We start from the raw sequence: 72,089 nt of genomic DNA, 5'->3' as shown, positions 1-72,089 counted from the left end.
CTTGCAGTTCCTACTTGTAGGAAGATAGAATCAAGGATTCTGCGAATTATGCCGATCATTCTCTCCCAGGTCCCTCCCATATGAGAAGAATGAGGTGGGTTGAAGGTCCATGCACAACCCTGTTCACTAAGGTATCTCTGCACACCTTTCATGTCGATGTTCGAGCAAATTTGTAGTTCTTTGGCTGCTCCAACGAAGTTAGTGCCTCGGTCGGAGCGGATGTGTTTTATAGGACCACGGATGGCAATGAAACGTCTAAGAGCATTAATGAAGCTTGAAGTGTCCATTGATTCTATGACTTCAATATGAACAGCTCTGATAGCCATACAGGTGAATACAACTGCCCAGCGCTTACTGCTTGCATTCGCACCTCTTGTATGTCGGGTGATGACAGTCCAGGGACCAAATACATCAAGACCAACGTTAGAAAAGGGAGGTTCTGTACTAAGCCTGTCTGCTGGAAGATTGGCCATTTTCTGAGTTTGAGAAGTACCACGAAGTCTGCGACAAGTGATACATTTGAAGATTATGTTACTTACACGTCGTTTGGCTCCAATAATCCAGAACCCAGCTGATCGTAGAGCCCCTTCGGTAAATAATTGTCCCTGATGTTTGACTTCATTGTGATAGTGTTGCACAATTAAAGAAGTAACGTGGTGACTTGCAGGAATGATTAATGCATGTTTCTCATGAAACCTAAGTTTGCTTCTTCTAGGCGACCTCCTACTCTTAGCAAATTATGCTTGTCGAGGAATGGGTCTACTTTCTTCAGGACGCTGTCTCTAAGAATAGGTTTTCCACTAGTAATACAGTCAATCTCTCTAGTATAGGCTTGATGTTGCACAACACGGATAATAAGGTTCTTGGATTGTTGTGTCTCTGTTACTATGTAAGTATTTTGACTGTGATGCCAACCCTTACATCCATTTGCATTTACAGGTGTGGCGTTTTTAAATGACCGAGCTATGTGGGTTAGGCAAGTAAAAGCTCTGACAAGTGATTTCCAAGTTGAGAACCTTTGAAATCTGTGAGGCTCCAACTGACAATCTGAAATTGTGGTATGGATTGTAGTCACTTGTGTACGGATTTCAACATCTGAGTCTGCATCTACTAACTCAAATGTGTGACTTTCTGGATTGTTCCAATCTGATTTGTACAGGAATTCAGGTCCTGTGAGCCATGAAGTGTCTTTAAGGAGATTGGCTGTGACAGCTCTTGTAGCGTGGTCGGCAACATTGTGAACAGTAGATACATAGTGCCACTGTTTTGGATTGGTAGATCTCCTAATCCGTAGCACTCGATTGCTGACATAAACATGAAATCGTCTGGTCTCATTGTTAATGTAGCCTAACACTACTTTACTGTCTGTGTAGAATTCTGCTTCTGCAAGCTCAATAGGCAACTCAGATGTGATGAGTTCAGCTAACTCAACAGCTAGTACTGCAGCACAAAGTTCCAGTCTGGGCATGGTGTGCTCTGGTTGTGATGCTAACTTTGCTTTGCCCATAACAAACCTGATATGACATTGTCCTTTTATGTCCACAGTTTTAAGATATGTAACAGCTGCTATTGCTTTAACTGAAGCTACAAATCCTAAGGGGTCATACAAGCTGTTTATAGCAGACAAGACACCTCTGCGAGTGAAGGGCTTTTCCTCATTGTTCACTTGGAAGGTGAAGAAATCAGATTTTAAGTCCCATAAGAGCCCAAGGCTACGTTGAGCTGGTGGAGAATCAGTTATTAAATCGAAATCCTTTAAATCACTAGTATGGTCTTGAGAAGGAAAGGCTTTCATCACTCCTCTGCTGTTAGAAGCTATTTTGTGAAGCCTGAGATTTAAGCAGAGAAGCATTTCCTGAGCTCTTTTGAGGAGGCTGACCGCAGTCTCATCTGTTGGTAAAGATTTTAAACAATCATCCACGTAGAAGTGCTTTTCTACAAGCTGTCTAACATTTGAACCGTACTCTTGTTCATCCTCATGAGCTGAATGTCTGAGTCCATAGATGGCAACTGCAGGAGAAGGGCTGTTACCAAAGATGTGTACTCTCATGGGGTACTCTGCAATGTCTTTAGAAGGGTCATTGTCTCTGAACCAAAGGAATCTTAAGAAATTCCTGTCTTTTTCACTTACGTGGAAACAATGGAACATTTGGTGAATATCAGCAGTGAAGGCGATAGCGTCCTTTCGGAAGCGCATAAGTACTCCGAGAAGTTTGTTGTTAAGATCTGGTTCTGTCAACAGAACATCATTTAAGGAGATGCCTTCAAACTTGGCACTGGAATCAAACACGACTCTGATCTGACCTGGTTTCTTGGGGTGATATACTCCCATAGGTAGGTACCAGCATTCCTCTGTATCTTTGAGGATGGGAGCTATCTCAGCATGGCCATTCTCAAATATTTTGTTCATGAAAGAGAAGAAATGATCTCTTATCTCTGGCTTTCTGTGAAAGTTACGTTTAAGTGAAGAGAAGTGTTTAAGTACTTGTTCTCTGTTGTTAGGTAGGCGATGTCTGTGGGTTCTAAAGGGTAGATAGAGGTGCAACCCAGCTGTTTGCCTCATCTTTGACTAGTTCATTCTGCATTATTTCTAAGAATTGTTTGTCCTCAATTGACATTTCCACCTGATCATCCTTCTGTGTTCTTTGGAAGACTGTGCACCCTAGATGATCTTGGTAGTTGTCACAGACGTGATTGTCACTAGAGGTGTCTATGACAGGAAAGTGGGGCAATTCTTTTATGAGAAAGCGATTGTGACATGGTTGGAAAATAGGACGTCCATTTTCCAAGGTATGGGTAAGCATGCTGTTAACAGAAGATGGTCTGTGTACGTTTCCCAGACATACATCTCCTATTATGACCCATCCCAGATCTAGTCGTTGAGCATAAGGTGCATTGTATGGACCGTTGATCTGGCTTCTGACTTTGTGGACCCCTAAGATATCTCTCCCTATGAGTAGAACTATCTGGGCTTGAGGGTCCAGTTCTGGTAACAGGTGTGCTATACGTTTCAAGTGTGCATGATGAATAGCTGCATCTGGTGCAGGAATTTCAGACATGTTATCTGGGATCTGGTTGCACTCAGTGATAGTTGGTAAGGGAAGACAAGTCTTTCCGTCCATGGACTCGACTTGATAGCCAGTAGCTCTCCTCCCTGTTGTCTCAAAACTCCCTGCACAAGTCTTTAAGGAGTAAGGAGTGTTGGGGCCTTTGATACTAAAGATTTCAAAGAAGGTTGATCTGGCTAGAGACTTGTTACTTTGATCGTCTAGGATTGCATAGAGTTTGACAGCTTTGTCTGGCTGGCCCTTTGGGTAGACTCTTACTAAACAGATTTTGGAACAAGATTTGCGGCTTATGGCTTCTTTACAGACTTCAGTACATTGTGAAGTGATCTCTGGTGCGGTAGTAGTGTTCCTTCCCTCTCCACTGTGCTCCCCGCCATGCTCGGTGTCACTTTTACTGTGTAATAAAGTCCATGGGGGAGGCCCAGGGTGTAGAGCTGTGTTGTGATCTGTGCTGTTGCACTCTGTGCAGTTGACACTGACCTTACAGTCCTTGGCGAAATGGGATGTTGAAGAGCAGCACTTGTAGCAGATGTCGTTTTCTTGAAGGAAGGCTTTGCGGTTCTCCAGGGACTTCTCTCTGAAGGTTCTGCATTTCAGGAGAGGATGTGGTCTCCGATGTAGAGGACACTGTTTGCTAGGATCCTTGTCTTTAGACTCTTTACTGATATATCTGGAAGACCTGTGGAAGGAATCTGGAGGATACACATTAGTCTTGTGAACTGCAACTGATGTTTTGCGTGGGCTAGGTAGTATTGGGGTAGCACCTGATAGGGTAAAGGCAAAACTAGGATCGTTTCTGACCTTAGCTAGCTGGTGTACAAAGTCCACAAAAACAGAGAATGTGGGAAATGGCACATTGTTCCGCTGTTTGTATTTGGAGCCATGGGTGACCCATTGTTCCTGCAGATTGTAAGGTAGCTTTTGAACTATGGGGTTAATGCCTCTGGCTGTGTCAAGGTAGGTAAGTCCTGGTAAGTCTCCTTCAGACTTAGTTACTTGAAGCTCCATTAATAAGTCACTCAGTTCTCTAAGTCTCTAGTAGCCCTTGTTAGGTAATATAGGGAAATCATCAATTCTTTTGAATAGTGCACCTTCTATTGCTTCTGGTGAGCCATAACATTCCTCAAGTCTATCCCAGATCATTTTAAGGCCAGACTCTGGGTAGTTTATATGAATTGCTCTGATCCTTTTAGCATGTTCAACAGACTCATTTCCAAGCCATTTAATTAAGAGGTCTATCTCCTCGCTATATGAAAGGTCTAAGCCTCTGATTGCATTTAGGAAGGAGGATCGCCAAGCTCTGAAGCTTTCAGGTCGATCATTAAACTTTGAAAGTCCTTGTGTTACTAGCTCTCGTCGTGCAAGAAACTTGGCAAAGTCTAGTGTGTCCTGGATGGCTCTAGGATGTGCTGTCGGTGTATGAACATAGTGAGCAAGTGGTGTGTGGTCATACCTGCTAGGATTGTCTGTTTCCAGCCGGCTTGTGTCATATCACTTTTGTCTGCAGGAGGCGCTGCCTTTGTTGTAGTTTACAGACTCAAACTCTTGGAGTGGGGGAGGGATGTCCCTTGTGGTTTCACCTTGTGTAGAATTCTCTTGCTTGTAAATTTGCAGTTTGTTGTTCACATGTGGTTGCACTGCACAGCGTGTTAGACTTTTTTCACTGATAAAGTCTGTTTGCATACCTTGTGCTTCTGGAGGCTTGCTACCCATTTTGGAGACTTGATGGACATATTCCGATGTGCGTTGCAGTCAGGGCCGGTGCTAGGGTCCATGGCGCCCTAGGCATTTTGAAAAAATTGGCGCCCCCCCCTGCAAAAATCGGCGCCCTCCTCCCCCCTCACCCCGTCTTTCCTTACCTTGTCACACCACCGCCGCCTCTCTGCTCCGTCTCCTCCCCTCCACTCACTGAGTGGAGGGGAGGAGACGGAGCAGAGAGACGGCGGTGGTCAGCAATAGCCTCTCCCCCCTCCCCCGTGCATCTGAATGCTGTGCGGCGGCCATGACAGGTATGGTCAGCGGTCGCCGCACAGTTTTAAAGTAATTTACATTCTTGTGGCGCCCTCCAGAGCCCGGCGCCCTAGGCAAGTGCCTAACCTTGCCTAATGGGAGCGCCGGGCCTGGTTGCAGTGGATCTTGGGATCCTAGCTCTGAGTCAAGTACATTGATGGTGCCTTTTATATCAGGGCGATCTGCAGTCTCCAAGAAGTCTGCTTCAGCAATGGCATCTGCGGCTTCCTTTTCTGCAGCAAGCTTTTCCATAATTGCCTCTAAGCGTAATTTCTCTACTGTCATTTCTGCCTCCTGACGTGATTTCTCTATTGTCATTTCTGCCTCCTGACGTGATTTCTCTATTTTCAATTGCATTTCTTGCTCTGCAAAGTTGGAGCGTACTTTCGCGGCTACAGCTTTTGCGCGGGCAATGATGGCTGCGTTGGTGACAGATGAAGATTTTGAGGAACCACAGGTTTGAGACCTTGTTTTGTATGAAGGTGTCGTTTTCTGTGACATGATGTTGAGAGGTAGTGTTTGACTGTATAAAGATCACTATGTTGCAGTATACAGGTAACTGCATATACTGAGTGCCAGTTTCTGAGAAGTCAGAGTGTTGGCTCCTTTAAGAAGGTGCTTGACTATGCAGGAACTGCTATATTGCTGAATCAGGATGGCTGCACTGACAATCTGTAGGTTTCTGTGAAGTCAAGTGGCTGCACTCCTCTTGCTGAGTGGCCACTGTGTTGCAGACTGTGTAGAAAACAGCTGAGTTTGTCATATGCAGATAACTGAGCTGGCAGTGTAGTAGGTCTGTTAATCTGAATATATGTGTTCCACTTGCTGACAGCCAATGTTTTACTGTTCTGTCTTCACTATAATCTTCTCTTTAGCCTGAATATAATCAGACAGACAGCATAACCACTCCTACTTCAATGTTGTTTATTCAAGTAGTTAAGAATGTTATAATTCAAGTGGTAAAACTGTAATACAGAAATAAGGAAATACATTTACAACATGAACAAATGTATTGTAATGCAAACACGAAAACACATGACAAAAGTGCATAACTAGGGAGCAATCTTACCATTGATGCTGTGCTAAGGGGAGAGATATACTGCACCTCTTGCTTCTAGCATGTAATATCTTAAATAGAGGCCGTAGCTACCCATGGTGCTTTGGTGAATATACTACAGAGGCTCTGAGAGTTCAATTTAAGTTAATACCAAGCTGACCACTAGATGGAGTTTACACAGAATACATACATATATAAATACATAACTGCTGAAGGCATAACAAATAATATGAAAATAAATACATTTACACTTGTGACTTTCTATGCTGCGGCCCATCTTTACCACATGGGAGATGAGGGGGACCCAGCCACACTCCAACCCCCATATTGGTGTCCTATTTGGACAAAAATGGAAATGTAGAACTCAAGCTTTTAGGTCTCATTATTTGCAACAATGTCACAAATATAAAGTCTACCTAATTCTCCTAAAAGGAAAAAAAAGACTCCGGCGCATGCAGTAGGGGGAATCTTCTAATAATAAAATAAATACAAGTGTATAAACATAAATACCAAGAAATAAGTCCACTCACCACTGCAGCTGGTTCAGGGCTTACTGCAAACCCTACCCCGCACTGTGGGGTGTAGAATATAAATTCTTCTGGCCGCATAATAATAAAAAAGATTGGTTTAATACAATAAAAACGTTTATTACAAAAGATGAATAACACCTAAATATGATACATAAATCACAAAATCATTCATCTAAGAAACACCTCAGGAACTTTCCCCAAACTATTTTTTTTTTTTAACTTTCTCCTACACGCTCAACCACAATGTCAAATCTACCCTCATAATTAACATGTATCTACCACTCTACTGCAACTTTATTATGGCAAGTTCCTTTTTTCATGGCTGACAATGTTAATGTTTGAACTTTCCTAAAGCATCATGGCCCACAGTTCACATGCACATTATTATGTGCATGCTGACATTTATTACTAGGAATGGCCTAAGAGGGGGGGGGGGGGGTGGATTTGGAGGGGACAGGCTCCTTGAAGTTAAATGCAACATTTCCAGGAAACCTAGTTTAATCTGTATCTACGGCTTACAGGTTATGTGATGTAAGAGGAAACAAAGAGAGAAAGATGGATTGTCAGAGCACTCCTATCCACACTAGGGAAGTAAATCTATTATTAATATTAATTATTCCGGGCAAATGCCTTTATTGATAATCATAAAAACATATCTATCCAAATGATGTTATTTAACCTCATTGGTAAAGGTTATGTAATGTACTCAGCTTTACCCAAACAGAATGCTGACCACAGTCGAGTAGCATGGTGGTTTGCATCGGTTGCACTTCTTCCTTACAGCACTGAGGTCGCGTTCAATTCCCAACCATGGACTGACCTGTGTAGAGTTTGGATGTTCTCTTCAATGTGTGACTGGCTTTGCTCTGACACTTGAAGTTAACCTTGGACTACCACTCCAATGGCACATGATTTGGGGAGCTAGTTAATTAGGTATGGAATGTTGAAGTAACTTATAACAAACTAACAGAAATACATATAAGCTCATATATTTAAGATTAGGGTCTGTACTTTTAAGAGAACGTGTTGCACAATACACATATTGCATAACAAGAGACACGTCTTTAGTAATTTTCCATTACTGCACAATTCATGAGCAAAACAGATTAGATAATGGTCATATGATTGTATTTCGCAATCATCGCCAGATATGTCCAAAGAAATATTGGCACCTTTAAAGGTCAAGCTGACCATCCAATAGAACATGTTATTTTAATGATAAAGTGCCAGCAGTGATGTAAGCTGCGAAGGTGTGTTTTGAAGTAAGAAAGAGTTTCATATTCTATAAAATAATAAATTAATCAAATATAGAGTGTCAATTGGCATTTGAGACCCTGGGCGTATGTCTGCTTCGTCCAGTGTGGCTGTATCTATGTATAGTACCTTTTTAATAAATTATAGAAATATTATATTTTGGAAACCTGCTCATCTCATTTATTATTTAAAGAGACGGAAAGGAAATAACTTATACAGGCATTTGCCAAAATACCTTTTTTTAATGAATCTTGCCCCCAGGGCACATTATGTGTCTTCTATTACTACGGATGGCCTACCTCTTGGAGGGGTGGATTGTTGGTGGAGGGCACATGTTCCTTTTGCTGACATGGAAATAGCAAATGCCAACCGTTTTTTCATCAGCTACTGCTTGTGCTTCTATGTGATTTCACCATCTTCTTGGCTTGCAAAATACTATAGCCAACACCGGTTCAGCATGGTGGCTTACCTTATGTGTATGAAGTTACTGTTCTTCCCATGTTAGTGTGGATTTCCTTACAAAATACACAAAATACTTTGTGTATCTTCATTTGCTGATAGGCACAATTAGTATGGCTACAAATGTTGCAACGATGATGGGGTAGTGACAAAATTCTGTCGCTTAAATGTTAGTATTTTTGTCAATCCATATCCATTCTTTATTGACCTTAGACCCACATGTTGTGCAGTTGTAATATATTAATAAAGACACACACATCAATGATTTAGTTTGTTAACTTTGGCTTATTATGTGAAACTTGAAAATCTCAAACTATTTACATTTTATAACTAATTACCCATACAGATATGCCCATGCCCACTTTTTTTATCAATTTTTTTGCTATATTTTTTGTAAAAAAATTCATGTTTATTAATTTTTTTTTACATATTTGCCAATTTGGACCTGCAGTTCTGTGGCCGATGGGGGGGGGGGGCACGTCCAAACTTGCGCCACGTGTCCTGTAAAACAAATAAAGATACAAATAATTCCAAGGCACACTAATTTTAAAAGCAGACAGGGCTTACTAGAGATGTGTACTGTTACATTACTTTAAACTGTCAGGTCTCTTGCTCCAAATGCATTTGGCCAGCCATCAGACATTGATAAGGCTTTTGTGTTGGATTTTTATAGATTTACAAAATTCTAGTGTGCCCAGGGGAGAGGGACGTGGACAGGGTCATCTTAACAGCATTATAGGCCCCAGGCCCTACCTACACAACCACTCAAAGGAATCCAAAGAAAATTATCAAGAAAATTCAGCTCATACTTATTGGCACCTCCCACAAATTCAGTGTTTTCAAATTAAAACACCTGCTGGAGAGCAGACATTAATCTATAAACACTTATGTCCACTTTTATTCAACATGTGTGACAGCAGGGATTATTTACGAGTATAATGGACATCTCAATGCTATCAAATTCTGTAAAGCCTTTCATGTAAATACTTACTATCTCCTAAGGCCTCAAAAACTTCAGGCACCACCAGCTGGCCGTCGCCCTCCTGGTCTGCCTGGGCCTCGGGATCTGCCTCCGCTGCCGCCATCAACTCCGACTCGGCCTCACCTTAGGCAAAGGCCTTGGACTGGGGCTCAGGCTGGGACTCGGCCTCAAACTCGTCGTCCGACTCATCCTCCACCTCGCCCTGGCCCTTGCCCTCTGCCTTCATCTCTGGCTCGGCCTCGCCCTCGGCATCACCCTTGGCCTGGACTTCCCCCTCAGGCTCCAGCTCAGCTGGTTGCTGCTGCTGCTCCTCTTCCTCCACCACCACCGGCTGCCGGCATTCCCATCATTCCTGACGTGCCCGGTCTGTTTGAAACAGCCCAAAAAAAACCAGGGTATTGTTCAAAGATTCACCAGCTTAATATACGATAGTAGTACGATAATCATGTGATCAGACAATTTTAATAAACTTTTCATTGCCAGCACAGACAAATATTAACTACTCCAAAAGGATATAAACATGATAGACACAAGACACTTCACATGACCTGTAACAAATGATTGTTTTTGGCATAGGGATGTGGAATATCTCAGTGGCCTAGTGGTTAGCACTTCTGTCTCATAGCACTGGGGTCAGGAGTTCGATTCCTGACCATGTTCTCTCCACATGTGTTGACTCCAACACTCCAAAAACATACTGGTCGATTAATTTGCTGTTTTTAAAAATTGTCTGTAGTCTGCGTGTATATGTTAGGGTATTTAGACTGTAAGCTCCAATGGGGCAGGGACTGATATGAATGAGTTCTCTCTGTACAGTGCCACAAAATTAGTGGAGGGATATCAAAAACTGTGGATGATGAGAATACTTTTGAAATCGTCCTTTGTTGGGAATCCCTCACAATTCAAACAGCCAGTTAATGAATGACTGATTAGGTATATATAGTACAGTAGGTAACCTTATGGGACCTTATAAAAATTGGACCTTCTAAATCTGTGAAACTGAGCTAAGGACTTGGTTTTCAAAGCTGGTGTTCCAATGTTTTGGCAATAATAAAAACACATCTGCCACTGTAATCTGCAAATGTTTTTTAAGGGAAGGTCATCAAGCATTTAAACCCACCTGGACTCTTCCTTCTTTCCTGCTCATTTGCGATTTTGGAAGGCAGGCTCTGGTTTAAAGCAAGGAAAGAAGTTGTGGAGTTTATTTTGTGAAATTTCAAATATTATTACAGTATTATTTGATGTCATATGTTTCAATAGATACAACATGTTTGCTCAGAATAGGGACCAAACTTGTTAGGCCTAAATCAATGTTGCTGTGCTTGCAACTTTCAAAGAGTGGACTTGGCCTCCAAATGTACAGGCAAAGTATCACATTTGGTGCCACACTCTGATAATGGGTTTCCAAAACAAAAACCCAAGAGTAAGCAGACTATAGCATTGTTGGTCAGAATAATGGAAATGTATCTAGGCACTATCTTTGATGTCCCCAAATAAGTTATGTTCAATATAGTTTTTCTTCACTCCTGCTCATTTGCAATTTTGCAGGCCAGGCTGTGGCATACATTGAACCTTACAGCTGACTGATTGTGTGATTTTTCAAACATTCTTACAGTAAGTACTATTTGATGTGATATGTTTAAATAGATACAACATGTTTGCTCACCAATAGGGACCAAACTTGTTTGGCCTAAATCAATGTTACTGTGATATCCTATTTAGTGCCACACTCTGATAATGGCTTTCCAAAACAAAACCCACTAGTAAGTTAGATTCTAGCATTGTTGGTCAGATAACTGCAAATGTATCTAGGTACTTTCTTTGGTGACACCAAAAACAAAAAAAGGACAATATAGTCTACACACTTAATCATCCTTATGCCTTTCTTTTGCATTCACCTTACATTTCAAAGCAAATTGTTTGGTTCCTGCTCAGGAATTGGAATGGGAAATAGTTCTCTGTGTTTCAAATGTGACTAACAATGTAATAAAGTCAAAAGTGACTAGTGTTAGTATTTGCAAGATGATGAATCAGTGATTTTATAGAACTAATTTTTTGGTCCAGTTTGAGAAGTGACTTGTATATATAGAAAGAACAAGCATTTTGATAGTAAGGTGCATGTGCTTGCTAACTAGGTTGGAGTCTGAGGAATGCATTCTTTAAGGGGGTGGGTTTTGTTACAATTTATCATTGCACCGGACTGTTTGATTTGCCAATAAACACACTCCATTTCTTTTATGGAGCAATATGTCTGATGCAGGGCCAAGCACTAACCGTGCGCCAGGGGTGGCAACCTGCCATAGGCACAACTTTACTGACGCTGAGCTTGAAGTACTTGTCGAGCAAGTCATTGTTCATTTTCATACAGAGGTAAGACAGGTTATGGGCCATGAATGAGCAGAGTAATGGGCTGAAATCACCAGAAAAGTTAATGAAAAAGCACCGTAGCAGCGTAAAACACACGAAGTGCAGAAACGGTACAATTTAAATGTTTGTTCAAAAGCACTATTTAGGGTGGATGACTGTAAACATAGTACTAGTTAGACGATTGTGAGCTTAACACATCTTGTGTCTGTGTAAGTCATTTCTCTGTCAAGGCCTTAGTTAAGCTACGAAATTACCAGGGTACTTATTCAAATTGTCATGTTCAGTTTTCTATATTATCCATGCTTGAAAAGCCACACACATTTCACTGTGCAGTTGTTTTGTTCTTTGGTGTCTTAATAGCAAAAGGACACTATGAGTTTGCATCTTTTGTACTATTCAGCATTTAAATGGCATATTCTATATAATTTCCACAGATGTGCTGACTATAAACAGCGTCTGAAGCGCAAAATTTCAGCAGCGCACCAACATGCGTTAGGGACTGGCAGGGGGCCTCCCCTGGAGGCGCAACTAACAGCCTTAGAGGAGCGTGCATGAAATAGCCTAGAAGGAAAAGCTGAGCATCAACGTCTCTCATAACAAGCTTTTTTCCTTTTTTAATTTTTAATAATGTCAATGATTATACTTTTACATTTTATAGACATAAATGGTACATGTACACTTTAAATATTTGGATATGGAAATTCAGCCATGTAGAATAATACTTATAATAATTATAATATTAATAATTAAATACATTTTTTTTTCATTTTTTTTTTTTGGAGCTTTTATCTGTGGATATTTCCTATCTCTTTGCAATCCAGTTTTTGGGAACAGCTGCTTCTCTATGTTGTAGCTGCACACAAATTTAAACACACTAAGTAGCCATATTACACAAAATGTAGCAGGAATCAAACTCATGATCCCACTGATGTAAAGGGGATTGTCTAATCACTGTGCCAACATGCAAGTTGAAACAGTATGTGCATGAAATAGAGTAGAAGGAATAGCAGAGCATCAACATCTCTCATAACAGACAGTTTTACTTTAATAATGTAAATTAATGTAACAATCAATCAATTATATTATTATTATTATCAATTCTACTAAGAAATATTGAAGCCTAAATCCCTGGTACATCTACAGTTTAAATTTCGGGATATGAAAATTCCCAACACAACACATGCATTACTGCCAACATGAAGGGTGAAGGATAAACAATAAAGAATTACACACACACATTCTATTGTTCTCCATCACGACAATTGTGTCCCAGGAAAGTTTAAAATGTAAATAAACATGGATGCGGATTTAAAGACTAACAATACACAATCTGAAATATGTCCAATATACTTGTATACTGTTCTTTCAGTGACACATCACCAATATTCTTCGAAATATGGTGAAATGCAAAGTCTGTACAGGTACGTTCTTCATTCATGATTCAAACCTAGTACCCTACTGTTGTCAGATGGAATGGCTAACCACAACACTAATGTCCAGGCTAAAGAGTACATATGTTATAAAGACTACACTGAAACAATAGATCATGCAACATATCTGCAATTGCGAAACCAGATTCTTTACACAGAAAGAACACCTAAGTATATTAACAAAAGATGTAATCAAACTAACCACATACACTTACATCATTTTTTGTAATTCAATGCAAAAATATGCATGGCAGATTTTTATGCCAAAACAGACACCCACGCTCTCTAAATGCACCAGCGTCTGCCGTCATCTGAGCAGCGTCAGCGTATGCACCTGCAGATACTTCTTTAATTATGCTTCCCTTTAAAACAGCATTTGCTGAAATTGTTTTTTGTAGGGAGTTTAGTCATTTCGGTGAGTAGAAGAGGCGAAGAAGTGCTGATTAGAGGTATTTGGACCAGTATCTTTCACAAATCAATGAAAAGTATGTTTTATGAACAAAAATAGCATTGTGATGCGTTTTATTGTTAATAAACCAATGCTAATTTAACTATAAGCTTCTCTACTTTTCGAAGTAAGGTGTTTACATTTGCTTTTTTAAATTGGATTTTGGGTGGTAGGAGTAAAGTATTGTAAATTATTTATGATTGACTACCTTCTTGCACTGTGTCTTGTCACTTTGACTAGGGACTGCATCTTTACAGAATTAATTATTTTTTTGCTTTAATTGTTGGCCCCTTTCTTGTCTCTTATTTTTACTTGCCCCCCTCCATAACAGATTATCTGATACAAAGGGTCAGAATATATTTTTGGTTTGCCTTTGGTGTTTTTGTGTATGGTAAGTATCCAGTGCCACCCACTCTTATGTCTGTTGTGTTTCTCTTTCTGTCTCTTCATGGTGAGGTGGTCTCTGATGTGGTGTCTGCTCTTTTACTATGGCTTGAGTATTGATGCAAGTTTTGTTTTTATTTTTATTTTAATAATTCCTGACAGTACTTACCTAAACATAGATTGAAGATGAGTTGCGATTTTGTTGTAAGTTTCATGTTTGGAGTCTACAGTGTAAATGCAAAGCTGTAAAGTCCTCAGCTAAAGTTTTTGTTTGTATTTAGCCTTTTGTCACACATATTGGAGATCCTGGGGTTGCATTATAATCTGGTTCAAGAGAAGGCTGATCTTCCACAACATCCAAACCAGCAACTGGTACAACAACGCCGTCCTAGGGAGCGTGTCTTCAGGCCACGTGTCAGCCTCTTTAGGATGTCATATGCTGAGGTTGTCCGTCGTTATCGCCTTACTCCTCATGTCATATTGGACACCCTGCGCATTGTGCAGTGTGACCTTGAGCCAATGCGCCACATCCTGACAGCAGTGCCGCCTTTGACAAAACTGTTGACGGCACTTCACTTCTGTGCATCTGGATCCTTCCAGACCACAGTGGGGGTCGCGGCAGGTATGTCCCAGGCCACCTTCAGTCATGTGCTGAAGGTTGTGCTCTGGGCATTCCTGTCGAGGCTCTCTCAGTTTATCCATCTGCCACTCAATGAGGAGTCCCTTATGTGGATTAAGCGGCGGTTTGCCACCATTGCCGGCTTTCCACACATCATAGGGGCAGTGGATGGGACGCATGTAGCCTTGGTCCTGTTGAGTGGGGATGCTTCTCTGTATTTGAACAGGAAGCATCTCCACTCGATAAATGTCCAGGCTATATGTGACCCGTCTCTCCAGATTCGTGACCTGGTTGCCAAATGGGGTGGGAGTACCCATGACTCCTTTGCGTTTCGGCAATCAGGGATGTGGCACAGATTGCAAGAGAGGCAAGGGGGTGCAAGTTCACATGGAGACGCGTGGCTTCTTCGTAATTAGAATAATGTATTAACTCAATTTATTGTTAACGATTTTTCACAAATCAAGTTATAAGTTACTGTACTCTGAATGTGATCTTTGTCCTCACATGTTAGGTTTCCACATTGTGACATATAGTGCATGTGGCCTTTCTTTAGAGTAGTTTGAAAACTGTTTTTTTTCTCTTTCACCACGTTTCAAAATGCTCTTGGTAATGTAGCCAGATTTACAACACAGATACATAACATCTAAGGATACATGATGTTTAGAAATAGGGTATTTGCCTACATAATTATAAAGTTAGTAAACTCTACAAGGCCATATACCTAAGTCAAGTTGGGTTGCCATTTGTGTCTTTTGTAAATGTTAGTTATTTTTTGGGTAGTGGAAATCTTAAAAGAGATGGTCAGTTTCAAAATAGTCACTACATGTAAGATAGATATTGTCCAGGCTTCCAAAATCACATAGACATTGTTCAAAGCCTTCAGCCTGCTATGGTTTGTGTTTTTCCAAAAGTGTTAACTTGACAATGTATTGTATAGTTTTTTTCGGGTATTATTCCTTACTTAGCTGTTAATTTGCCTTTCCTATAAAGTACTATATAAATGTTTGACTGATAGCATTTTGAGGGTGGTTATTTGTTACTGTTAGTATATTAACTCTGTTTCTTATGTCTTTCTTCTCACCCTACATAGGAGACAACGCTTATCCCTTATGCCCTTGGCTCCTTACTCCGATGTTGAGCCCACACACAGAGCGTGAGGTTGCACATAACTTGGCTCATATAGCCACCAGATTAGTCACTGAGCAGGCATTTAGCCCTCTAAAGGCCCGTTTCAGATGCCTTACCGGTCTGGTGGTGCACTGCTGTATGGACCGAGTAAAGCATGTGATATCATAGCTCTGTGTGTGGAGTTTCACAATATTGCTATCCGGAGTGGGGCTCCTGGGGTGGAGAATGAGGTTGCTGGGATGGATGAGGTGGGGGAGCTTGAAGCCAGAACTCGTGAAGCAGATGAAGGGGCCAACTTTAGGCAGTATGTCATTGACACTTATTTTTTAGGTAAATCTAATATATCATTACTGTTTCCTTTAAAGGTTAAATGTAAATTACACCTATGCTATCTGATGTAAAAAGTAGCAAACCAAAATGATATGCCAACTTACATTACAAACTAATGGCTGGCCAAACATACATGTGTTGTTGTTTTAATGAAATTGAATCCATTTGACATGCTTGTTAAAACTATGGCAACTTGTATGCATTCTTGAAAATACTTTAGGAACTCTCCTTAACTAAGTGAAAATTTTGGGGTAAAGCATTTGGCCCACCCAGCATAAATTGTTTTTAAAAAACTAATGGCTAGTGTGCAAACATCTATGTCCTAAAGTGTAGAAACTAAGACTTAGCTTGCAAATGTCCTAACATGACCCATATGCTGTTTGGAGAATATCAATGATTACATGGCAGAATGGTTTGGTAAGGCAATGGCAATTACCTCACTAATCTTTTTGCCTTAAATTGCAAGTTACACTCTAGGGGCCTGATTCATTAGCGATTGAATCTTATCTTCCCTCATCTTAAGTTGTGATGAGTACTTTAAGCAGAAGCGGTAAGTTCAGAAATTCGCAATTTAATAAGGAACGGAAAGTTGGAAAACACACCCACCTTCAATCCTTTACGCAACAAAATAATAGATGCAACTGATCTTAAGGAATTAGCTCATCTTATAAAGCCGTATTTTAACTTCCGCTACTTTAAGATAAGAAATTTTGTGGGAGGTGCGACGAGTTTGTTTATAAATGTTAAAACACAATCGGGTGTGTATTTATGCAGGAGAGTTGTAACCTCAATATTCGTTTTTACACTTACATATTTTGTGAACTTGGAACAAATGACAAATTACATGAAAGATCGTGTAATGGGTTTGTTTGTGTTTGAGTAGAACCGAGCGCATGTAGATGCAAACGCATGTAATTTGCTAGCAAAAATAAATATGCATATTAATGTCAAAAAATAATATATGCTTCAAAATTGTATCCTTAACGTTACAAAATGCAAAATGCTCTTCCATAATCAACACATAGTACCGTACATACAACCTCCACACTGAAAAAGGGCGAGTCACAAATCGAACTCATGTTGGAAGGTGGATTGGCTAACCACTAAGGCAACATTCATTTTGAAAAAAGAGTGAGAAGCTCAACAATACAGCATGCTTGCTACAGATGTAAGTGGTAGATAATAGCACTTAAAAAGAAAAATTACAACACAGCCACTGTTTATTATTATTCAAAAATAAATGACAGTTAACATCTATTTATATCATCATTTATAAACGGTCAATTTGAACAAAGACAACAGTACAAACTTAATAACAAACTATAAATCATCATGGGATAAAATATATATATTTTTTTCATTAATTTGGTATATTTTTTTGCGCCTATGTTTCAAGATATTGTGTATGAGTGTCTCGTTGCTTTGAGGACTTTCATCCACAGCCTGGGCTTGGGTGTCTTCTTCAGCTGTTGATAAAAAAGAAAAAAAAAACACGCTTAGCTAATTGGTCAAACATATATTACTTCAAAAGGGTGTACTTGGTTTGTCTCATTTGCTAGGATCAGCAGAGGCATGAAGTGTTACATAACTTTACATTGTTTGAAAAAGTTAATGGTGTGCTATACACAGTACTACGCATAGGATTACTACTTTTAGGTGACAGATGTATTTATAGATACACATTTGTGTGGTGGCTGGGGTTTACTTGAAACCTACACAAATATTCTTATGGATGAAAACTGTACAATGGCTAACTAGCTGTTTGGAAAAGGGCATGTGGTTATTCCTGATTTTTGCTCAAATACAATGTGACTCAAATGGAATACATTTTAAAAATTGTTTAGTTTGCATACTTACATTCACCCTTCACCCCCTCCAAAACTGTCTGTGTGGCAGGCACCACCTCCTCCAGGGCCACCTCTTCCACAAGGGCCACCTCCTCCACTGGTGCACCCTCCTCCTGCTCCTCCTCTGGCTCCACCACTGGTGCACCCTCCTCCTCCTTTTCTGGGTCCACCACTGGCGCACCCTCCTCCTCGTCTTCCTCCACCACTGGCGCACGCTCCTCCTCCACCACTGGCGTACCCTTCTCCTCCTCTTCAGCTTCTGGCATGCTATCTACGGTCTGTTAGAATAAATATAACATATAAGTGTTGTCACGAACATGCTCCCAGCTGCCGTGACTTTGGGGTGTTCGCTATATGAGGTCACACCCGATTTCAGCCTGCAGTCTCTCTCTACCTATCACACAGGTTATAAACCTACGGAATCGTCCCCAAACACAGCACGCTCACACCCCCAGACACTTCAGGTTTGCCACCACCTATTGAATACAGTCAATAGGACCCCAATATACTGTCCCACACTGGCACACAGGCTTCTAGCTATCCACAGACCGGAGCTACTTGACTAAGTGGGAAAGGCAAAGGGGTCTATTTCTATAACACTTTCTTCAAATATAACAGTACCCAGTACGTCTGTCTAACAGTGAAAAATATAAAACACGAAAATTCTACATTTTCTAGGGTTTCACATTATGTCGTATCTTGTGGTAAAAATCCTACTCCAATGTTCTATACAGAGATGCATATCTGTATGCCTAACCTCCAGCAATCTCTTATCCACCCTTTGTGCATCCATATAAAGGCACATTTTTGTACAGGAGGCACGAATCACAAAAAAACAAAAAAAACAAAACAGATATGCAATCTATAAAACATGAATCGTATTTCCACAACAGAACTTGCTTAAGATCAGCAGTTTCTATACACATGAAAACAAAACCCCTGACTGTTTCTGTAACTCATGTCAATCTAGTGTGTGTATCTCTGAATTTGTCTTATGTAAAAAAATTAAAATATGTCTTAGCCCCATTGTTGAGACTGTATCTGATTTTATCTCTACCAGAGCAGAGAGAGAGAGAGAGAGAGAGAGAGGTACTAGCGTTTGTGTAAAGAATGAGAAATAGGAAAGCAATGAATGATGGGAATACAAAGATTTGAATACAAACATACATGTAGAAAGGGAGATTTTACAGCAAAAATGACAGCTGGAATGGACTCTATGGGGAAATGGCTGAATTCATTCCACTGCTCCCCTTAGCTATTTTCTAACTATGACCCCTCCCCATACTTGACTAGGCGGTCTTAACCGTGCAATCCAGTGTCGTCCGTTACTTGTTCATTAAGAGCTCGGTATCTCATTGACTACATAGCTTTTCAACGGACTTTCCTAACTTATGATAGAGAAATGTAAAAATTAACTGTTGATGACTCATCTGAGATACATAAAACGATATTTTGGAGCAAAGTATGTATATACTTCCTTGTTGGATAATGATTCCCAGCCAAACAAATTATCATGAGACACTGCAGCTTGAAACAAAGAATGTTCTAATTGTCTATTTATTTTTTAATTAGTCTTTCAAGAGTAATCTTTCTATTTCTCTATCTCACCCTTTTAAACACTGAGGGCTAGATTTACTAAGCTGCGGGTTTGAAAAAGTGGGGATGTTGCCTATGGCAACCAATCAGATTCTAGCTGTCATTTTGTAGAAGGTACTAAATAAATGAAAGCTAGAATCTGATTGGTTGCTATAGGCAACATCCCCACTTTTTCAAACCCGCAACTTAGTAAAGCTAGCCCTGAGTCTATATTTCTTCTGTGTACCCTTTATCTGTAAGAGGGAAACAAGATAGTTATCTCAAAACAGCAAACAAAACAAACATTTCCATTCTTTACCATCAGCCAGCGATTTAGGAAAACAAACATGTGACAACATAAAACAAACAAACAAAATCAACAAAGATTACCTTTTAACTAAGTTTCTTTCTACATTTTGCACATTAATACTTACCAGAGATTAACTCTAGAGTCGGCTATATTTCTCCCCCAAAATATTAGTTGTTACAGAGTGTGCAATCAATTGTAGGGGAACCTCTGAGAGAAGTGTACGCCTCCTTTGTGGATGTCTATGTGATTTCCAACCCAGGTATCCATTCTTCTCTCTACACAGTTCCTACTCCTGTGTCCCTTCTTAAGGCAATAAAAACACGTCATTGTCATGTCTGCACAATATTTTGCTAGGTGTCCTATTTTATTGCATAGAAAACACTTCCTCAACTCCTGTTGTTTATTTTTCTTAACCCAGGTGTTATTACACTGTGGTCGTGTGTGCAATCCCTCTAATGCTGGGATACTTACCATCATTACCCTATCACTTAGTGTCTCTTTCTGTTTATTTATACTTTTATCATGTCCTATAACTGACTCCCTGAGAGCACTTACAGTGATTCCTTTCCAGTTTGGTAATGAAGTTTGCACCCTTCTTTTCAAGTTTTCCCTGAGGCCATCCATTAGAACTGAAACAGCAACCTCCCTGTAGTGTACATTATCCTTTATGTCTGGTACCCCAGTATGTTTGCCTATTGCTATTAGAGCTCTGCAAAAATAGTCTGTTGCATTTTCACTATCTTTTTGCTTGATAGTAAAAATTTTACTCCAGTCCACTATCACTGGAAAATATATGGCCAACTGTGTGATTATATGCCTAATATTGTCCTGATTATCATCCTCGGTTAAGGATTCATCCTCCTCCAACATACAATCCTTAATGAACTTTTGTATATCAGTATTGGGAGGAAGACAGGTCTTCAATAATACTCGGGAATCGTTATTAGTTGGCTCTTACACATTACCATAATATCTAATAAACTGCTGACATTTGGTCAAATCTTTCCTAGGATCAGGGAAATCAGACAAAATTGAAAATGTTTCAGACCTAGTGCATGAATCATGCTTTGCTACATGTTTTAAGGGAACATCACCATCTCTGTCCGCTTTCCCATTGGGAACTGTTGTAGTGCAGACAGGATGTAAGTCTACCAAATCACTATAACTAGTTGCTGAAATTGCTGTTGCAGTACAATGGATGTCTCCCCCTGTGATAACCTTTACATTATTCTCACCACTTTCAGCCGCTGCCCCTGCTGGTGGGATCGTTCCTTTTCTTTGTCCTGAAACATTACTTTTAACATTACTTAAAACAACATACAAGTTACTAGTTACAGTTTTCACATTTTTGGTATTGGCTGTACTATCCGCCCTGACCGAATTTGTCAGGGGCGTGCTTGCGCTCAGTTCTCCACGCTTTGCAATGCACACTTCCGGAACGCACACTTCCGGTACGCTCATTTCCGCTGTGCGCGCACTTTTCGCCACACTTACTTCCGCTGTGCATTTGCTGCTCTGCCACGTGTTACCTTCTATTTGCCACAATTTTAAACAGTCATCATGTTCAATTCTCGTTTTTGTTGATTTAATCAACCGTACTTTATCTCTAACATTATTTAACACCTCTGAATCAAGACTACCTATGTTTGGGAAAGGTTTCACACACTCCCGGGTCATCTTGACCCATTTGTCGCAGTATGCCGTTGCATTCGCACCATATTTATTAACCATGAGAAATCTTGCTGAACTAACCGGCCATTCATTAGGCAGCACAACACGAACTATCTCTAGCGTTTGCTTCGCATCCATTGTGAAAACAACCTATTTCTCAACGCTACGCAAAAAGACTTTTTACCTGTTCTCCTTTCAAACAGAACCTACTAGAGATTTTTATCCGTGGATGGTTTCACAGGCTACGCCCACACACCTCCTAACACAGAAATATCATTGCGGACTAAAGGGCTATCAGCTCCTCGATACCCTGGACTCTACCACAAAATCTGTTTTCACCGTATACCCTGTATGCTACTTATTCAAATCACGTGTTTTTTCAATACACCGTATGCTACATAAAAATCCACATACTACCAATATCACTGCACCGTATGTTACATAAAAAATCCACATACTACCTATTCCCACACCATATACAGCTTAGAATACTATATATTACCTATAACACTGTATGTTACATAAAAATCCACATACTACCATATCACTGCACCGTATACTTTGTATACTACTTATAACAACGTATGCTACATAAAAATCCACATACTACCTATTAAATTGCACCGTATGTTACATAAAAAATCCACATACTACCATATTAAACTGCACCGTATGTTACATAAAAAATCCACATACTACCTATTAAAACTGCACCGTATGTTACATAAAAAATCCACATACTACTTATTAAACTGCACCGTATGTTACATAAAAAATCCACATACTATCTATTAAATTGTTCTTATTTCAAACACAACCTTGCTCATACAGTTTCCCTGGTCAGGCAGCAACCGATATCTCTGTCTTTTCAATAATAAATCACCTCTTTGTCTGTCTTCAACAGTATGCAAATTCTTCCGTTATCTATCTCTTTTCAACAGTATGCAAACTCTTCTCTTATCTTTATGCATACCATTCACATACAACCTTTTGTTTTCTGCACAGAAAATAGATTTCCCAAACAATGGTAGTTTTACAGAGGTTTTAACAAATGATTATATAACAGACTATGAACATATTAACACATATGTAGACTATGTTACATATATAACAGACTATGAACATGATTGTTTAAACACGTGGTAACAATACCGGAAGTTCATACACGCTAAACAGGAAGCACACATAAACTAGGCAATGCAATACCCTTTAAAACGCAAAACGACAATAAAAATAAATATTTTTCTTTCTTGTCCCTAGATTCAAATTAGCGTTCCTTCAGTCTATGCAACAACGGACATTCGGTTTCGCAACACAAAATGAACCACAGGTCTTATTATTATTATCATTATCATTTATTTGTTAGGCGCCACAAGGTTTCCGCAGCGCCACAATGTGTCTTAAACACATTGCGTTCTTTACTGTTATGCGACGCATCCGTCAATCCACCCTTTGTTGAGGAACCGAATACCGTGAGAGTTGCATACCTGCTGATAACGTAACTCCTAAACTCACGAGCCCCCAAATTATTAAAGTAATTTTATCGTTTTAAAATAAGCATTGCCCAATCAATTGTATGTGTTTCCAAAGCACAAAGTGATTTATTTTAGCAGATGTAAATAGTCAACAATTCAATACATTATTATATTATGATACAGTACAGTACAACCAATACCAAAAGATAAATACATACCGATGCTATCGCATGCGCTCGCTGCGCAACCACGGGACCCAATGGACAGTATATCTGCTTACAATACTGTGTCAGAGTTGACTGAGAGCCATGGGGAGTGCTGCGATGATTATATACAGTACAGTGTTACACACTGAACAATAGAGATGACGTAGATTGTTTCTATAGGTCCAGACGTTGGGTGGGTCCAGGGTAAACAGGTCATAGGCTGATTCAATTTAAGGAATCCAAAGGTGGGGGTCGTCTCTCCAGGGGGTCTGCTCCTTTCATAGCCAGCATCATACAAAGGATTATACCCTAATATCAATAACTAAAGTATGCAATGTGCGATCTCTTCGCCGACTGCACCGGACAGCTGTTGATGAATAGGGGATCAATATGATATCAGGCATAACCTATAACCTAAACCTTTAATAACACTAAAATGTACATATAATCCTATTATATAAACTAATAATAAACCAAATACTATCTGCTCATAAATTACAGTGTAACGGTACCAATATGAATACGAATTATATAGATAACTAAATGTTGTAATGCGAGTGTGTGCATGCGTATTTTACCGTGCGATCGCACCACGCCACGTGTTACGTGGCGTATGGATCGCAATTACACGACAAAACAATATTAAACCAATATACTTTCGTTCATCCAATTATACGACTTCGACAACAGGGGCAGTGTTTAATGCTAATAGGGGACAAGGATGTCCCCTGGGTGGCACTTAAGGCCTATTCAAAACTATTCCTAAGTTTTGACCTGTCTCAGATTTTTACAGATATATCCCATCCACATAACTCCCCCTTCAATAAACCGGTCATAATCTCCCGCACATTTAAATGCCAAACATGATGGAATTATGACAATGTGACATATCTTTTCCAAAGATATGTGATTTTAGCTGTTCACGGATACCACCCGCAACCTGTCATTCACAACCCTAGTGTGATTTCTGCTCCTGAGTATGGAGTGGCACCCAGATTTCCCAAAATATGAACTGTGACGACATTTTCCTTTGAAGGTCATATTTCTATATACCTGTATAGGCTTTCCCATGCTGCCTACTGTCACGGGCACTAGGAGTCTTTACCCAGGGATCACCAGGTGGTAGGCTTACCAGAGCAATATAGATGGTAATAGGGTACTCTGGTAGCTGGGTGATCACGGACCAGGAAGCAGCAGATGATGAGATGCTCAGGAAAGTCTATGACTAGCAGCACTGGTAATATGGAGGTAATAGTACACGAGGAACTGTAGGACAAGGACACGTGAAGGTAGTCAGTGGTCTGCGGTAGCAAGTTGTACCACTGCTATAGTGAGGAGGAATGTCCAACAGAAACGAGGAGGTGATGAGAGTCAGCGGTCTGCGGATAGCAAGTGGTACCGCTGTCTGAGTGAAGGAGTGGAATCCAAGTGGAGGTATCCGGGGAGTCAGTGGTCTGCGGTAGCAAGTTGTACCACTGCTATGTGAGAGGATACTGGAACAGGTGATACTGGAAACAGGGATCAGTGGTCTGCTACCAGCAAGTTGTACCACTGAATATATATGTGAGGAGGTGCACGGGGAGAGACTGCAACACAGGATATACACAGGCACCTTATATACGATCCACAGTAACATGCACAATATATATAAATGACTGAACAGGTCTGCAAATATAGAAAGTCTCTTGAAGTAGTCCAGCACAAGTTAACACAGTCAATGATGGCAATAGACTCAGCGGATAGCAGACTCCAGAGGAGAACCAACACAGTCCAGCAAGATATGCAATACACCAGCACAGTCAATGAGAAGTATGCATACCGTGGTTCAGAAGCAGGCAGTCAGATAGGAGTGCAGCGATACCTGAGCGGCAGGAGGCCGGATGGATGAGAAGTCCCTGGATAGATGAGGCAGCGGTCTAGTAGGTGCAGCGCACAGATAAGAGACCAACAGGGACACGAATCCACAGGAATCAGTAACACGTGGAACTGGACTCAAGGAGGACCCAGGAGAGTGGAGATGATCCAGCAGAGGAGTAGTTGATGAGATATAAATCCAATGCTGACAGGAGGGTAGACCTGCGGGACACGTTAAGACGTGGAGAGCGGATCAGCAGTAGATGGGTGATAGCGCGGTCAGCAGCAGCAGGGCTCTGCGGTACACGGAGGTAACCAGTAGCAACCAATAGTTGTCAGTAGCGATGGAACACGGGAGAGCAGAGTAGACCAGGAGCTGTTGATCACGGAGAGTAGCAAATGGCAATGAGAGCAGCAGTCTCGAGGAAACACAGGAGAGCTGAGAAGAGACTGCAGAGCACAGGGGCAGCGGATAGGAATCAGCTAACTTGTCACGATGATGAACACAGGCGAGTTGTAGGCTGGAGGCTGTAGTGCACGGAAGCAGCGGATAGACATCAGCTAACAGTCACGATGATGAACACAGGCGAGTTGTAGGCTGGAGGCTGTAGTGCACAGAAGCAGCGGATAGACAACAGCTAACAGTCACGATAATGAACACAGGCGAGTTGTAGGCTGGAGGCTGTAGTGCACGGAGGCAGCGGATAGGAATCAGCTCACGGACTTGATGAGGAACAGGTGGGTGGATGTAAAGTAACGGTTGGAGTGCACAGAGGCAGCGGGTAGGAACCAGCAAACAGTCACAGTGAAATATAATAGCGTGATGAGGATTAGAGGACTGTAGTGCACGGAGGCAGCGGATAGGAATCAGCAAACAGTCACAATGATAAGTAATAGCGTTGAAGTGGTTTGGAAGACTGTAGTGCACGGAGGCAGCGGATAGGAATCAGCTAACAGTCACGATGATACAGATGATGGTAGAAGTGGTATGGAAACCACAGAGGTAGAAGTGGTTTGGAAACCACAGGAATCAGCAGCGCTGAAAACACGAGGAATACAGGAACACCTTCAGAGACTCATAGGAAATGAGACTCCAAGATCAGGCGACGTGGTGTTGACCACAGGTGCTTAATATAGGGAGTGTTGCCTGATCTGCCAATTGAGTTAAAGGAACATACACTGAAGTATAGGAAAGGGCTGCGCATGCGCAGACCCTCAGGATGGAGGACGGCCACGGTTCCTAAATGTCCGGGAAGAGGCACTCACGGTCCGGTGAGTGACAGTACCCCCCCTTTTAAAGGTGGGCACAGAACGCCTGGAACCGGGCTTATCCGGATTTTGGGAGTAGAACTTCTTCAAAAGGGCAGGAGCATTAAGATCTTCAGCTTTGATCCAAGAGCGCTCTTCAGGACCAAAGCCCTTCCAATGAACGAGGAAACGGAGAACTCCTCGCGAAATTTTTGCGTCTAGTACCTCAGTAATCTCGAAATCCTCCTCCTGATGAACTTGAACTGGCTGCGGAGCTGAGGGAGGATTTGAGAAACGGTTGATAATAAGAGGTTTGAGCAAGGATACATGAAAGGCATTAGAAATCCGAAGATTCTTAGGAAGAAGAAGTTTCACACATACTGTATTGATTTCTTGAATGATCCTATATGGACCAATAAAACGAGGGGCGAATTTCATAGATGGGACCTTCAAACGAATATTTTTGGTGGATAACCAGACACGATCTCCAATTTTTAGTGGTGGAATAGCCCGCCTCTTCTTATCTGCGAAAGATTTATATTTGATAGATGTCTTCTTTAAACAGGTTTTAACCTGAGACCAGATATTTTTAAAGGTCTGACAAACAGTTTCCACCGCAGGAACTTGGGTGGGCGGGAGGGCAGGAAATTCCGGAGAAGACGGATGGTGACCGTAGACCACAAAAAATGGAGTTTTGGATGATGACTCATGGTACATGTTGTTATGGGCGAATTCAGCCCAAGGAAGCAACTCTACCCAGTTGTCTTGATTGGCTGATGAGAACATCCTTATAAAAGTCTCAAGATCTTGATTGACACGTTCAGTTTGTCCGTTAGATTGCGGATGGTAAGAAGATGAGAGTGCTAATCGTATGCCCAAGGTTTTACAAAGGGCTCGCCAGAATCTGGAAACGAATTGTACTCCTCTATCCGACACAATCTCAGACGGACATCCATGGATACGGAAGATCTCTTTAATGAAATGTTCAGCCAGAATAGACGAGGAAGGCAAACCAGCCAGAGGAATGAAATGAGCCATCTTCGAAAATCTGTCCACCACCACCCAAATAGTGTTATGATTCTTACTAGGTGGTAAGTCAGTAACGAAATCCATACTAATATGGGTCCACGGTTTGGACGGAATGGGTAGTGGTCGCAGCAACCCTGCTGGGGTTCTGCGGGAGGATTTGAACTGGGAACATAGCTCACAGGAAGCAATGAACTCTTTGACGTCTCTCCTCATTGAAGGCCACCAGTAACTTCGAGAGAGAATCTCAAAGGTCTTGTGTTCACCGGCGTGTCCAGAAAAACGAGAGGCATGGAACCACGAAAGGATTTTCCTCCTTAGAGTAGGAGGCACGAGGGTCTTCCCAAATGGTAGCGTTTTGGTGGATGAAGCAGCCAGTGAGATACATTTGGGGTCTAGAATGGTATGGTTGGAAACCTCTTCTATATCAGAGGACGTCACAAAAGCTCTAGATAAAGCGTCAGCTTTTTTGTTCTTGGCAGCTGGTTTGAAGGTTATTATTAATTCAAAACGGGAAAAGAAAAGAGACCATCTTGCTTGACGAGGGTTCAAGCATTGGGCAGACTGAAGATATGACAAGTTCTTATGATCTGTGAAGATCGTCACCGGATGGCGAGCTCCTTCCAATAAGTATCTCCATTCCTCTAATGCAGCTTTGATAGCCAGTAACTCCTTGTCCCCGATAGTATAATTCTTCTCTGCGGGCAGGAGACCCCGAGAATAGAAGGCACAAGGATGAAATTTTTGCTGTTCCGAGCGTTGGGAGAGAATAGCTCCTAAGCCCACATTAGAGGCATCTACTTCCAGGAAGAAGGGGAGTGTCACATCAGGCTGTCGAAGGATTGGAGCCGAAGAGAAGGACTCTTTTAGTGTTTGAAAGGCTTGAAGAGCCTCAGGTGACCATTGCTTAGGATTAGCCCCCTTCCTAGTCAGGGCCACAATAGGAGATGCAATGGAAGAAAAGTCTTGAATGAAGCGTCTATAGTAATTGGCAAAACCTAAAAAACGCTGGATAGCACGAAGAGTAGTTGGCTGGGGCCAATGTAGTACAGCATTCACCTTGTCGGGATCCATCTTCAGGCCAACTCCGGAAACTATATACCCCAAGAATGGAATCTGGGGTAATTCAAATGAACATTTTTCTAATTTACAGAACAATGAATTTTTCCGTAGCCTGGAAAGGACTTCTGCCACATGTTGGTGGTGAGAAGGCAGGTCCTGTGAAAAGATCAATATGTCGTCCAGGTAGACGACGACACATACATATAATAAGTCCCGGAAGATCTCATTGATGAAACCTTGAAAAACAGCGGGGGCATTACACAGCCCGAAAGGCATTACCAGATATTCGTAATGCCCGTCTCTGGTGTTAAACGCTGTCTTCCATTCGTCACCGGAACGGATTCTGATTAAATTGTAGGCACCACGAAGATCCAACTTAGTAAAGATACGGGCTCCCTTGATGCGATCGAATAGCTCAGTGATCAGCGGAATGGGATACCGATTCTTGATAGTAATGGCATTGAGTCCACGAAAATCTATGCAAGGGCGTAAAGATCCATCCTTCTTTTTAACGAAGAAGAACCCAGCTCCAGCGGGAGAGGTGGAAGGTCGAATAAACCCACGCTGGAGGTTCTCCTGTATATACTCAGATGTAGCTTGAGTTTCAGGTAACGAGAGTGGATAGACCCGGCCCCTGGGGGGAGTCTTGCCAGGTAGAAGGTCGATCGGACAATCCCAAGAACGATGAGGAGGAAGACGTTCAGACTGAGCTTTATCAAAAACATCAGTAAATGAAGCATATTGAGGAGGGAGTCCCGGTGAGGTAGATGAGATGGAAGATTGCTGTACTTTGAGAGGGATGACTTGGGAAAGGCAACGATGGTGACATTCAGACCCCCAAGACGTGACTTGAGGGGTGCGCCAGTCAATCTGGGGAGAGTGACACTGAAGCCATGGAAGGCCTAAGACAATTGGACTTGTCGTAACAGGAAGGATTAAAAACGATATTTCTTCATGATGCAGGGCACCAATCTGAAGGGTTACTGGAGACGTACTCTGAGTGATGAGACCGTTGATGAGACGTGATCCATCTATAGCCGTCACAGTAATGGGTGTTTTTAAGGTAATCACTGGTAGAGACCATTGATTTACTAATGATTTGGAAATAAAATTTCCTGCTGCTCCGGAATCAATCAATGCCTGTGACTCAAAGGTTTTGGTAGCACAGGAAATCGTAACGTCAAAGGCGCAGACTTTAGATTTCATGGAAGATGGAGAGGACTCCAGGGACCCTAACTTCACCTCTCCAGAACTAGTTAGGGCCTGGCATTTCCCGATCTCTTAGGGCAAGAGCTGAGAACATGAGTGAAATCAGCACAATAGATACAGAGTCTATTCTTTACTCTTCGTTTCCTCTCCTCTGAAGATAATTTGGAACGTCCTATCTCCATGGGAATCACAGAGGGTGAAACTGGACGAAATTGAGGGTTAGAACGAAGAGGTGCTTTAGCAGAAGTTGTTTTCTCAGCCTCTCTTTCACGAAATCTCATATCAACACGATGGCAAAGAGAGATCAGATCTTCAAGTGACGAAGGAAGCTCCTGGGTAGTCAGTGCATCTTTAATTTTATCGGAGAGCCCCTGCCAGAAGGCGGCAACTAGTGCTTCAGTGTTCCACTGAAGTTCAGAGGCTAGGATCCTAAATTGAATGACGTACTGTCCTACTGTATGAGATCCTTGACGCAGACGGAGGATGCTGGAAGCAGCGGAGGTCACACGACCTGGTTCATCGAACACACTTCGGAATGTAGCAATGAATTTGGCACTATCTTGCAATATTGGGTCGTTTCTTTCCCACAGAGGGGAGGCCCAAGCCAGGGCTTGTCCAGAAAACAAAGAGATAAGATAGGCCACTCTGGAACGATGGGTAGAAAAATTTTGAGGTTGGAGCTCAAAATGGACTGAACATTGGTTAAGGAAACCCCTACAAGTTTTGGGGTCCCCATCGTACTTTGACGGAGTAGGCAGGTGAAGCGTAGAAGCTGTAGACACCTGGGATGGCACTGGGGAAACGGAGGAAAGCACAGGAGCCTCAGTAGTAGCTGTCACTGTCTGTCCAGATGTTCCTTGGGAGGTTAACGATTAATAACACTGAAGTAACAGCTGTTGGCGGGCATCCTGTTGCTCCACACGGCTGACCAGATGCTGCAGCATCTCTTTGGCTGTAGGTTCCGTATCTGGGTCTGTCATGGCCTGATCTTACTGTCACGGGCACTAGGAGTCTTTACCCAGGGATCACCAGGTGGTAAGCTTACCAGAGCAATGTAGATGGTAATAGGGTACTCTGGTAGCTGGGTGATCACGGAACAGGAAACAGCAGATGATGAGATGCTCAGGAAAGTCTATGACTAGCAGCACTGGTAATATGGAGGTAATAGTACACGAGGAACTGTAGGACAAGGACACGTGAAGGTAGTCAGTGGTCTGCGGTAGCAAGTTGTACCACTGCTATAGTGAGGAGGAATGTCCAACAGAAACGAGGAGGTGATGAGAGTCAGCGGTCTGCGGATAGCAAGTGGTACCGCTGTCTGAGTGAAGGAGTGGAATCCAAGTGGAGGTATCCGGGGAGTCAGTGGTCTGCGGTAGCAAGTTGTACCACTGCTATGTGAGAGGATACTGGAACAGGTGATACTGGAAACAGGGATCAGTGGTCTGCTACCAGCAAGTTGTACCACTGAATATATATGTGAGGAGGTGCACGGGGAGAGACTGCAACACAGGATATACACAGGCACCTTATATACGATCCACAGTAACATGCACAATATATATAAATGACTGAACAGGTCTGCAAATATAGAAAGTCTCTTGAAGTAGTCCAGCACAAGTTAACACAGTCAATGATGGCAATAGACTCAGCGGATAGCAGACTCCAGAGGAGAACCAACACAGTCCAGCAAGATATGCAATACACCAGCACAGTCAATGAGAAGTATGCATACCGTGGTTCAGAAGCAGGCAGTCAGATAGGAGTGCAGCGATACCTGAGCGGCAGGAGGCCGGATGGATGAGAAGTCCCTGGATAGATGAGGCAGCGGTCTAGTAGGTGCAGCGCACAGATAAGAGACCAACAGGGACACGAATCCACAGGAATCAGTAACACGTGGAACTGGACTCAAGGAGGACCCAGGAGAGTGGAGATGATCCAGCAGAGGAGTAGTTGATGAGATATAAATCCAATGCTGACAGGAGGGTAGACCTGCGGGACACGTGAAGACGTGGAGAGCGGATCAGCAGTAGATGGGTGATAGCGCGGTCAGCAGCAGCAGGGCTCTGCGGTACACGGAGGTAACCAGTAGCAACCAATAGTTGTCAGTAGCGATGGAACACGGGAGAGCAGAGTAGACCAGGAGCTGTTGATCACGGAGAGTAGCAAATGGCAATGAGAGCAGCAGTCTCGAGGAAACACAGGAGAGCTGAGAAGAGACTGCAGAGCACAGGGGCAGCGGATAGGAATCAGCTAACTTGTCACGATGATGAACACAGGCGAGTTGTAGGCTGGAGGCTGTAGTGCACGGAAGCAGCGGATAGACATCAGCTAACAGTCACGATGATGAACACAGGCGAGTTGTAGGCTGGAGGCTGTAGTGCACAGAAGCAGCGGATAGACAACAGCTAACAGTCACGATAATGAACACAGGCGAGTTGTAGGCTGGAGGCTGTAGTGCACGGAGGCAGCGGATAGGAATCAGCTCACGGACTTGATGAGGAACAGGTGGGTGGATGTAAAGTAACGGTTGGAGTGCACAGAGGCAGCGGGTAGGAACCAGCAAACAGTCACAGTGAAATATAATAGCGTGATGAGGATTAGAGGACTGTAGTGCACGGAGGCAGCGGATAGGAATCAGCAAACAGTCACAATGATAAGTAATAGCGTTGAAGTGGTTTGGAAGACTGTAGTGCACGGAGGCAGCGGATAGGAATCAGCTAACAGTCACGATGATACAGATGATGGTAGAAGTGGTATGGAAACCACAGAGGTAGAAGTGGTTTGGAAACCACAGGAATCAGCAGCGCTGAAAACACGAGGAATACAGGAACACCTTCAGAGACTCATAGGAAATGAGACTCCAAGATCAGGCGACGTGGTGTTGACCACAGGTGCTTAATATAGGGAGTGTTGCCTGATCTGCCAATTGAGTTAAAGGAACATACACTGAAGTATAGGAAAGGGCTGCGCATGCGCAGACCCTCAGGATGGAGGACGGCCACGGTTCCTAAATGTCCGGGAAGAGGCACTCACGGTCCGGTGAGTGACACCTACAAGGATCTCCAGCTGTGATCGGCCCCACCATGTCTATTCAAGTGTCCAAGACTAACAGCAAGAGAACTTTGAAGCTGCTACAGGTGACATGGTTATCTTCTCACACTAGGATGTGCAAATTCAGCAAATACATTTACAGCAGACTCTCTGTCTTCACACTTTACACTTTAACAGCTAAATTGATCCATGGATTCATTTGAGACAACCTATTTACACTGCAGTTATGATTTATCCCTTATAAATAACTGCAAGCTCTCTATGTTCACGACAAGTGTATTCTTCAAAGATCAACCTGGTTAACAATTATACAGATGTAGTCAGATAATAATGTGATCAGACATTGTGAGACATTTTTGTTGCAACACAGATAAAGCTAATCTTTACCAAAAGGAGAGAAACATGAGAGACACACACCACTTTCATATGGCCTGTAACAATGTTTGCTTTAGGCTTAGGAGATGTGGACTGTCTCAGTTTTACTCAGTAATTGTGAAATAGTCAATTTTGGGGGGCTGTGAAGGAGCTCCTATATCACCGCTGATGACGCGGTGGGCGGAGCTTGAGCCACGCATAATAGCCACTAGCATTCCACTGCTGTTTACATGCGCCGAACTTATGCGTAGATTAAGATATGAACTGACTGAAAGCCAGAGCATTTCAACCAAAGTAATTGACTCTCATATGTGGCCAGGGCCGGATTAACCATAGGGCTACCTGGGCTACAGCCCAGGGGCCTCGGGCATCCAGGGGGCCCTTGAAAGTGCTCAACAGCATTATTGATTGGTCGGGGGCAGGGGCGCCCCTGGCCTGATCAATGCTGCTGAGCACTTTCACTGCTGTCCTTCCCCGGCGCACTGTAGTCTCCTTACTGAGGACATCTCGTGAGTCTCACTCTCACGAGATCTCCTTAGTAAGGAACGTACAGCGCGCTGAGGAAGGACCGCAATGCCAGGAGAAGGAGGTAAGTGCCTTGGGGGCGGCTCGGATCACAGGGGGGAGGGGGGGGTGGCTCGGATCACGGGGGGAGAGGGGGTGGCAGCTCGGATCACGGGGAGGAGGGGGAGGGAGGGTGGCTTGGATCATTGGCCCTCATGGGGGAATGGATGCCCCCTTAGCTTAGGGGCCTCCATTCCCTTAATCCGGCCCTGTATGTGGCTCCACAGTAAGTTAGGTTCAAACAAAGGAAAAACGTGCTCACAAAACAGGAAGTTACAGATAAGAAACAGAGCAGTGAGTCATCATTGGAGGCAGTGTCCAGTTGTGTGGTTGTGGTTAAGGTCACAACCCCCAGCTGGAGCAATGCATTCTGGGTAAAGGTTTATAACCACTGAAGCAGGTAAAACAGCCTCTTTTGACCACACCACATAGACACTGGGAAGTTGGGACATCTCTTGCACCTGGAGACTACAGGACACACACTCCACTGTAAGCTTATACCCTATCTATCTGTATCTCTGCCTACATCTTATATATCCATCTATTTCTATTAACTTTCCTTGCTTGCATGTATTTCTATTAACTTTTCTCTAAATCTTTATCTGTGTATTTACCTTATATGTATTCTGCCTGCAACTTATAATATACTTTGCATGCACATATATGTAAAGTTTATATCTATTTCTATTAATTTCTATTTATTTCTGAATCTTTAAGTAACCTTTTCACACACGCTTTACATATACACTAGTACATACATATTGTGACAGGATGGACCGCCTATGCCATCCTGTCTGTTGTTGCTGGGAACCGACTGGGCTTACTTTGCCACCGACCTCTTTCATTATTTTAAATACGCCCCTCCTCTAGTGTGGCAATTTCCATGCCTTAAATTGTTGAGGTGGGCCACATTGATACCGGCTATGACCCACCCCAAATAGGGCCGCTATCTCCCCTAGGTATATGATGATTCTCATTATTTAATGTTTGTTATTGTTTGGGTTCTGTATCTGCACATATTGTTTCCACTTGCATGTTTGGTGTAGTGGTTAGACAATCCACCTTTCAACAGTGAAAACCTGAGTTTGAATCCCTACGAATGTCCTTTTCTCTCTGGAGTTTATATGTCCTTCCCATGTTTGTGTGGATTTCCTTTGTTTCCCTTATGTAAGCATATGCTTGTTTTAAGTCCGCACAAATCATCCGTTACATTTTCTAAAAGTAAGACGTTATACTTTTATATTATTAATAGTGCATTATTAGCTGTTTTTAACAAATATAAGCAACTAAATGTTGACACATCAGCCACTTTAACAGTGCGATTTATTACAATGGTGGTTGAAATTAAAAAGAAGTTGCTTTTAAACAAATGTGCACAATGTTTAATGTTTGAGATAAATCTAAATTAAATTTTCGAAAAAAAAAGTAATTTTTTTTTTTAGGTGAAGTGTATTAAGATGTATGCTGTGCATATTTAGTTGTGAGTGTTTTAAACGAACAGCTTATTTAGAACAGTTTACTGTTGATACTCAGTGCTGCTGCTGTAGCTGTTTGGATTTAAACCCTGAGCTTCCTTAAGTTTCAGCAAGGAGTTAAAATTTTTTGGTCAGATTTTTTTGGTCACTATCCAAAGAATACAGAGGGAACGCCTACTGTTCTTGAGTCAGTACAAATAACGCCTACTCTTCTTAACTGATTTCGGATCTCTGCCCATTCGCCTCCCATTCCCAACCCTTTTTTCAGAAAACTTCTTAATGTGCAGTTAAGAAGGATTTTCTTCTTAACTTAAGAAAATCGTAGCTTACTTCCCTTTATTTTGGGCATGCGCAGAGAAGATTTTCTTATTATCCGCAAATAACAGCAGATCCAATCGCTAATGATTCAGGCCCTAATTTATCATAATCTGACCAAAGGTTCAATATATTCTATACACAGTATTTTGAATTTTTTGCAATGCTGAAACTTCAGCTATTTTTCATAAATATTTATTTGTGTCTTTATAGTAGCATAATTTTGATAATGCTGTCTTAAACTAGAATCATCAAAACAGCCAGGGAGCTTCATGAATTTGATTTCTGTTAAAAAATAGTGTTTTCTTCTGGGGATGCCAGTTTTGGCTGATTGGAACTTCTCGATGTTTGTTCTGAGCCTCCCCACCCGTAACTGTAGTTTTGGGATGTTCCAAATGTCCCAAGTGTCCCCCAATTGGATGTGGGAAAAAATAGGATTTTTATTTGGTAAAATCCATTTCTCCTAGTCAATTGAAGGACACCGGGGACATTGGGGTATAGTGTAGGTGAGATATGAATGTTGCTAGCTAGCCCTAGCTCCGCCCCCACTATACCCCATTTCCTGCTTAAGCCTCAGTTTATGTTTAACCACGCCTTAAAGGAAATGAGACAATAGAGAGATAATCGAAGCGTGAAGGGTGGGCGCCAGAAGTCCCCCAATGGACTAGGAGGAATGGATTTTACACAAGTATAAAATTCCTATTTTCTTCCTCATCCAATTGGGGGACACTGGGACATCTCAAAGCTGCAGTTACGGTTGGGAACGCTCAGAACAAACAGCGTAAAGTTCTACTTAGCCATCCCCAGATGGAAACACATGGCACCAGAAAACAGAATAACCTGTGAAAAGGATGACCATTGGCCACCTGACACAGCTGCTCTGTGGAGGCACTATGCCATGCCGCCAAGGGAGCACACACAAATCTCTGAGTGAACACGAATAGTTTTAGAAACATAGTTTATTTAGGTCAAAGAACTGCCTTATCTTATGAACAATAAAAGGAGCATACTTGCAAGATATGGCTGCAACCTCGGAACACTTTTACTTGGTAAGATGACTAAGCGGAAAACCTGTTATTCAAGTCAGAAACATGAAAACCATTGTGTCAATGGGTTGAAACGAGGAATGCTGTAAATCAGTCAATACCAATTTGCAACTTAAAGCACTCCAACACCTAACTCTCAAAGACAATAAGGCACACATCAGCAGCTAGTTGGTCCTGCACAAATGAAAGCAACTTGGAAACATGAAATAAAAAGATAGAATATCCCTCTTTATCCACAAAAGGCAATACATGCTCTCCAGACAAGGTGAACATTTTAGCTTGGCTTGTGAGCCCGAAACATTGCTTGCACCACGCGCCCTGACAAGCCCATAGCCAGAAAGATCATGGCTACACCAACCACACCGTTAAGGACAGATGTCCTAAACCGAGAAGATAACAGACCTTCACTTAACAGGTCCAGTCGTAGCAGCAGCCGCCACGACAGACCTCCCTGTCATGTAGAGAATATCGGTGTACCAAGCCATCCGAGGCCAACCTGGCACCACCTGATTACAGGAACACCATGTCACATAATGGGTTACAAGACTCTCGGAAGCATGGCTACCGATGGGTATAGGCAACTAATGAGAACCGCCAAAGAAAGGACATGGTGTCTACTGAGACAGCCAGAGAATCTTTTGTCCTGTAGCAAGCAAACTGAATTTTGTGGTTCCACCAAGCCTGTTTGCTGAGAAATTCAGTTCCCCGTCATCTTGCCCCTGAGAAAAAGATTTCCATGAACGTCTGAACGCGAGCTTCGGCCCACAGAAGGAGCCTCTGTGTCTTTGTCATGGCTAAGACCTCTTGGCGCCACTCTGGTGAATCTAGATACAGCACCTGTGTGACATTTATTGGACGGTATCTTCACCTCCGTTTCCTGCATCAAATGTTGCACGCTGATTAGAGCGCGGAACACCGCTCCCAATACCAATACAGAGAAGGGAAGGTTGGATACTTCCAGAGACCAAAGCCCCTGAAAACCCAGGCATGAAAATAGACGGCACCCCAACTCCAAAGGCTGGCCTCCGTTACCACCACTGTGCAATCCCGAATCGAGACTGGTCGAACCTGCAGATATTGTTGTGTTGGTGCCCTAAAAAGAACGACTGACACAATAAAGGAAAAGGACAGAACAGCAGACCCGACAGTGCAGATGGGATCTGTTCCATAAGGAAATTATTCCAGCTGGAAATTCCCTTACATAAACCTGAACTTGGAACAAAACTCAAACCATTTTGTGATTCCAAAAACTGGAAACACAACTCTGGAAGAAATCATGGCGCAGACAACTTCTCGCAGAGTCAGTAGCCAACTTGAACTTGCAGGAAGCTTTGTGAAAAATAACCTCCTGAGAGGATAACTAAGGAGAACCTACACGAACCCCTGGTTCATAAGTCCCCGTACCCTGGCATCTGTGGTAGCTGAACCACCAATCCCTTAAAGGAAAAACACAAGTTCCCATCACAGCAGACCCTGGAGAGCTAAAATGTTCGACACGCAAACTGTCTATCTGCTCACTTAAGCACCAGACGTTAAGTAGATGGAAAGGACCAAGACCTGGCCATCCAGGGATTTTGGAGCAATAACAGGAAGGAGGTAGTCTTATTTTCTGTTACCTGAACAATGATGATGTTGAGCTGAGGGGCAACAAAATACCCCCAGAAAAAAGGAAGTGTTTGAAGAACCCATTTAAGACTTCACAATGGCTGCCAGTACTTAACCAGAGAGTCCGTCTAACAGTGCCAGCAAAAACAAATATCTGTGTCCCAATTTGTGTCACACTCAGAGCCGCATTCTGAAATATAATCAGTGGCACTATGAATGTGTTGCACCAATGAAAGAATTCAGCCAGTAGGTGTTAGGAACTCCCAAGCCAGTACAGTGAAACTCGGAACTACTCTGAAGGCCCGGTGTTCGCTGGAGCCCCTAGTGGTGGGGACAGACTTGGCTGCGGGCCGACCGAGGGTCGAGTAACGTATACTGATTTAAAGGAGCAACCAGGAGTGGAATAGATTGGCGGGCTGTAGTGAAGATGGAATCCAAGGTCAAAGGTCACTAGCACAGATGCAAAATCCAGAGACAAGCGAAGGGTCAGACACACAGGCAAAGAAGCAAAATCCGGAGTCCAGGCAAGAAGGTCAGGGTCAGAAGCGAGGGTTCAAAGGTCCAGGAACAAGCAAAGGTCAAAACACGGGTAGTCAATCCAAGGTAGAAATAACCAACAGATAGAACAAGCAGGCAGCAGAACTGAGGACAGAACGCTATAACCGGCAGTGAGGCTGCAGACCTCACTGCCTTAAATAACAGTAGTGGCCAATCAGAGCCTAGCTCTGAAATCATATGGGCAGGCTCAACCCTACCACATTAATCAGCCCACAGGCTTGTGGGCGCTTCTGCGCATGCGCCCGGCTGTCCCCGGCTGCCGGGACGCAGCGCCCCTGTAGTTAGTGTCCGACCGTTGCCCTGGCAACGGTCGGGTAAAGGCAGGAAGTGACGACCCGGTCGCCATAGCAAAGACAAGGACACCTACAGGAACCAGGTGAGAGTCGCGGCGGTGCCCGCGGCCGCCGCGACTGCTAACAGTACCCCCTCCTTGAGGAGGGGTCAAGGAACCCCGACATCCAGGTTTCGTGGGAAACTTATTAAAAAACTCTTTAATGAGCCTTTCAGCATGGAGACGCCTCTGTGGTATCCAAGATCGTTCCTCAGGGCCATAACCCTTCCAATGTACGAGGAACTGAAGTTGGCCTTGGACCTTTCTTGAGTCAAGGATTCTTTCGACAACATATGCATGGTCTCCATTCACCATCAGAGGCCTGTTGGAGAAAGGTTGATTGAACTTGCTGGGAGCAGCGACTTTCTTCAGAAGCAAACAATGAAAGGTCGCAGGTATTTTTAAGGAGGTTGGTAGTTTTAAACTAAATGCCACTGAATTAATTTTCTTCTCAATTGGAAACGGTCCAATGTATCGGGGCCCCAGCTTCTTACAAGGTTGCCGCAACCTGATGTTCCGTGTGGATAACCAAACCCGATCCCCCACTTTCAATGAACATGGTCTACGGTGACGGTCAGCGAAGACCTTGGATTTTCGGGAAGCTTGACCTAGTGCAGTGTGTACCTTTTTCCAGACGGACCTCAGCCTGGCCGTAAAAGCAGGTGTTCCGGAATCCCCGCAGGGAACTGTAGTAGAGAACGAGTTGGATTTTGGGTGAAACCCGAAGTTGCAGAAAAACGGGGATGTATGAATAGTGGAATGGCAAGAATTATTGTACGCGAATTCTGCCCAGGGCAAGAGAGAGTACCAGTTGTCGTGGAATTTAGACACATAGATGCGCAGAAACTGTTCCAGAGCCTGGTTCTTTCTCTCTGTCTGTCCATTCGACTGGGGGTGATACGCCGAGGACAGACTGATAGAGATCCCGATGGACTTACAAAAGGCTTTCCAAAACCGGGCAATAAACTGGGACCCTCGATCTGATACGATATCTTCAGGAGTCCCATGGAGACGAAAAATATGCGTCAAAAACAAGGTGGCCAAGGTCCTGGCATCCGGTAACTTGGGCAATAAAATAAAATGTGCCATCTTACTGAACCGATCCACAACTACCAGGATGGTGTTATGTCCTGCGGATACTGGTAGGTCGACAATGAAATCCATCGATAGATGTGTCCAAGGCCTGCTTGGCGCCGGCAAGGGTAACAATAGCCCAGAAGGACGGTTCCTATCAGTTTTGTTTTTAGCACACTTAGGACAAGCCCGAACATAATTCTCCACATCGTCTGATAAGGTGGGCCACCTCAGCCAACGAGAAAGAACCTCGATAGTCCTACGAATTCCCGGATGGCCAGCAGAGCGGTTGTTGTGGCCTTCAATGAGAACAGATCTCCTTAAATGTACTGGGACAAATAATTTGTTGACCGGTGTCTGAACTGGAGCGATTCTCTGGAAGTGCCGGATAGTTGCTCCTAGATCCTGGGTGAGTCCAAGATGAACAGCAGTTGCAGGAACAATAGGCAACGGGTCAGGAGACTGAGGATGATGGGCAAAAAAACTTCGGGACAAGGAATCGGCCTTAGTATTTTTAGAACCTGGACGGAATGTAATAATGAACTTGAATCTGGTGAAGAATGAGGCCCAGCGGGCCTGCCTGGGATTCAGGGTTTTAGCGGTCTGAATGTATTGGAGGTTTTTATGGTCCGTGAAGATGGTAATGGTATGAGTAGCTCCCTCTAACCAATGTCGCCATTCCTCCAGTGCCAACAATTCACGATTGCCGACATCATAATTACATTCGGCAGATAGAAACTTTCTCGAGAAAAATGCACAGGGATGTAACTTTTTGCTCTTTGGGTCTTTTTGTGAAAGGATGGCGCCAGCACCGATATCTGAAGCATCCACCTCCACAATGAACGGAAGTTCCGGGTCAAGATGTCTCAGCACTGGAGCAGAAATGAAAGCAGCTTTGAGTGCCGAGAAACTCGCCAATGCCTCCGAAGACCACTTTGCTGGGTTAGCTCCTTTTCGAGTGAGGGCAGTGATAGGAGCCACTAACGAGGAAAAAGAATCAAAAAACCTACGGTAATAATTGGCGAATCCGAGGAATCTCTGGATCGCCTTCAGATTAGTAGGGAGAACCCAATCCTGGATTGCCCGAACTTTGGCAGGGTCCATTGCGAATCCTGATGAGGAGATGATATACCCCAGGAACGACACTGTGGCCACCTCAAATTCGCATTTCTCCCTTTTTGCATATAGGTGATGTTCCCGTAATTTCAATAGAACTTGGCGAACATGCTGACGGTGCTGAAGTAAAGACTCAGAGTAGATCAAAATATCATCCAGATACACAACTACTGTTTTACCCAGGAATTCTCGTAAAACATCGTTGATCAGGTCCTGGAAGACCGCCGGAGCATTGCATAACCCGAATGGCATCACGAGATATTCATAATGCCCCGACTGGGTATTGAAAGCAATCTTCCACTCATCCCCCTTCTTGATTCGAATAAGATTGTAAGCCCCTCTGAGGTCAATCTTTGAAAATATAGTGGCTGATTTTAATTGATCAAACAAAACCGAAATTAGCGGTAACGGATACATATTCTTGATTGTGATGTTATTCAGTCCATGGAAATCAATGCAAGGTCTAAGACTGCCATCTTTTTTTGACACGAAGAAACAACCTGCACCTACGGGAGATTTAGAAGGACGAATGAATCCCTTCTTCGGGTTTTCCTCTACGTAAAGTTCCATGGCCTGAGTCTCCGGAATGGACAAAGAGTATAACCGCCCTTTGGGCAACTTGGAACCCGGGGCTAAATCAATTGCGCAGTCATATTCTCGATGCGGTGGAAGGGAATCAGCTTTCTTTTTGCAGAACACATCACTGAAGTCCTGGTAAGGTACCGGCAACAAGTCTGGACTAGGCTGTAGGATTCTAAGCGGCAGGGTCAAGCAAGACGTGGAACATTCGGAACTCCAACGAATAATCTCTCCACTTTTCCAGTCAATAAGGGGATTATGACTGCGAAGCCAGGGATACCTCAATATCAAAGGAGCAGAGGAACAAGTAATAAGATAGAAGGAGAGTTCCTCTGTATGGAGGGCTCCTACAGACAACCGAACCATTGGAGTCCTAGCGAGAATCCTTCCCCCAGGCAAGGGGTTACCATCCAAACCACATGTGGTGATGCTTGATCCTAACTTGATATGCGGAATATCAAGCATCTGAGCCAAATGTATATCCAGGAAATTACCGGCCGCACCACTATCAAGAAAGGCTTTCAGGTCCATGGATTTCCCACGGAAAGTTAGACGTCCAGGGACTAATAAAGAATTTTCTGAAGAGGTAATCTGAAGACCCAAGCGCACCTCTTCACCTGCACTTAGGCTTTGGAGTTTCCCGGCTTGTTGGGACATGAACGAACTAAGTGGCCTGGTTGGCCACAATACATACACAAGCCTAGTGAGCGTCTTCTGGAGCGTTCCTCCGGAGGCAAGCGGTTAGCGCCCAACTGCATGGGTTCAGAGGAATCGGGCAACGTGGTACCGGAGCAAGAGAATAAATCCATAGGAACAGAGGACTCCCGTTCAGTCTTCCTTTCTCTGATCCGACGATCAATTTTTATGAAGAGTTGCATCAACTCCTCCAGTGAATCGGATACCGGATACTGGACTAAGGAATCCTTAATCTGCTCGGTAAGTCCTAAGCGAAATTGACTTCGCAGTGCAGGATCATTCCAGGCACTATCGGTGGACCATCGCCGGAACTCCGCACAATATTCCTCCGCGGAGCGACGTCCTTGCCTCAACCCTCGGAGATGAGACTCAGCTGAGGCTACCCTGTCTGGGTCATCGTACAATAACCCCAGGGCCTGGAAAAAAGCATCCACGGACCGCAAGGCTGGGCTTGTTGAAGGCAAAGAGAAAGCCCAAGACTGAGGGTCGCCCTGGAGTAAAGAGATGATGATCCCTACCCGTTGTTGCTCAGAACCAGAGGAACATGGTTTCAGACGGAAGTACAACTTGCAGCTCTCTTTGAAATTACGGAAGGCTGACCTGCTTCCAGAGAATCGGTCCGGAAAGTTCATTTTAGGCTCCGGTGTGTCACCCGCGGGGACTTGCTGGAGCTGCAAGTCTCTGGAAGCCCCTTCTTGGACTGCCAGGCGCTGGGATAAATTCTGCACCACTTGGGAAATCGCCTGTATCTGATTTGCCAGAATCTGGGCCGGGGATACGTTTGACTCGTCGTCGTCCATGGCCGAATAATACCAATCTTCCTTGGCCGGTTATAATGTTAGGAACTCCCAAGCCAGTACAGTGAAACTCGGAACTACTCTGAAGGCCCGGTGTTCGCTGGAGCCCCTAGTGGTGGGGACAGACTTGGCTGCGGGCCGACCGAGGGTCGAGTAACGTATACTGACTTAAAGGAGCACCCAGAAGTGGAATAGATTGGCGGGCTGTAGTGAAGAAGGAATCCAAGGTCAAAGGTCACTAGCACAGGTACAAAATCCAGGGACAAGCGAAGGGTCAGACACACAGGCAAAGAAGCAAAATCCGGAGTCCAGGCAAGAAGGTCAGGGTCAGAAGCGAGGGTTCAAATGTCCAGGAACAAGCAAAGGTCAAAACACGGGTAGTCAATCCAAGGTAGAAATAACCAACAGATAGAACAAGCAGGCAGCAGAACTGAGGACAGAACGCTATAACCGGCAGTGAGGCTGCAGACCTCACTGCCTTAAATACCAGTAGTGGCCAATCAGAGCCTAGCTCTGAAATCATATGGGCAGGCTCAACCCTACCACATTAATCAGCCCACAGGCTTGTGCGCATGCACCCGGCTGTCCCCGGCTGCCGGGACGCAGCGCCCCTGTAGTTAGTGTCCGACCGTTGCAACGGTCGGGTAAAGGCAGGAAGTGACGTCCCGGTCGCCATAGCGACGACCGGGACGCCTACAGGAACCAGGTGAGAGTCGCGGCGGTGCCCGCGGCTGCCGCGACTGCTAACAGTAGGATAACAAATCCCATAACCATGCTAACCCACGCTGACACTAAGGCAGGGCACAAGGAGGTATCTGCCGGCACAAAATATAAACCTAAGGACGATCTCAATCCAACAGTTTGCACCATGAATAAGAGTGGCCACGGTGGGAAGAAGGAGAAAGCAACCTTAGCCAACCTTGGCACTTGAGCCAACCATCGCACCTGAGCAACCACTAGTTGGGTAGTCTCCCAGTGCACCAGAACCTCAGGGAAAATATGATTAGAGGATTGTTGTTGAGAGGACCTCTGGGACTTACGATTCAGTGGCGCCCAAGACCCACTGAATAGATCATGCAACTGGTAGGATGAGGGAAATGACCAGAATTCTTTGTCCGCCTGGTAAAAAGGAGAAAGCTTTGTAGGCTCACGGACTAAGGGACTACACCTAACATACAGTCCATATTAAATCATCCAGCCCCTGACATACATGAGAAACTTCCTCCACCATAGAAAAGTTCTGAACCTCAGAGTCACCAACTACATTACCCTCCACCTGGAAAGAACAGTAAGAATATGATCCAGTTCACAGCAGAGGCGCTGCCATCCGCCTATGCTTACGGGAGGATGGATGCACAGCTGAATGCAACCTCCTCCATAAGGAGGAGGAAAGTGAAAACCATACCTTGTACCTAAGTCGCAAGACCACGTACCTAGGCTGGTTCTGCAGAAACTGACACCCAAGGTCCAGCCTGACTACGAGAATAAACCCCCCACTCCCACGCGCCACAGAGGCAGTGGGATTTGGAGAATGGACGGTCCTTAATATAGACCAATTGGGCAAGCCGAGCCACAGCCTTGGTCAGTGAACGAGCCCAGATGGTTCCCCCGAATCGGATAGAACCCCCCGGCGCATCACGGCTTGCAGTCCCCAGACTGCCAAACTGCGCAAAAAGCATATGCGTTGGACTGTCTGGAAAATTATACACAGAAGGGACAAAACACAGTGACAAAAACAAGCAGCGCACAATCAAAGCCCAGAAAGTGAGCCTGCTATACAGCCAAATTGCCCCAACAGAGTAAGGGTAATAACCCCCCCCCCAGTCAGGTACCTTACAAGACAAAGCGACAGATAAGAGAGAAACTGGAGCTCCAAAAGGGAAGGAAATGCAGGGAGAGAGAAGCAGCACTAACCCCCAAGGGTCCAGCACTGAATTGGAAACCTTCCTGCAGGACAGCTCCCTCAACCAATCAATTGCCTAGCAGGGGCTTACACCATGGTGTAACCGTTACTTGACCCAGGCCCCCAAGTATGTTTATGGCTGCCTATAGTCAGAGGCAGCCACCTAGGTGACCCACTGTGTCTTCTACCCCACCATTCTCAGCATTGTGTTGATAAAAAGGCTTTCACTTACCTGTTGCCATTCTCCATTTGCACAGTGAAGCAGTGACTACAGTTGTGCAGCCACTGGGAAACCGAGCACAGCCTGTGGCGACTATGGTGGCTGCCTGGAGGAATCCTACGTGGGAAGCAGAGGGGCGGCAGCAGAGGCACCACCAGAGCACCTCCGATCCCCTGCTCCAAACACCGCACAACTGTTCCTGCTGAGCGCTGCATAGCCATACAGACTCAGCAGCAGAAGAATTGTTTTTGGTTTTTTAAAAAAAATTATTTATACTATGGCTGCCGGCAAACTGGAAAAGGAAAAATATTCCACCGACCACCACCAAGAAATATAATTTTAGAACACATACAAGCAAACTATGGGGTATATTTACTAAACTGCGGGTTTGAAAAAGTGAAGATGTTGCCTATAGCAACCAATCAGATTCTAGCTGTCATTTTGTAGAATGTACTAAATAAATGATAACTAGAATCTGATTGGTTGCAATAGACAACATCTCCACTTTTTCAAACCTGCAGTTTATTAAAAATACCCCTGTATGTTTAACACATGAACTACTATTTTGCTGGTCACTTAAAACTACTGTGAACACAATCAGCCTAAGAACTATAGATAGCCATTATCTGTACATTAAAATTCAAAAATACTTCTATCAACAATAAAGACAAGAAGATAAATGTACTCCATAAGAAACATGGCCATAGAACCTCTATATTATTGCCGACACCATGCACGTGTGCAGGGACCCCAGTGAATAAATATGCAGGTCATACATGTGAGCAGCTTTCCATTAAACACATACTTACCTACTTTTGACACCAGCTGTCCGGGAGGGGGTCCGTCGAGGGGGCGTGGCCACGCGCAATGCCGCTGTTAGCCCCGCCCCCGGCATTTACAACAACGGGGAGATGCTGGTTCCGGGATTTTTGCCTACCCTCTTGGGAGCCTGGGAGAACTCCCAAAACTTCGGGAGTCTCCCGGACATTCCGGGAGAGTAGTCAACTATGATTAAACATGCATGTATACATTCCTGCATCACACACTATCAGGATAAAGAGTGTCTAAGCAATGCTGCTGGAAACTATAACACACATACTGTACCATATTAACATTCCCCTGGTTGCTAACAAAATAGGTAAATGGGGGAGGGGAAACGGACAACACTGTTTCTACCAGCAAAGACCCTATAGCAGCACCAGGGGCAGGCTGGCCTGGGGGCAGGAGGGCAGCTAGCCCCCGGGCCGGTCCTTTAGTGAGTTATCTTGGGCTCGGTCACTGGGCCATCTGTATTTTTTCCCCTTAAAAGTAGGCTACTGAATTGAATCTTGCCACCTGGGCCAAAAATTGCCAGCCCTCCCCTGAGCAGCACCACAGAAAATGACTGCCTGGTGGTTCAAAATTTCTATGAACACTTACAGCTGCAGAAAAGCTTACTACATCATTGGTCCCCCACGTCAGGTTCTACACGCAGACACCGCCGGCAGGTAGTTCAGAGAAGAGCGCAGATGCTCCTGCTGCGGACATGGCTGCTTTAAACGCCAATGCAGGAGCGCACCACAAGCATGCCTTTAACATTATTTTGCCTCAGACACCTAGAAAACCGGTGGTGGAGGGAGGAAGCAGAGTGGTAACGCTACACACATGCAAAGTGTGTCAGCGCCGTTGAAAATGCACTGAAATGGGTAGAGGGATGGGAGGAGGAGGATGCAGCTCCATACGTCCTACACGCTAGGCACTTTAACTAAATTGAGGCTTAAGCAGGAAGTGGGGTATAGTGAGGGCGAAGCTAGGGCTAGCTAACAACTTTCTTAAAGTGCCACACGCCTATCTCACCTACACTATACCCCAATGTCCCCTGTGTCCCCCAATTGGATGTGAGAGAAATAATAGATATCCAGTTCAAAATATAGGGGATTATTTATAATGAAGAGTTTCTTCATGGAGATATGTAGACAACAAACGGTCCCTTATCACCGCTATTTATCAAAAAAATATTGCTAGGGTAACTCAGTGATGCTCTGCCTCTGTTGATCAGCAGCCGCCAGAACTCTATTTTAAGTTCAAGCAGAAGAGCAGGTTAAATGAAAGTTGTGAAGAGGGAAGAAGTGTCAGAAACGGGGAGGCGGGATAAGGTGCAGGACAAGAAAAGTGGGTTGTAGGAGGCAGAAGGGTAAAGTGGGGGGTGGACAGAGGAGGACTAGCAAATTTTAGCCCGGGGGGCAAGACTTGACTCAGCAGCCTATTTTAAACAGAAAAAATGCAGATGCCCCCCTGCCCCCCAGCCCAGCCTGCCCCTGGTGGTGGAGGGAAATGGTAGAAGGTGTGAGGACAGATCTGATACTTTGCATAGTGTATATCTAATGATTATTAGACACCTTGGTCTAAGTTATATATTACAGTAATTTTATCCTCATTATATCATATAACTGCCTATATAAATTTTGCTACAAAACCATATTAAGTTTAAAGCACATTTCTTTCTCTGGAATAGGGCCCCCCTGATATAGTCAGGACCCACAACTGTTGCATGTACTGCTTTGGCTATATTTACACTTTTTGGCTTAAGGCTTGGTTTTTATTGGCTCCAAGGATGTGTTGTACTACTACCCCATCCTAACAGGGAACACCTTCATAAAAATTGCCTTCTTGACCCTTTGGATCTCATTTAAATAATTATATTTTGCTATTGCATAGGGGAGATAAAAAGGAGCATTCATGTGCCTACCCCACGCAGCAACAGACGCCATGTTCCGGGGCATATTTATTAATTAACAGGGTTTTAACCCGTTAATTATTATGTCAAAGAAACAATTTAACAAATCCATTGTCCATTTAACAAAAAATCATCCCGGGACAATGCATCCAATAGTAGACTGTCCTGGTGATACTTTACGTCATACTTGCCAACCTTTGGAAAGTGAATTCCGGGAGATCCAGGGCAGGGGGCCTAGTTGTAGGGTGGGAGGGGGGCGGGGTGCGGTCAATCGCGTCATTTTGGCCCCACCCCACAACAAAATAACGTTTTTGTTGTGGGGTGGGGCCAAAATGACGGGATTCACTGCAAATCGCATCATTTTGATGAGTGAGTTGCCGTATACAAGATACTTGCCTGCTCTCCCGGGAGTCCGGGAGACGTACCCGAATTTCGGGAGTCTCCCAGAGTGGGCAAGTATGCTTTACGTACAATAAAACATAGGTTGCTATCGCAAAGGTTGTTTTGCACCTGTTTGACCTAAGGGAACACACATGCGCAAAGCCACCTTTACGATAGTAACCAGAAGGGAGAGCATGTTAGACCAGAATATCCCTCTACCGCAATGATCTCCCCTTAGGCTTCAATGGGTAATGTCATCTTCAGATGGTGTTAGCCAATTGGGACAAGTTCCGAAAATCTTTGATTTTCCCCATCTTGGTAAATCAACTGCTTTTGCGTATGAAGACAGTGCTGCAATCCTATTTTAATAGATAACAGAGTTGCCTAATAATACAGTTATCATGGGGAAATTTTCAGCTCTTAGGAGCTTCTCTAATAGGCCTCACTGTGTGCTGAAGGAGCTATATCGTAACTTGGGATACTGGTGGTTCCCCCAACCCTGGTCTCGTGAATTTTTTGTAATCTCGTTTTGGTGTTGTCAGGAAATGACAAAAGAATACTTTTCTATTTTTTACAATAATAACATAAAAACCTTTACTACATCATCTTATTGTTTTGGCCACTTTCCTTATTCCAGTATTTATCTTACATGGGTTAACTAACCTTAGGCTCAGATCAATTTCCAGCTAATCGGAAAGGTTTATTAACATTGACCGTGACCAATCCCGCTTTGTTTACAATATTAATAAGAAAACTGAATCAGTAGAAATACACTATTCAAAGTGTTAAACGGAAACACAGCATTCATTTAATAACCTTTGCGGAAAACAATGTTTCTCTCTTTGCAATTCGTTTAGACATAAGGAGCCTCCCTTAAATGCAGTTGGTAGCGTTCACTTTTATTGCATTGCATTACAGTATGATTCGCTCGGCTCTCGATTTTGCGCCCTTGTGCTTAGGATTCCTTGTCTGCTGAGGTCAAAGATGGCGGCTCTCGGTTGTTCGCTCCATACATTTCGCAACATTCTACGGGAGCTACGTCATCTAAGCGGTGCGGATCGTTACAGGAAAACGCCTGCGTACAATTACATTCGACAACAGTTCAAAAACAATCAGGTAATGCATTGTCAAATTTGTTTCTCACTTTACTACATGATACATATTTATATTTCGTTTTAAAATTGCCTATAATCCCTGCATGATAGTTTTAGAAGTATCTAAAAACAAACTATAGTTTAGGTTTTTTTTTTGTTTGTTTTTTTTATTGGTTTCAAGACTACCTAGTGTACATAGCATGGTCTATATTGCATCTATATGACATTTTGGAGGTTGAAAATACAGCAACAATGCCTCTGAATGTATGCATATATTTATTTTTATAATAAAGCAGCCTTAGTGCTTGTAGTCCTGGCCATACCACCTTTTGCTAAAGGTTTTCGTGTAAGTTGTGAATATTGATGTAGTCACCTGGTTGCTATATTATTGTCCTGCCAGGTAAAACTCAGCCTTGGCGCTGATTGTAAATAGAGTAGTAACAGCAGAGATATTAGGAAGCAGTCACAAAGGAGGAAAAAGCTGCTGTTTTTCAACTCAAGACCTAATGTCCCACAGAGGGTTATGTTATGGTGCTATAGGCATCATACTTGCTGTTTTTTTTTTCTTGGTTTTAAAAGAAAATTAAAGGCCAGTTAAAGAAAAACATTTGTTACTAGTGCTTTGAAGTTCACTTTAGGCTTCATCACTACATTTGAGTTGTGTTCAGAAAACCAAAACATAATTAAAAAAAACTGTATTAGGTTTGGTGATGCTATAATTGGTTTCTATTGTCAGATCCATTTTATATTCATTAACAGTAATAAAACACATGTAAAAACAAACAAACTCCAAAAAAGCCTTTGGATATGCATCCTTACTGAGAGACATACTTGTGATTGACTTAATCAGCAAACAGTTTATACGTGCCCTGCCCCCGATGTGCATAAACAATATATAAGAACATTTCTAAAGTTTAAAATTAAAAACATGCGGCCAAATTCAGTTAATTTGGTCTAGCAGTGATGGTATTATTATTATTAATTATATTGCACCACAAGGTATCTGCAGCGCCATACAAAATTCAGATTAACAGTACAGACAGTATACCAGGGTGTCACAGTACAGGGTAAAACAATTATAACCAAGACTTCTATATCTGAATAAAATAGGTACAGTGGCGTAGGAGAGGAAAAAATGGTATTGAGACAGAAGGGAAGAATGCCCTGCTCATAGGAGCTTACAAGCGGGACGGAGAGACAGACAGCAGGCACAAGAGGAGTCAGTAGAGGGGATCAAACGCATGAGGATAGTGGGAGGAAAGGAGAGGAAGGAAGGAGAAGGTTAAGTGGATGGATGGTAGGCCTTGAGGAACAGATGGGTTTTGAGCGCCCGTTTGAAGGAGCCAAGATTAGGGGACAGATGGATGGATGGAAGGAGGCAGATTGTTCCAGTGGAGGGGGGCAGCACGTGATAAGTCTTGAATTCTGCTATGGGATTGAGGATGTTGTGGATGTGTTGTTGGATGCACAATTTGTTTTTTAGACCCATTTAGGACTGTAGGTGGTTTTTATTTCTGTGAGCAGACCAACTTGCTCTGCATCAGTTTGGCAGGAAATGAAACACTTTTTAATTTCTTATTTTAAACAAGCAAATATTATTATTTTTTTGTAATGGGACGCAATAGGGCTTTCTTTGCTACCTTACAAAGATGCTATATGTATACTTTTCATTCTCATCTGGTTTTTTTTTGGTATTTTTTACAAGGAAAGGCTTCAAGGAGACATATGTTATTAGTTCCCCCTCTGCCTTTTTTGTAGTATTAACAAATCCAAAGCAAACTGGATCTATTCATAACCACAGCAGCAATTACTATTAGATTAATGTCACTATGTATCTAATAGTAGTGCCTTGCTTGGGATAGCAGATTCAATCCTCCCAATCAAAGACCAACTGGAAGGAAATCCCTGTAAGTGTGACATGGTGATGCCACTGGGATTTCAAGTGGCAATGCAATAGCACAACGGTGCTGTTTGTACAGATTGCGGGGCAAGGAGAAAAATAAATGTTTCCTGGCCCTATCACCGCACTTTACATTTGTTATCTCCATCTCATTGATGACCTCTATAAACATCAATCCATAGCTCCCAATAATCCTGTACTTAACAACATTGCCCAAGTTAGTGGAACCTGAAAGGGGTAGGGCTTACTGGAAAGTATGTGAAACTTTGTCAGAAAATACGCATTGTTGAGTAGATCAAGGCCCTTCTTGAATGAATATGGGTGTGGCTACATAGATGACGATCTGTGTTTATTTTATCTGGATAAATGTTTGGAGATTTTGTCTATCTGCAATATGGCACCACCATGTAATTTTGCTTTATGGGGTTAAGCTTACTGTGTTGTCTATTTACTTGTGAGTGAATATATAGGCTACAATATGTGGCCCACACTGCAGCAGGAACATAATGGCAATGTTCCAAAAAGTGACCTTGTATTATCCTTCAAAAGTCAAATCACAGCTTTGTAGGATATTTAACTTCCCTTCATAAAGGGAAAGTAGTCTTAGAGTCACTGACATTGAACATATTGTGACTACTGATAGGTGGGATAATAGATTCAGAACATATGTGTCAGTGAAGCATTAGGGATATTCTGGGTGGCAGTTATACATCCCAATGGGCTAAATAAGTTGATTGATATGGCAAACCTACGTCAAGATTTAGATTTACTATATATTTTTTCATGAATTGTCATAATATAGACAAGATGATAAATTGTGAGTTTCATAATTTTTCATTTATGTGGGTATCCAAAAACATACTTGTAAGTTAATTGGCTGCTAAGAAATTGACCCTAGGCTGTGTGTCTGTGTGTGTCAGGCAATTTAGACTGTAAGCTCCAATGGAGGAGGGACTGATGTGAGTGAGTTCTCTGTACAGTGCTGCGGAATTAGTGGCGCTATATAAATGGTGATTATGATGATCTGTGGCTTTTATATTATATATGTAAACTATATGATTTTGTGTGGTGCTGTTGGTATTTACAGCTATAATCAGCTGTTAATATAATTGATGCAATGGAATCATGCACAAAATTGCCACATGATGTAAACAATGGAGATGATAATAAAAAAATATATCTCACAGTTGTGCCCTTATATTATGGTTGTCTAATAAATTGCATTCTATCATGTTAATTTTGTGAAATAGGGGCTTGGTGTTTGAGGGGCTGGGCCACATTAAATCAACACCATTTTAGAAATTCAATTATATTTGATATAATAAATGTTGCCATGGGTTTAAAGAAAACCCCCCACGCTAGACACCTTTAAAGTTGCACTTTTTAACTAAAAATTTGCTCTTATTTATGTTATTGCTTTTGTAGCTCACCTGATTGAGCTAGAGAGTTGGGCAAGGTCTCATTTTAAACCTCTTTTTATGGGCTTTCATATGATATATAACACATTATATTTTAATAAAAATGTAAAATTTCCAAAATCAAAATTTTACTTTTTAAATTTTAAAAAACAGCTCAAAATTGTTCATACTGTTGTTAATAAATCCCCAAAGTTTTATTTTGGAATCATGATGGGATCATCTGCTACAAGAGCTTTCATTTTGGACTGTTTGTAATAATGAAAATGAAAACTATCTAGGCCTGTTTATTACTTTTAATTTATCTCCTTTATAGAATCCCTTTCTATATTATATACAATGACACAGTATGTTAATACTGAAATATTTAAAACATTTGTAATAAGTATTTCACATATAACAATATTTGTACACCATCCCATACCAGCCTCACTATCGTATAATAAACTTTTTTTTTATATAAAAAGTTATTGGTGTTCTGGAGTGTCTCAAGAACCATCTCTTTGGTGATTAATTTTAAAATATGATATTTAATCTGTAGATTCAATTGGGACAGGATCGCTCTTTTTTTTTTTTCTTTTTTTATGGAGGGGGTTGAATAGTATCTACCTATTGAATAGTATACTTTAAATCAATGTCATATATTCATCAACTAGTGATTGGTTTGTCACTTATGTTTTTTTTGCTGTACTATGGTTACTTCTATTAATGTGACTTAATAGCGTGGACTCATCTACAGTAATCATTTTTATTTTCGGGGAGAAAATATTGAAAAAGCAGGACTCTGATACACATGCTACTGTTATGAACGTTTTGGAAGTGCTTGATAAAATCATTCATACTATATGTCGGTATTTGCTGGTGCTTATAAAACAGATCAGCTACATGTTAATGTTCTATATGTGATGATTGTTATCCTTCATCTGAAACTCTGCTAAGAGTCTTGTTGATTTGGGCAGAATCCTGGACATTTGATCATATTGTGCTACTGCTAGGGGCCAAACTTTTTAGGATGATGAGACTAACTGCACCCCCCAAATCATAGGACCTGCTCTCCCCTCCACACACGGGGCTCCCCTAATTGTCACTGACGCCGGGGTCCATGCTCAGGACACATTGATAGTAGCTGGCTCCCTCGCTGTAAAAACTTCAAACCACCATGCAATACTGCACCGGATCCCCCAGCATCTCATCTAGGTAATGAGTATAAGTTTTATAGTTTCTCAACCAAATAAACTGTTTTACTTTATTATGCTACTAATGTTTGTGTTAACAATTTTTTTTATTTGTTTATTTATTTATCTATTGCTCAATGGAAGTCGACTTTATAAAGCTGGTTTATTTGTGCATCAGCCCTAAATTAATACTAGCAAATTAGAAATACATAAAAACAATTGTCGCATATACGTTCGCTACAATCATTTTCCCTTGCTACAAAGTTAAAATTGCTTAATTTAAACAAGATAAGCATTCTAGGTTAAAAAGTCAGAAACAAATGCATAAATCCTATTTTAAAGGTAAAATAAGTGCATCATAGATTTTGTTATCATTTACAAGATGAAGAAAAAACACATTATATACACAAGCCTTATATATGCAAGCATCTGCAGGGTATAGGATCAGCAGCATGCTACATATCGTGCTTTCTTTGCAGAGTACTTGCTACATTCTCACATTTTCACAGAGGAATTACCCCCCAGGGGAAGTTGGTTTGTCTCCTGTCTGCCATATCCAAGATCATGGGTATAGTTTCTTGCAAACAAGATAATAATGAATAACTCCTACAAACTAGCTGTATCTAAGTTGTCTTTGAACTATAAGAGAATAAAATTGCTATAAGGCAACAAGATGGTGTCAGCTTAGCAAAATTAAATGTTTAATTTCCCATCTTTTTATTCATTATTTACCTTATACTACCAATCAGAGATCACATTCTTGCTGTCGCTTATAATGGGTACTTATACACATACACCCTTTTAACAGAACATATGCATAGGGATGCCTAAAACTGGATACATAGAACTACCCACCCCCCACCAATGGCAAGTCTATGATCCCTCTTCTTGCTGATATTAATAGATGGTCAATCAGTCGACGACTGTCTTGCACCCGCTGCATGTCCTGATGTCAGATCTTCACATATATCGGGGAACATGAGAGGCTCTGGGGCCTCTTGTTCTTCCTTTTGGTCTCCTAACTATGGATTTCATAGGGAAGGAAAGGGAGGGGAAAACACACAGTGCGGTTAATATTATTATTATTATTATCTTTGACTTATAAGGCGCCACAAAGGGTCCGCAGCGCCGTACATTACATATACAGAAAACAGAACCAAGACACAACATGATACACAAATATATACAAACACAGATGACAGGGTAAAGCAAATCAGATTATATCTGACAGATAGTGAAAGGGATAGTAGAAATCAGCAAGAAGAAGGCCGAAGATTAATAAAACAGGGCTAGCGAAGCAGGCCAAGAGGTACAGAGGTTGAAGGAACAGTAGAAGGAGCACACAAGGAAAGAGGGCCCTGCTCATGAGAGCGAACAACCTAAAGGGAAGGGGGAGACACACAAAGAGTGGTACTAACAAGGGGAGAGAGCCAGGACAAGAAAGTTAGGAGGACTGATAGACTTGAATAAAGAAATGAGTCTTAAAGGCACGCTTGAAGCCTTTGAGAGTAGATGCTAACCTGATGGAACGTGGAAGATCGTTCCACAGCAGGGGAGCAGCCCGGGCAAAGTCCTGAAGATGAGAGTGAGAGGAGGTGATCAGTGAAGTAGTGAGGCGGCGGTCAGAGGCAGAGCGGAGGGGACGGGTAGGAGTGTAGGTAGAGATGAGATTGGAGATGTAGGGAGGGGAAGATTGACTAAGAGCTTTAAAGGTGAGGGTGAGGAGTTTAAATTTAATTCTGTAGGGTATGGGGAGCCAATGTAGTGAATGTTGAAGGGAGACCGCAGAGATAGAGCGGCGGGAGAGAAAAATGAGGCGAGCAGCAGCATTGAGGATAGACTTGAGAGGGTCAAGGCGAGAATCAGGTAGGCCAGAGAGAAGAAGGTTACAGTAGTCAAGGCGAGAGATAATAAGCGAGTGAACAAGGGTTTTTCGTGCCTTCCGTGGTGAGAAAGGGATTTAAGAGGGACAGAATGTGAGGCTTAAATGAGAGGTAGGAATCAAGGATGACCCCAAGGCATCGGACTTGGGGGACAGAAACGAGGGTAGTGTTATTAACAGAAATAGAGAGGGGGGGGAGGTGGGAGAGTCCTGGCAGGGGGGAAGACTATAAGCTCGGTCTTGGAAATATTGAGTTTAAGGAAGTGTTGGGACATCCAAGATAAGATGGCCGAGAGACAGGAGGAGACACGAGACAGAAGGGAAGGGGAGAGGTCAGGGGATGAAAGATAGATTTGGGTATCATCAGCATAGAGGTGGTACTGGAGGCCAAAGGAGTGGATGAGGACTCTAAGGGATGAGGTGTAGAGGGAGAAAAGCAGGGGGCCAAAAACGGAGCCTTGAGGAACGTCTAGTATAGTTAGAGATATACAAGAGATGAACAAGAGGAGAACAGAAGTGGAACATTAACAATCCGCCCTGAGCTCTGATATCCTCCACCACCTGGATTGCTAACTGCCTGGACTCTCCCTGCTGAACTGTTTCTCACACTTATTCAGGCCTGCTGCAGTATTATCACTTGGTGATTCCTCTTATGCTGCTTGGATTCCCACTTTTAAACCACACTGTTGCTCCACTTAACTTGAACTTTGAACTGGCTCCCTCTTGTCCTGTGGATGTGTATAACCAGCTCAGTGCACCTTGTATTATGCCTTGTTTTATACTATTGCCTTCCAATCATGCCTGATGTTACGGTTTCACCTAACTGTTTTTTCTAAACCCACCCATCTGCTTTCTCTGCTGTCCTTTCTGCTTCTTACTCCCTGACTCATACTTTACATCTCTTCTTCCTCTTTTCTCTCCTTCTACCTTTCCATTCTTTTTTTATTCACCTCTTGTGCTCTCACCATTTCCTCACTACACTTGTTAGCCCTTACCATTCTTGATTTCTGAATTCTTTCAACTGTCTATTCCACACCTTCTCTAGCTTTATCATGATTTACTCCTCTCTCACTTCTGTCCTCTCCCTTTATCCCCCTGCTTCCCATGTCCAACCTTTCCATATTCTTCCTCCTCCTCACTCCCCCATGGTCTCACTTCCCATCCCCCTCCCTATTTCACTCCTCATCTCTTCTGTTTCCTCTGGGCCCCTGATCTAACATGCTGCCCCCCTCTTACATCTTTTCCTCTCTCCTCCTTTTCCCCACTCACACCCTTTCCCTCTTGTCCCCTTCGCTGCTCTTCTCTCAGCGTCAATCTGCTCCTACCTACCTCCTCCCTCTCTTTCCCCCCAGCTAATCTTCTCCCTCACGTCACTCCTACCTTCTGCCTCTCCCATTCATAAACCCTCTTATCTGCCCCATCTCCACTCCTCGTCTACCTCTTGCTCCCCTGCCCCTCATCTCCTGTCTGCTGACAAATCCCCTCTTATTTCTGCGTCTCGTCCAATTCCAACCCTCTCTTCCTGTCATTCCCCTCGCTCCATATCTTACTCACCCTTGCAGACGAGCAACCCCAACAATCTCATCCACATCTCTCCTCTTCCCTCTCTTCCACTATCCTGTGGTCTCTGGAATGCCAGATCAGTCTGTAACAAATTGACCTCTATCCATGATCTCTTTATCTCTAGATCCTTCAACCTGCTTGCCATCACTGAAACCTGGCTATCACCTGAGGACACTACCTCTCCAGCTGCTCTCTCTTTCGGGGGCTTGTCCTTCTCCCACACACCCGGACCTGGGGAACGGCAAGGTGGTGGCGTCGGTATACTTCTCTCCTCCTGCTGTTCTTTTCGGGTTCTTCCCCCTGAACCCTCCCTCTCTATTTCCTCCTTTGAGGTACACTCTATCCGCCTATTCCACCCAGTCCACCTTCGTGTTGCTGTTATCTACCGTTCTCCTGGTCCTGTCTCCCAATTTCTTGATCACTTTTCCACCTGGCTCCCTCACTTTCTCTCCTCTGACCTTCCCTCCCTGATCTTGGGGGATTTTAATATCCCTATAGACAATCCCTCAGACCCTGCTGTCTCCAAATTTCTCTCCCTCTCCTCCTCCCTTGGTCTCTCTCAATGGACCTCCTCTCCCTCCCACCGCAGTGGGCACTCCCTAGATCTGTTTTTTTCACACCTCGGTACTGTCTCTGACCTCATTAATTCACCTTTTCCTCTCTCGGACCACCATCTCCTCTCTTTTAGCATCTCTCCACCCCTCTCATCGTCCCCGGCCTCCAAGGTTACTCTCACCAGGTGTAATTTTGACACAGTTGATCCTACCAGTTTCTCCTCCTCCCAGGGCTCGCTCCTCTCCCCCATCACCACTCTTTCTTGCCCCACTAAGGCTGTCTCCTTCTACAATCGCGCTCTTACCGCTGCACTTGACTCTGTCGCCCCTGCTGTCACCGTCAAGCTTCGTCCGGTCCCCGCCACAACCGTTGCACACTAAACTTACCTGCTATCTTCAAAAATACTCCCGCAGTGAGGAACGGCTTTGGAGAAAGTCACGCACTCATGCTGACTTCCTCCACTTCAAGTTCATTCTTGTCTCTTATAGTTCGGCCCTTTCCCTCTATAAACAATCTTTCTTCAAAGCTCTCATTTCTTCCCAATCCTCCAACCCCTGTCGGCTTTTTGCCACCTTCAACTCCCTCCTCTCCCCTCCCCCTCTCCCACTCCCTACCACGCTCTCTGCTGTCGACTTTGCTACCCACTTCACCTCCAAGATTGAGTCTATACGTCATGACATCTGCCAGCAGTCCCTTCATACCCCACCCTCTCCCACCTCCATGCCCATTCTGTCCCCCTTCTCGCCCTCCTCTGCTGCTGCTATCTCCTTTCTCCCCTCCCCTCCAGCTAGCTCATCCTCCTTCTCTTCCTTCTGCAGATGAAGTCCATACCCTTCTCTCTTCCTCTCCCCCCTCCACTTGCACACAGGACCCAATCCCCTCCCAACTCCTCCGCTCCCTCTCTCCCGAAGCCTGCTCCCACCTTGCACACCTCCTCAACCTCTCCCTCTCCTCTGGAATCTTCCTCTCCTCTTTTAAACATTCTCTTGTCTCCCCCATACTCAAGAAACCGTCCCTTGATCCCGCCTCTCTCTCTAATTTCCGCCCTATTTCGCTTCTTCCTTTTGCCTTCAAACTCCTTGAACGGGTTGTCTACAACCATCTCACCTTCTTTCTTTCCTCTCACTCACTACTTGACCCGCTCCAATCTGGTTTTCGCCCCCGCCACTCCACTGAAACTGCCCTCACTAAGGTCACTAATGACCTTCTCCTCGCTAAATCCAGTAGACACTACTCCCTTCTTATCCTTCTTGACCTCTCTGCTGCCTTCGATACCGTTGACCACGCACTCCTTTTGCAAACTCTCAAATCTTTAGGCCTATGTAACACTGTCCACCTGGTTTTCCTCTTACCTCACCAACCGCTCCTTCTCAGTCTCTACTCATGATTCTACATCACCCCCTCTTCCCCTACCCGTTATATGTCACTTATTTTACAATTGAAGAGATTGTTATGCACGTTTTGTCGCTATCCAATAACAACTGTCGAATCTCGATTTGTGTTTCCAACGCACAAATATTTATTCTCAAAAAGTAGCAGAATAATTCAAGCGAAATAATAATGACAGCCGTTACTTATCGCAGGCGCTCTGGATTTAGTGAACAGTCATTCAGGTCTGAAGTCTGTGGTCAAGATGACTGAACACTAGATGAAAAGCTTCTGCTTATATGCAAACAGAAATACAGTAAAACAATGCAGATGGTGTGGCTTGCTTCTATTGGTCCAGGCTTCAGGAAGGTCCAGGGTGTTGCAGATCATAGGCTAGTTCAAACTAAAGAATCCAAAGGTGGGGGTCATCTCCAGCGGATGTGCTCCGATCTTCCCTCCAAGACTCCAGTTTCAACTAGTCAATTAGCATTTTATAGTCCGTATCACATTAAAGGTTTATTCCCTAACATCAATAACTAGAGTATGCAATGTGCGATCTCTTCGCCGAATGAACTGGACAGCTGCTGATGAATAGGGGATTAATATGATACCAGACATGACACATTTCCTTTAACCTGATCCATAGGTTTTACTAATATGCATATAACTTATAATATTACACATACACACTACTATATTTTGACATAAATAACTGTTGCAACTACAATTAATGTGTACTATTTACAGATGTGTGTAACTGTGTAAAAAAAACTTATTGTTGCGGCTGCGTACGCCCTTCAACGCCGTAACGTGCAATACGCATCTTTTCAGACAAAGACAACCAAGTTTGCTCGATATTAATTGAAATGACTTTATCCCATTTGCTGACTTCGACAGCTATAATTATTTCCATATTTGTCAATATGGTACAGCGCTCTTTGGCTCTTCTTCCTGAACAACAACAAGGGAAGCAGGTGTCAGCCCTCCTGTACAAAAAAAAAAACATAACCTAGACCTAGATTGCAAAACTAACTACAGACCAGTATGAAACATTCCTTCTCTAGGCAAGGTTATTTAGAAAGTGATTTCAACTCAACTGGAAACCCATCTGTCAACCTGTGATCATTTTTATTTATTTTTATCCATTAGTCAGGATTCAGATGAAATCGTATGAACCAGCACTGGTGTGTGTGCTTTTAATGCTTTTCTGGTGGCAAGAAACAGGCAAGTGTTCAGTCTTAATCCTCCTTGACACCTCTGCGACAGTTGATACCATGGGATTCTAATAGACAATCTTAAAAATTTCTGTGGACTTGATGGCGCACAGTTCATAGCTAGTTAAAATAATTTCTCACTAGCAAGTCACACTTGCTAGCGAGAAATTATGAAGTTCCGTAGGGCTCTGCCCTATTTCCCATGCTATTTGCAGTATGCATGGTTCCACTGGATGAAATAATCAGACGACATTACCTGAATTACCACTGCTATGCAGATGACAGTCAATAAGGATTGGTACAGCTGATTGTCTAGCCGAACTCCAGGATTGGATGAATGCCAGTTGGCTGAGATTAAATACTGATAAAACAGAGTTTCTTATGACATCAAATGACAAGACTACAGCTGGGTCCATCTTGACTTAAGCTTGGGGGTTCTGAGTTGACAATCTCTGATAATGTGTAGAATATAGGTGTTGTCCTTGTTTGTAGAGTGACAACCACCAGGTGGTAATGTTAATGATCATCTAAAGAACATTATAGGAATCAAGCATTACTCCAAAAGATCTTCCTGCATTCATACATGCCTTTTTATATGCTCACGCTTAGACTACTGCAGTGTACTCTACATGGGTTCCTCCAGATAAAGAACAACCTTCTGCAGTTCCTACAAAATGCAGCATTGTGAGGACTGTAGTGAGTTCTCAGAAATCACCTAGGCAACCAAAACGCAACTTTATTGGGTAATGACTGTACAAGTAATGCTGATATAGAGCTCATCAGGTGGATGCTAACATACGCAAAGAAGAAAGCACGTAGTCGCAGGGTCTCTGCCACTCTGCCGGATAGTTACCTCTTTACTGCAATGTAGGGTCAGAGCAATATTTAACAAAGCGGTAGCATCAAACAGCAATAAACATGTTTAAATAATAACCTGCAACAAATAACACTACAGTCTGGCACAGACAACATACAGGGTAATGAAAACACCTCACCAGTATCCTAGCCACTCTCAGGGACTGCTGTCTATCCATTCAAGCTTCTACCCCTCTCTCCTTTTCGACTACCAGCAAGGCAGTAGTCCTGAGTCACTGTCACACCACTTTTGGCGGACATACAACTCCCCAAGACCTGGAGAGGTAGATCAGGGCAAAGGCGGTACTCCAGGGACCGATTGTCCTTTTCTATTTTGTCAGGGCAGAGACTGGGGCCTCAACACAAGCCTCACTTCAGCTATCACTGGGTAGTGAATGCAAATTTGCTGTTCTCTGGAGTTGGTATTTAATTCAGAAATGACCTTCCGTGAAGTTCCAGGATCTGCCTGATTTGGTCTTTTTCTGTGTTTACCTTTTCACAGATAGCAGATGATTTGCTATGGATACTATTGGGGCCAGGTATTGTTCTGTGGCTATACAGCAGCAGTTGTTTAAACAAGTAAGGTTACAATCCAGAGACATTACATTTAAATATATAATGTAGTCATCTATCTGTTGATCTTTTCCCTATGCTAGCACACACAGATACACCGCTAAGAGACACCCTGATGTGATGTACATTTATACAGGACTGGTGGGCAATAATCCTTTTGTCTAGGCTGAGACAATGGACTAGTTTGCAAGATAAGAAAACCATGCTGGCAGACATTTTAACTACCGTATATACCCGTGTATAAGCCGAGTTTTTCAGCACATTTTTGTATGCTGAAAAAGGCCCCCTCGGCTTATACACGGGTGAACTTACCTGGTGTCCCGTCCCTCAGTTGTTAAGTTCCGCAGTGGAACGCATGTGCGTTCCACCGACAGGAAGTTCGGCATTTGGAACGCAAACTTGCGTTCCAAATGCCGAACTTCCTGTTGGTGGAACGCACATGCGTTCCACTGCGGGGGAAGGAAAAGGCTGTAGCCAGAAACTCGGCTGTGGAGCTTTGCTCCCTAGAGACTCTAGGGCGCAGCGCAGTGCCTGCTTGAGATTTACTGTAGCTGTTCCCATCGCTGCCTTCCTTTTTCGTGGAACTCTGGAGCATGGAAGGCAGGCAACACCCCCAAGTCCCACGGAACCCAGACTGCACCATAAGGATAGAGGATTTCCGTGGCACACCACATACTGGAGCGATGGCCTAACGCCACTCAATGCACCCTGAACCCCCTTACACCACCAAGGTAATTGTAACATCTTTTAACCATTTAAACATGTTAAAGCCTTTTCACCACAGTGTATAGGTGCGCTAAATACATTTTGGAAAGTCATAAATTGGTTAACAATCCATTACTTAGACGACAAGCAAACAACACACATGCGGGAGGGTGGAGGGCTCGACGATCAAAAGCATTGGTGGTCAGTGGTTAGCAACACACAGCCAATCGCCAGGCTGCCTGTTGCTGTGCAGCAGACAGGAAGCAGGACGTCTTCACTTCCTATCTGCTGATCTGAGGAGAGGAGCGACGCTGGCACAACTACAGGTAAGTGAAGGTGGGAACTGCCCTGCATATCTATAGGGAGGGGGGGGGAACTGCCCTGCATATCTATAGGGAGGGGGGGGAACTGCCCTGCATATCTATAGGGAGGGGGGGGGAACTGCCCTGCATATCTATAGGGAGGGAGGGGGGGAACTGCCCTGCATATCTATAGGGAGGGAGGGGGGGAACTGCCCTGCATATCTATAGGGAGGGAGGGGGGGAACTGCCCTGCATATCTATAGGGAGGGAGGGGGGGAACTGCCCTGCATATCTATAGGGAGGGGGGGGGGAACTGCCCTGCATATCTATAGGGGGGGGGAACTGCCCTGCATATCTATAGGGAGGGGGGGAACTGCCCTTCATATCTATAGGGAGGGGGGGAACTGCCCTTCATATCTATAGGGAGGGGGGGGAACTGCCCTTCATATCTATAGGGAGGGGGGGGAACTGCCCTGCATATCTATAGGGAGGGGGGGAACTGCCCTGCATATCTATAGGGAGGGGGGGAACTGCCCTGCATATCTATAGGGAGGGGGGGGGGGAACTGCCCTGCATATCTATAGGGAGGGGGGGAACTGCCCTGCATATCTATAGGGAGGGGGGGAACTGCCCTGCATATCTATAGGGAGGGGGGGGGAACTGCCCTGCATATCTATAGGGAGGGGGGGGGAACTGCCCTGCATATCTATAGGGAGGGGGGGGGGAACTGCCCTGCATATCTATAGGGAGGGGGGGGGAACTGCCCTGCATATCTATAGGGAGGGGGGGGAACTGCCCTGCATATCTATAGGGAGGGGGGGGAACTGCCCTGCATATCTATAGGGAGGGGGGGGGGAACTGCCCTGCATATCTATAGGGAGGGGGGGTGGAACTGCCCTGCATATCTATAAGGAGGGGGGGAGGAACTGCCCTGCATATCTATAGGGAGGGGGGGGAACTGCCCTGCATATCTATAGGGAGGGGGGGGAACTGCCCTGCATATTTATAGGGAGGGGGGGAACTACCCTGCATATCTATAGGGAGGGGGGAACTACACTGCATATCTATAGAGAGGGGGGGGGGGAACTACCCTGCATATCTATAGGGAGGGGGGGGGACTACCCTGCATATCTATAGGGAGGGAGAGGGGGGACTGTCATGCATATGTATAGGGAGGGAGAGGGGGACTGTCATACAAATCTATAGGGTGGGAGGGGGGGGGCTGCCATGAAAATCTATAGGGAGGTGGAAAGGTTGATATGTATGAAGGAGGGCAGAGGAGGGGGGCTGATATATGTGACTGGGGGAGTTTTGATGTGACGGGGGGGATAGCTAGCTAGCAGAGTGGAGGTAAGGAAAATAGCTGCAAGGGGGATGGATGCAGGGTGGGAGGTAAAGAAAATGGCTGCAGCAGGGGTTAAGGAAAATGGCTGTGGGGGGGGGTTGTGGTTAAGGAAAATGGCTGCAGGGGGTATTTAAAAAATAGAGCAGCTTTGGGTGGCAGAATCTCATGATTGTGTGGTGGTCACATGGGTGGTCTCAGCAATCACTAGAATACTAAATATTAGTGAGATGGGGCTGGTAGAGGTTTGTATTTGATTGACAACAAATATTCAGATATTGCTTATATTTGCCTGTCCAATGGGGTACTTTTAGCTGGCCATAATGGAGTGTTTTGTTTTAACTAAAGGGCCTAATCATTCAGGGTTTGCATTATAATACATTTTTGCATTTTCAAAAAAGGACGCCAACTTTCCAGAAGCCAGCGAGAGGATAACAAAGTTGCAAGAGAGAAGAGCAAGAACAGGTAAGAGACAATGGCACAATCTGTCTAAATTTGAATGCTGGAGAATACACCTGAACATTCATATTCAGGAGTGTTCCTATACACCTATATATTCGGAGGAGGGGGGCGCTGCGGCCGTATTAGCCTAGGGCGGCCAGAACCCTTATTTAGGCCCTGCTGAGGACCGTTGTTTGTGGAGAGGGTACCCATGAGTCTAATCCTTGTTACTGTGGAACAATTACATTGTTGATTAAACATGATAAACTTTATAACATACATGTGTACACTAACCATTTAACTCAGATTTGTCTTCCTCTACTATCTCTAATTTACGAATAACCTGTCTGATTCTATTAACAACTTCACTATTAACATAAACATGCAAAGGCATACAGTAACCAATATTGACCAAACGCACAAGTGTAACATATGATGATAAAATCTGTAAGGCAGTAAGAAGGCAAACGTTTGTAATCGGCAGATGGTAAAATAAATTGTGAGGGTTGGTGTGAGTTTAATCTCAAAGTCCCACAGCAGAATTATGTGGCTTCACAAGCAGCCAGACTGTTAACTAATCTATCCTGTTCCAGCCACATCTGTTTTCTTACCTTCTTCTGTGGTTGCCTGTAAGACTGCAAATCTGTTTCCAGGTTGGCTTTTTCACATTCAAAGACATACATAATCTGGGTCCTGAATACTTGAAGCAGCTACTGATTCTCTCTACTCCAATTCGCTTACTTAGATCCAAAGATAAAGGACTGCTAGCAGTACCTAAAATTTCATATACTCTGTATGGAGCCTGAGCTTTTAGCTTTGCAGTTCATACTTTTTGGAACACACCTCCTCTCTAGAAATCTTCAAAAATAGACTAAAGATTTATCTGTTTACGCAAGCATTTCATTAATGCACTTCTACTTCATAATACCCTGTGTTTAGGTCTATTTTCTTTAATGTTTTTTTAATTTTTATAGTGGTGTTTTTTTTTTTTATTCTACATATGTAAAGTGCTTATAGTCCTATTGATAGAGAAAAAAATGAATATATATTTGTTGATACATGCTAATTTTAATTTAATATTTTTTATTTGTTTCCAGATCTAACTAATATTTTTTATTTTGCCTGTCATTTATATTTTATGTGCATTATAAAGGGGGAAATTCTCAATTTTCTAACAAATTAAAACCCTATCCCTTCTAAGAAAAAAAATGCTTATTGGACCTTTTTGTTTTTAAAAAAGTAATCCCAAGCATAGCCAATGCACCACAAAATGCTAAAATTCCATCATGAAGAGTGCAAACTAACTCTGCTTATAAAGGCATTAAGAGATGGCAAATGAGTGTTATGCACGAGTACTGTAATTTGAGCAGTATCTTTGAAGAAAACACTGTAGGAATGTTCAGCTTCATAATTGTGTGTTTTATAATGTTTTTCAGTATTAAAGTTTTGTTAACGGGTAAAAAAAAAAAAAAAAAGGCCACTGACGGGTAATGCTGGCAACATGTATTGAGTTTGTTCGATTAACTTTCCGTTTTTAGACCATTTTGTGCCCTCTTGCACCAAATCACTGTATGTAGTTGCATAGCTATTCCATTTCGTGGGAACAAAAATATTATTGAACGTGATTTACAAATGTTTGTAAATCTGATCAGGTGATAATGAGTTGTGTGTAATTATTGCTATCCAACTGGTTTTGTCAACATGAAATTCATTCATGTAGTGGAGAAAACGTATCGCCAAATATGTTTCAGTTAGGCAGATCATGACTGATTCTTTCATGTGTGAATAGCTTTAGACCTTCATTAACTCTTAACATTGGAGATTATTGAAACTTTGATGAATCCTCCTTTGATATTTCTATTTATATCTTCACAGGTAACCAGTGAGAAGCTCTGCTTGGCCCACCAAGAGCTACATTTCTTAGCCTCCACTTATCTATGTCTTCTGCAAAGTGTTAGGAATCACGTCATCTTCCACGAGGAGTACCATGCCAAAGGAGAGCGTTCTCTTGAAGAGGTGGCTGGTCTCGTGGGCTACAAGATACCACAGCAACCTGGTGGAAAGGGCTGGGAGATGTAAATTGTGGTTACTTAAGATGCATATCAATGTGAAATAGCAAACTAATTTAACCTACTTTTCTTTACAATTTCTACACTTAATAAATGACTGTTCTGTGTTGGTTTCATGGACTATTTGTCTTTTTTTAAGTACATCTTGATGTGAACATTTTATGTATCTTACTGCGATTATAATCTCATGTACTTTTAAACATATTAATTGAAAGGGTTATGAATGGCCTGCAATATTTTTAGCACTGTTTGTAATACAATAAACCATTTTAGAATATAAAAGGACTCACTGATGACATGGAGAAGTTTATATACTATGTAATACATGAGTGGTGTGAATACCTGTACAAACAGCTGTGAAGTATATCTTTACCTTTGCCATCTTTTGGACATTAAAGATATTTCTTTACAGTGGCCATGTTTAAACATTCCTCATACAGAGAGTGACAATGATATTTAACATAGTTCATGAGGTTGATGAAAGACAACAGTCCATCAAGTTTAACCTATTTTGGATATCTTGCGATCACTGTCTTATATCTGAAATTGATCCAGATGAAGTAACCTCCAATCTGTTTCACTCAGGTAAAATTCCTCCTGACCCATTACTGCAGTCTTATTTGAACTTTGATCCACTACTAACCTTCATTTTAATTAACGGTCTGGACCCTAGATACCCTTTTTTGCTAAAATATCAATTGAATCTGCCATCACAACCTTCCCTGGCAGTGAATTCCATATCTTGACTGCCCTTACTTTAGAGAAGAGGAAATTTCACAACCAGCAAAGGAAGGGGTTCTTTAATCTTAGGTGACCACGTGTCCTGTGTATAGTCCTTGGGGGTAGTAAGTTCCCATGAAAGTTCTCTGTATTGACCCTTAATTTATTTGTACATTGTAATTATATCCGCTCTTAGACGCCTCTTTTCTAAAGTAAATATGCCTGAACTAGCTAAACTTTTCTCATAGTTTATTGACTCCATACCCGTTATCAATTTTGTTGCCCTTCTCTGAACCTTTTCTGGTTTCAAAATGTGTTTTTTTTTTTGTTTTTGTAGATTGGTTCCCAGAACTGTACTCCATATTCAGGATGAGGTTTTGCCAAGACTTTATAGAGTGGCAAAATTACACACTGTTTCCTTGCATCTATGCCCCTATTTGATGCATGCCAATACTTTATTGGCCCTTGTAGCTGCTGCTTGACATTGAGCACTATTACTGTCTATGAGCACTCCCAAATCCTTCTCCATTATCGATTTTCCCCTAAATGTATCCCATTAATTTATAGCTTGTATGCTTGTTTTTGATCACTAAATGCATAACCTTACATTTATCTATGTTAAACTTCATCTTCCATTTGGCTAAACAATCTTCCAGTTTATTCAAATCCCTCTTTAGAGAAATTACATCTTGCTCTGACTTTTTTTGTTATTTTGCAAAGTTTAGTGTCATCTGCAAAAATGGAAACTTTGCTCTCTAAACCATCACCAATGTTGTAAATAAATATATTAAAAAGGAGTGGCTCCAGCACAGAACCTTGAGGTACACCATTTAAAACTTTTGACAAATTACAAAATGTCCTATTTATCACAACTCTGTTCCTTATTCTCTCCAACCAGTTTTCGACCCTGGTACAAATGTTGCATCTTAGACCCAGTTCTCTTATTTTGTAAACCAATTTCTTGTGTGGCACTGTATCAAAGGCCTTTGCAAAATCTAAGTAGACCACATCTACTCTACTGCAATGGTCTAAGTTCCCACTAACTTCCTCATAGAAACTAATTACATTAGTTTGACATGACCTATCCCTCACTTATCAATGCAGATTCCCACTAATAATTTTGTTGCGTATCAAGTAATCCTGAAAATAATCCCTTAATATACATTAGTAATAGTTTACCCACTATTGATGTCAGGTTTACAGGTCTATAATTTCCTGGTTGTGATCTCATTACATTTTTAAACAATGGCACAATATCTGCTATTTCCCAATCCTTTGGTACTGAGCCAGATGAAATTGAATCGAAAAGAAAGTGTTTAACATTTGTACATTCTGTCTTTAAATACAACCTGTCATCTTTATTTCTGTCTGTTTCTCTTAAATTTAAATTTTATCCAACATTACCCATCATCAGTCCTACACATGGACCTGCTCCAGCCCCTATCTCATGCCACAGATAAAACCATCAAACAAGACACAGCTGTTCTTGTGGCCTCATGCGTTTATGTGGTCGCATAACGTCTTGATGAATTCTAATATATTATTATAAATTATATTTCCTCTTTGAACTAATGATTTAACTTCCTACTCAGCTGGGTATAGAGAGGAAAAGAAGACGGCTGAGTCTATATAGTGTGACATTGTCATAAAATAGTGCTTGAGGAAACACCTGCCAAAAATAATGCTTTGAAAATATGCTCCGATAGATTTATATTCTAATGCTTCAAAACCAACATGCTCTCTAAGAGAAATAGCCCACATCTTCAATGAGTTATACAGTTGTATAACTCAGTTTACATATCATCATCATCATTTATTTATATAGCGCCACTCATTCCGCAGCGCTGTACAGAGAACTCATTCACATCTTGAAACTTTGGAATCCCTTATGCCTCACTTAGCCTTTATTGCATTTCTTGCTCAAAGTCCACCTTTATGGCCTTTACCCAAAGGGACAAGTGTGCAAACAAAAACTTTGTATGATGTTTGTATGCTTTTACTGGTAATAGCACTTTACTGTAGCATTTCAATCTTTGTGGGTTGAATATATGCAGTTCTCTGTGGCCAGCTCTCACCAGTGCTTTACAAATTTGATGTCCTCAGGTTTGACCGGAGTCTGAATAGCATTGGTGAGCATCAACTGTAGAATATATGTAGTGATTGACCATAGAATAGAGGTTTTATTTGCAAATTAGATCCTTTAAGGACATTTCCCTTAACCCCCGGGAACATTTCAGATACTGTAGCAATGTGGCTTAGGATAGACTGCCTGTAAATTTCTCTGCCAAATACTATGAATGCCAGATCCAACAGTTGGTGAAACAAAATATTTATAATTAATGCTCTCCCCAGATCTGACTGACAGTTGATATCCCAATGCCAGGAAAGGAGCAGTTTGTCATAGGTGGGCAATTTCACCATCTGGAACAAAATACATATCAAAGGGCAAGTGTGACAGGATGGACCGCCTATGCCACCCTGTCTGTTGTTGCTGGGAACAGGCTGGACTTTCTTTGCCCCATCCCCTTTTGCTATTCCAAATACGCCCCTCCTGCCCAAGTAGGAGGAGCCTGCTGCCACCACTGGGCTCCTTTATGGCGCCCAGAACAACGTTCCCTCTTGGTAACTGTCACTGCTAGTGTACTCCCGTGCTGGTACCCCGGACCGCTTACTGTGGATCGGGGGGCTGTGGATGGATCTCCCTGGCCTGTCGCACTGGCCAAAGCTGCTGGGTAGCGGAAGAGCGGTGGTACTGGAGAGCTGGGTCCAACCTCAGAAACAGCCGGAGAACGGATTACATTTAGGGTCTAATCTGCAGGTCACAGAAATACAGCAATTTTGAAGAACTTGTCAAGCAGGGTCTTGAAGCAAAGAGTGATGTTTTATTTCGCTCAGGTGCCCTGACAAGGACAATTACACTGATCAGTGTTCAGGTCAGATGGGACATCAGAATAATACATTTCAGTGTACAAGACATTGCTTTTAATACTGATTTGGACACAGGCTATTTTTAGAATCAGGATTTCATGTGTTTACACAAACATGGATTTACATGCATTGCAAAGCTAACAATATTTATGCTTATCTGTGATATCTTAAAAATTCTGTGATGTCCTGCATCTTGTTTTTAGACACAGGAAATCTAGTAGCAAGGTCTTAATTAAACTTTCCTGTCTTCAAGTGAACCTTCACACATCAAAAGGCCTGATAAGCATGAGACCTTTCGTCCAACGGTTGCAGAATACACATTCCTAACGAAAGGTATAAACCTCAAACAAGTCATTTCCACACATCATGATACACAAAAGACTTTCTAAACAAAGGCTCATTGTATCAGATATATACATCAGAAATAAGGCATTTCCTTTAGCAAGGTTAAAACAAAAAGCTAATTTTCTACCCTGGTCTCAGAAATAACGATTTCCTATATCAAAATATACACAATATCGAAAATAAGTGCATTGGCAATTATATAAATAAGCGTCCTATGCTATTTCCTTTAAATAAATTTATACCATAAGTTATTTATAACTGATCCAGTCACCGCAAGATAAAGTATAAGTATTCTACATTTTTGGAAACAGAATGTTTCTTAAAATTAGAGTTATTTTTGGATGAAGCCAATATAATATTAGTAAGAAATATATTTATACACTGTTCTTTTATTTGATGTGGTATTTTTTGTGTAAGCTGAAATGACATGTAGTTCTTCAAGACTGAGTTTGCGTACCTCTCACATAGGGGGTTCTTGAAGCAGATAATAAACTACAAATCAAGACCACATGTTAACATGAATTTGAAGGGTCTGGGAAATCAGTGTCCAAGTTACTTGAGTTTTTGTAATAATATGTTTAATACTAATAATTAAATTAATAATGTTTAATATTATGTATTAATACTATGTTCTTGTTTCTACAACACTATGTAATCAATTTTGTTTTAATGAATAAATTTAAACTTGAAAAGAAAGAATTGGTATATGCAGTTTCAGGAAATTTACAAACTGATATTCCATAATATTAGTCTGTGTCCACTTATTTTCACTACCTCCTAAAAGATGCAAAAGATATATTCTCAGAACCACGTTTTCATTATTTACAACAGATAATGTAAATAAACTTATTTTGAAAGTCCCTCTCAATTCACATAATTTTAACAATTTATTTTGCAGGTTATTTCACTGTCTAATACATGTTAATATGTGACCATAAAACCAATTATGTAGAACAGCTGTAAATATTAACACAAAATAGTTAAAACTTATTGGACATCATAGTGCATCGTTATGTGACACTTTGGTTTATGTTTTTCTTTTCTCTTTGAAAAATTTCCACAGTTACTGAAAATAATACCGGGAGATGTCCTTGAGTGGAATGGTGCAAGCTCAATAACTTTGTAAGGTAGTTTATTTCGACTATATAGATTAAACAGACATTATGTATGGCAAAGCTACTTTCCACAAGCCTGTGCCTTAACCTACAGGGTAGGAGAAAATTGACAAATTGAAGGCGCCCAATAGTGCAAAACATTCAAATAATCTGTCCACGTAAAAAAGAGTGCAAGTG

At 42.7% G+C, this 72,089-nt stretch overlaps 1 protein-coding gene across 1 annotated transcript; it reads left to right on the top strand.

Annotated features, from left to right (window-relative positions):
* The first annotated feature begins 49,286 nt into the window (after window positions 1–49,286).
* Window positions 49,287–66,918, top strand: FMC1 (formation of mitochondrial complex V assembly factor 1). The gene is made up of 2 exons (XM_075182717.1): window positions 49,287–49,467; window positions 66,611–66,918. Exons 1-2 carry the CDS (start codon window positions 49,336–49,338, stop codon window positions 66,812–66,814), a joined length of 336 nt encoding a protein of 111 aa, XP_075038818.1. The 5' UTR covers window positions 49,287–49,335; the 3' UTR covers window positions 66,815–66,918.
* Window positions 66,919–72,089: the final 5,171 nt, after the last annotated feature.

Source organism: Mixophyes fleayi, chromosome 8 (assembly GCF_038048845.1).
Source record: "Mixophyes fleayi isolate aMixFle1 chromosome 8, aMixFle1.hap1, whole genome shotgun sequence".
In the NCBI taxonomy this organism is placed as follows: Eukaryota; Metazoa; Chordata; class Amphibia; order Anura; family Limnodynastidae; genus Mixophyes; species Mixophyes fleayi.
The sequence above is the reverse complement of the archived record's forward strand: the minus strand, read 5'-3'. Positions and strand labels throughout refer to the sequence as shown.

Bases quoted from the DNA above. Each gene is read 5' to 3' on its own strand.
- FMC1 (XM_075182717.1), top strand. From the start codon at position 49,336: ATGGCGGCTCTCGGTTGTTCGCTCCATACATTTCGCAACATTCTACGG. The intron at 49,468-66,610 runs GTAATGCATTGT...ATATCTTCACAG, and splicing joins AACAGTTCAAAAACAATCAG to GTAACCAGTGAGAAGCTCTG.